This window comes from Grus americana, chromosome 2 (genome assembly GCF_028858705.1).
Source record: "Grus americana isolate bGruAme1 chromosome 2, bGruAme1.mat, whole genome shotgun sequence".
NCBI classification, from domain to species: Eukaryota; Metazoa; Chordata; class Aves; order Gruiformes; family Gruidae; genus Grus; species Grus americana.
In genome coordinates, this window is record NC_072853.1 from 73,129,505 (window position 1) to 73,190,452 (window position 60,948).

At 41.1% G+C, this 60,948-nt stretch overlaps 1 protein-coding gene and 1 long non-coding RNA gene across 3 annotated transcripts; one reads left to right on the forward strand and one right to left on the reverse strand.

The window, feature by feature from the left end:
* Nucleotides 1-35,224: 35,224 nt before the first annotated feature.
* On the reverse strand, nt 35,225-55,342 carry LOC129203780 (uncharacterized). Its single transcript, XR_008576145.1, has 3 exons — nt 55,214-55,342; nt 52,375-52,693; nt 35,225-35,486 (listed from the first exon to the last, which is right to left on the reverse strand). It is a non-coding gene; the product is annotated as an uncharacterized LOC129203780 (long non-coding RNA).
* C2H18orf21 (chromosome 2 C18orf21 homolog) lies at nt 54,856-60,670 on the forward strand. Of its 2 annotated transcripts, XM_054818712.1 has the most exons (5): nt 55,191-55,334; nt 55,581-55,603; nt 56,451-56,650; nt 59,844-60,052; nt 60,478-60,670. In XM_054818712.1, the coding sequence occupies exons 1-5, from the start codon at nt 55,255-55,257 to the stop codon at nt 60,629-60,631; spliced, it is 666 nt and encodes a 221-aa protein (XP_054674687.1). In that variant the 5' UTR covers nt 55,191-55,254; the 3' UTR covers nt 60,632-60,670. The 2 variants fall into 2 exon arrangements, with proteins under 2 accessions (XP_054674686.1, XP_054674687.1); XM_054818711.1 differs by lacking the exon at nt 55,581-55,603 and having other exon boundaries at nt 54,856-55,334.
* Nucleotides 60,671-60,948: the final 278 nt, after the last annotated feature.

Genomic DNA, 60,948 nt, shown 5'->3' on the forward strand with positions numbered 1-60,948 from the left:
TTGAACGGGAAGGGGCCCTGAAGTGAGGCACTAAAGCCAACAGCTTATCCATAAAGCCCCTGGCTAATTAGTCATTAAAAAAAAAAAAAAAATTGCAATCTGTCAAGAGAGGAAAGAGGGGCTTAAAAGGATATACCTTTATAGCTATAAATTGCTATAGTTCAATCCCAAAGAAAAAGAATTACAGGATAATGTGCAAAGGGGCAATTCAATAAAAGGAGGGAAAGAGACACCTGAGTTTCCTTGAACTCACCAGGGAGGCAGCTGTGTTCGATGCGCTTGCTGCACATACATGTAGCTGGATAATTGCTAGGTTAGGAACTGAAATAGCAGCATGTGGGCATGATCCAAAGGAGCAAGCAGACACACACACACAAAAAAATCACCAACCCAGCCTTGGGCAAAGTTTCGCTGCATTCAGAGTAGATCAACTATTTATTTCTGAAATTTACACTTTGTAAAGCATAAATAAGCAGGGAGGATCAGCATGCTCCCCCAGCAACGCACATACCCACAGATACTGTGTTTGGCTCTATCTAATGAGTGCAGCCCCAGAAACGAGACTAGAGCCCTGCAGGAGTTGCATGCTCTCACATTGCATTTTTTTTTTTTTTGAAAGCAGCTCAATTAATTTGAAGGTTAACTTAATTAAGTAAAGCTCACCTTCTTATCAGGCTTTTCTAGGCTTTTACATCATACCAGGTACTGTGGAGCCATTCATTAGGCCTCACAATGTGCCTCTCAGGTAAATATGTGCTAATCATATTTCACAGAGGGCTCGGACAAAGGCAGAACAGTTAAGCCCAAAGTCTTGAACGTCTAGCCTTTGGGAGTTGTGAGGGACAAAAAGGAAAATCTGGGGCAGGGGAAGGAATCCCACAGCACCTGGAGGACCGTGGGAGCCAGGCAAAGGAGGAGAAAGACACCAGAAGTGAACAGTCTCCCGAAACACTGACAAGTGTTTGCTAAGCCCCAAACTGTGTGTTGCACATTCAGGGTGGGCCACCATGGCTCTCAGGGCTGGGGTTGACTGGAGAAAAACCACAGCCACCCCTGTTCCTGCAGCTGGGAGGTCCCGGGTAGCCAAGGGCACCAGGACAGTGTGATACCAAGGATCATTTCCAATCCATTTTAGGGTCCTGCTTTCACAGAATCACAGATTCACAGAGCGGTAGAGGTTGGAAGGGACCTCTGGAGATCATCTAGTCCAACCCCCCTGCTGGAGCAGGATCACCTAGAGCTTGTTGCACAGGATTGCATCCAGGCAGGTATGGAGTATCTCCAGAGAAAGAGACTCTGCAGCCTCTCTGGGCAGCCTGTTCCAGTGCTCTGTCACCCTCAGAGGAAAGAAGTTTTTTCTCATGTTGAGATGGAACTTCCTGTTTTCCAGTTTGTGCCCGTTGCCCCTTGTCCTATCACTGGGCACCATTGAGAACAGTCTGGCATCCCCTTAGGAAAAAGGAGAGTTCACACTCGTCAGTGGGTGTCAGCCCTGGCAGGGCAGTCACAGTGCAAACCCTACGGGAAACCCTACATGCAAACACAGCTCACGTCGCCTGCACGCAGTGAGCAGTGAGCAAACCAGTGGGGCTGTGCTCCGCCACCCATGCCCACACGTCGGGGACGGTGAACCACAGAGTCTGGCGCAGGGCTGCGTGTGCATGTGAGTGTTGGAGACTGGAGGGAACTGTCTCCTGTTCTTACATGATGGAGAAGAGGGTTTGTCCTCCTGTCCTGCAGTCACATCTACTGCAGCAAAATAAGCCTAAAGCAACTGGACAATGTCAACAAGAGAGACAAAATCAAATCTGAAAGAGGTTTTTCAAGACATCCTGCCTTGAATCCATGTCCCAGTTACGCTCTTCCTTCCTGTCCTCTCACTCCCAAGTTATAATTCCTTACCCCCAGTTTCTTTTCCTATAAAAGAACAAAATGATTATAATGTTTATTGTTCCAAGAAGCGTGATGCCATAATCAGGTTAAGAAAACAATTGACTGAATGCTGACATATATCACTGAATGAAACTTAATTCTGAAAAACTTCATTTGCTCATTGGGGACACTTGTCTTGTTTACAATGACAATTCTGTCACAAGTGTTTTTAAGGACAGATGCTTCTGAGGATGAGAGGAACCTCATGGTCTTGTGAATCTGGCATGCAAATTCACCAGGCAGGTTCAACCTCTGTTTCCTCACGTATCAGTGCTAAAAAAAAATCACATTTATTTGCCTTATTTGAAGAGAGATAGGAAAACAGAGAGAAATAGAAAAAAAGGAGAGAAGGAGAGGTATGAAGAGAGGAAGGAGGAAGGGAGGAAGCAGGTGGACCTTGAGTGGCTGCGAGGGGTTAGCGGCAGAGGTGAGAAGAGCCGTAAGCACATCACTAGCACACTGTCCTGTCTGCGTTAGCTCTCTGCCAGTTCTATTCCTGCCTTAAAAATAAGTTCGTTGGTGCTACTTAATTACTTCATAGTCCCTGAAGTTTCAGAGAGAAGTACATCTACTGATAACCCTATTTTCATCTGGTCCTATTCTCGGCATTTTAAAAAATGCACCACCTCCTACTCCTGCCTCAACCAGTCGTAGTCATCCTTTTCTGTCTTACCAGAGCTTCCTCAGCATTTTTTATACCTATTTTCATGAATCAAAGTGGCTGCCTTAAAGGCTGATTTTTCCCATAAGTTGCTGTTCTGCAGGTAACAGCCTCAGCAGTTGATTAGGGATCTTCTCTAGGTTCCCTTTCCCTGACTAGAACAGAGTCCATGTTTTCAGGACACATTTTTCTCACCTTGACATTCATATCCTCATTTTAAACAAGCAAGAATTTTTTTCTTGAAAAAATGAAATCTGTGGTAGCCCTAAAACTTCTCCTAGAGGAACAGCCACATGTGCTCCAACACAGGAGACCGGCAGTTGATGCCCCAGGGAAGCGAGAGCGTCTCTTCACTGTCTAACCTGGAGACATCCAGATTTGCAACTTTAAGGAGGCTCCCAAGTCTCAGCCATTTTTGAGGAATTTAGATTATCATAATTTCAATACTTTTTGCTCTCCTGTGCTCAAATGAAACCACACGTGCTGAGCTAGCACAGCTCTGTATGTTGGGCTGACTGTTCTTCCAAACCTCGAGCATTTGGCACGTGAGGTCACACTCAGCCAACTACACAGCAGACTGGGCTATGATTAAAAAGTGTCCCCTCTAAAAAAGGAAAGATCCCTTTATACTGGCAAGCCACCAGCTGCAAGAGACTATGCGAAGACTGTAAATAATGAAAGCATGATAAAAGTATATGCTTTTTTTCCCTCCTCAATCCCTTTATAATGTTTTCTGGTATAAAAACAATAACCTGCTGTTGTCCACCAGGTTCCTCATTTATAGAAGACTTAGAGTTCCCTTGAAGTTTGAGAGGTTGAATCTGCAGCAAAGAGCTGCACAGGTTTATGCAGACCTCTCCTGGGTCGCCGGGAAGGCCAGGAGGAGCACTCAGGGTGGTGCGCCAGCAAACTGGAGCTGAGAAGTACACGCTGAGGGAGTCCTGCAAAGCAAAACGAAACAGAGGGGTAGAGCTGGAGACACTCTGTTGAAAAGCGTAAGTGGAAATTTCTGCCAAGCAGTGTCTGGGGACTTTGTGGGACTGCCAAACCCAGAAATGGTTTGAGGCTACCTCCAAGTTCATGGCTTGGAAAATGTACTCTGTGTAAGAGCTACACATGCTCCTAAGAGTCCATAGTTTAGCCTAAAAGTCAGTCTGATTAACTGGTACACAGGCCAGGACTGGGAGCAACATGGAGGTGGGAGCAAGAGAATAGAGCTGGGGAAAAAAGAAAGCAATCAAGAGAAAATACGCTTTGGAGCTCTGTGGTGGTGGAGATGCTGGGTGCTATCAGCAGTCAGTGGGTTTGATGCTGGGGCTACTCAACACCCTTAGAAAAGGCATCAGATAATGAGAAACAGCATTAAGTACAAATCAAGGTTGGAAAAATTTACTGCTGTCTCTACTGAGAGACTGTGGATAGAAAATTTGGAGAGAGATGGTGAAAACACTAAAAGAGGCCAAACAAACAAATTCCACTAGAACCAGCAGAGTGTTTTTAAATCATGTTCTTTAATAATCTACTATTTGCATTACCATAACATGCCATTGCATTATTCGGGCATGCAAACAATTGTTGAGTTCCCAACTTCTGCTACTGGAAAAAAATGATGACCCGGGGGAAAGAATTTCTGTAGTAAATACCTCAGCGTGTATAATAAGATGAGGTTATTTAAGTGACAGCTCCTTGAAAAATTAGCCTAACTTCCTAATAACTGTACTACATAGCTTAAAGAAATCTAATTTTATCTCTGCCTCCCACACAGTAAATCTCCCAATCACATTCTTTCCTTGCTTCATTGCTATTTCTTTGCTTAATAATCAGCTACTTAAAAGATTGGGGATAATGTTAATAATAGGCAAATTAGATACACAAAAAAAGAAATGTTTTCTCTGCTTTCAGAGGTACCCAGCATGACTGTCATAAAACCAAAACCGAGGCTTGAGGAGGGAGTGCAGAAACCTGGGTAGGCTGCAGTGGAACAGAGCAAGGACTCTGGCTAACTTAGTGTCGAGCAGACAACATTAGTCAGTGTTCCAATGGTAAAATATTTAACAACGGGAGCTCTGCTCCCCTTCAGCATTTTTCTTCCATAAACTAATTAAGCTATAATATTATGAGCACTTCCTTTCAGCCTAGGCTTTCCTTTTGGCATTACTATCGGCAGGCTGGGCAAAGCCGGGTTATTGCTGTGATGAAAAAAACTGGCACTACATTTTGCCTCAGTCTCTTTTAATATTTTTTTTTTCAAGCTCTACACAAAGCCACTCACATGCCCAGTGGCTCAATCTCACTTCCAATTAAGTCAATGATAAAATTCACATTGACTTAAATGGAAGCAGGTTTGCATCTCAAAGGCTAACAGTCAAGGCTTTTAACAGTCAGATGACTAATAGGGAAAGTAGAAAGAGTTAGAAAATGTCGTCGTCTTCTCTTTTCTTAGGAGCAGTAATTCAAAGTGAATAGAGTAGGCATGTTCAGTTAAAAATTATTTTCTGGGAGAAAAAATACGTAGTGAGTCTATTTCTAATGTGGTGATTCAGCTCTTCTTATAACATGCGTGGATGGCTCTGTTGCAGAGAAGGAGGCAGCACATAGCGAGAATTATCGACTCTCCCTTTTAATAGTTTGCAAGCCCTTTCTTAGCCCTACTATATTCAGCCCTTACTATATTACCTAGCCTGTGCAGCAGTGTACAATATGGGTGTTAATATGTTTTGGCCGATTAACTTGGTTATATTGGAGTCCACTGCTGAATGAAGAGCAAAAGACCCAGAACACTCCGGGCGCTTCCTCAGCACTGGCCTCCTGCTATGGACAGAGCCCATAAAAGGCCCAGGACGAAAGAGAATTTCGGTTTTCTTTTTACAAAATCGACAAAATCAAGCTAAGGGGAGAGATTGGATTAACAATGGTGGCATTAATGTTAATTTCTCTCACATGAACCCATACACTTTCTGGGAGGGAGGGTTAATCCACAAGTGAAAAAGCCTGGAGAGGGCTTTGGAGACAGCCTGGCAGAGATGCCCAGCCCTTCCATTTCCCACGAACCCTTCAAAGGTAGCCGCTTCCGCTCAACCCAGTTTCCCAGCGTCTGTGTGATTCCCACTTCTCACAGGGAAGAGGCACCCACACAGAAGGGCAGCCCTTTGGGAGCAGCATTTTAGGTGGTGACAACCTGCTGGCGGCGATAACCAATTTCTCCTCTTTTTCTCCCTCTCTTCTCCCTCGCACCAGTTGAGGAAGAGGGATGGGGGCTGCAGAGTGACTGAGCTGCGGTCCCGGCACACAGGGGCTTCCACTGGCAGGAAGTGAGCAGGGAGGACATTGCTACCACCGACTAAGCCTTGACATCTTGCAACCTTGCGGGGCGGCTTGCTGCAGTGAGCCAGTGCCTGGTGGATGCTCGGCTCCGTTCCAGCAGTCATGCAGCTGGAGGGCCGCCTCGGGAACCCTGCGGCTCCCTGCCTGGCGCCTCCCCGGTACCTACAATGGAGTCATTCTGGGGAGGCTGACGCCATGGAAAGTTTGAAACCTTCTCCCAGCTGGATTTTATGTTTTTTCAGGATGCCCGTGATAACCATAGTTGTAACTGCACACCACGTGCGGGAATAGGGAAGCCTGCCCAGCCCTGCCACAGTGTTGAAAGTATTTTCCGTCTGTTCTGGGTATTGTTTGTTCATCACCTGGTGGATGCGTTCCACCTGTAGTTATGCCTTTCATCTCGGAGCCTTCTCTACTCCTTACTTTTCCCCTGCCAGCAGAGTGGAAGGAAACATGTTTGCCTTTTGCGGTGGTTATTACCGAGTTCAAACGGAGAACGCTGCCTGAGTAACCTGATGCAGGAGGGAGAGGTAAAGGGGACAGCTTTTGTGAATGACATTCAGGTTCAGTTTGCAGGTTTGCAACTCTTCTGAAAAACTGGAATGGCTCGTGCAGCAAAACTGGGAGCAAAGTTTCATTCTCTTTCACTCTGCGGGGAAGCCAGGTGGCTCGGCAGAAGTTGAAGGAGTTGCTCTGGATGAACACGAGGGTAACAGGCATCTACACCATCAGCTCCCAAATGTTTGCACCTCTTCTCTCCCCAGTTTGTGATCTGGAGATTACACATACACGCACCCACACATGTGCTGTTTTTCTCTCCTTTTCTGCACCATTCTCCTTTCCAAACCTCTTTGATTGTCATGGTTTCAGAATTCAAAACAGTCCCAGCCTATTTCTCTAATTAAAGCAGAGATCATGCGTTTGCATTTCTGCATCAGATGTTACGGGCCAACAAATGCCGTTCAAACCAACCATAAAGTTGATACTGACATAGTAGCTTAGTACAAGTACAAACTGCAAAATCTCTTGGAGGAGGAAGCAGTGCAGTCCTGAAGGCCATAGGTCTGGGTCCCCTCCTCTTCCTCTCTCCCTCCCTCAGCCCCTGACTCTTCCTCCCTCCCTCCCTCCCTCCCAGCCCCCTTAGAGCAGTATGGCGTGCGCTGAGGGCCTTTGCCCACTCCCATGCTGTGGATGCCCTAATCCCAGCACGCCTTGCTCCTGCTCCAGCTGCACTGCATGACCTACAGACCCCCTCCGGCTCCGTCCGTCTCGGAGCTCTTCTCTGCCACAGTGATGGCAAGGAACAGATGCACTGTTGGCATTGCATAGGAAATCCCAGCAATCTCCCTGCTGCTGCTGGCTCCACCTCATCTTTGGAGAGCAGAGACAGAGGAGAAAAGCATCAGAAGTGCAGTGGGGCCAGACAGGAGCCCACCTTTGTGGTGAGGGCACCCAGCAACTCTGGTACGGTTTGGTACCGCATGCATGAAGACCAGCGATGCTGCTGTGGTGTCAGCGGCATGACGCGGCAGTGTTCAGGACAAGCCCTGTACTGCAAAATGTCCTCCCGCAGCTAGCTAGCTTTGCAGGGCAGTGTGAAGAGGGAAGAACTCTCCTCCCTGCTTTCCTGCTGCCACAGGCACGGATCTGACTCACCCCTTCATTCCCACAGGGATTTTGAGCTGGCCCTGTGTCAGAGTTATGGGATTGCTCTGCCAGATCCTGCCTTGCTCCCTTCCTTCACCCGCAGGGAGGAGGGATGTCCCCAAGGATGGCCTGCCTTGCCCAGCCTGGCCCCATTCAACCGGCGCTATGGGGACCCCCATGCTCGCCGTGCCTCTTCAGCTTAATTTACAGGGGGACTCTCTTTCCTGACTATGGGAAGTTCACCCAAGGCTCTTAATGGATGTTTCCTCTGCGTCATGACTACTGATAAACATTCTTCGTTAAAGTACTAAATTAATCTCTGCTGAATATATGCGACACAGCCTGAAGACCACCTCAATCTCCATTAACTGCGTTGTTCTTGCAGCCGAGAGAAATAAGATTTATTTTAGTCAGTAAAGTGAACAAACACCACCTGTGATCCACTCAGGAAGCTGACCTGAGCTAGAAGGTGACATTTTTACTGTTCCTTTTTGACTATAACCAAGGCTAATGGTGCATGGATTATTATGCTTCCAGCAAAGCTGTCTTTTTCAGTCGAAAATGAGGTTTTTGTCAATTAAATTCTCAGTGAAACAAAGACATGTACACCATGCATATAATAATTCAATTTAAAAAACATACTGAAAGAAAGGAGCTGTAAATAATGGTGCTGTAAATGACAGATAAGACTTTTTTTGTGGCTTGAGTGAATTGCCACTTTTGTTTGCGTGCTCTACATAGTGATCACAGACTGAATCAGCCTGCAAATATGAACAGCCCCTTTGCTTGCCAAGCAACTCACTGGCTAAAGTAACTTACACAGTGCCACTGTTTTATGGAAAAACAGGCTAAGTCAGTTCCTCATCCTGTCAGTACCGAGCTCTGACAATCAGTAAGTTCACGTTTTGCAAAGGGATGGAGAAACTCTTTCAGTGAACTGCGTGGGACTTTCAAAGCATAAACAGAGCTTAAATGAGGACAAGGATACTTCTTGATTACATCTCTCTTTCACAGTTAATGCTGCTCCTGGAAAGTTCAGAGCCCGTAGGACTGCAGGCTTTTTCCATGCATGTTGCAAAGCAGGTTTCCTCCAGCAAAGTCAAACAGTATGTGGCAAGCAGACAATGCCTTCCCGGTTTGTCCTTCAAGATGTACTGCGCCCGATTTCCTGCACATGGCATGACATTGTTAAAAATACAGTCAGGAATTACGTATTAGAGCTTGCATTCTGCTACATGCTCTCTGCTGGGACTGTCTGAGGATCTGAGCCTTAATAGGACTCAACAACTTGAGCGCTTGTTAAATCAGAGGGTGCTCAGAGAAGGGGGAGGAGAAGAACAGGGAAACAGAGATGAGATGAAATCACAAAAGGTTTGGGCGTGCTTGGGATAAACTTTTAGATTTTGTGTCCCACGCTCAGTCACCATCTGGGAACACAAGATGAAATCAGAGCCCCTGTGGGGAGAGCCAGGATAATCGTGTCGTCTTGTGCTGATCCATGCAAGAAGCCAGACCAGGTGGGAATCACGTGCCCCCATTCGGGACGCAAAGGATGTCTATGCTTCACATGAAAGGAGAGGAGAGGAAAAAAAAGGTGTTTAAAGGAATAATTTAGGTCTCTTCAGGACTAAGCTTTGGTTCATTATTGGAAGCAAATCTTGTGAAGCAGATAAATTATAGACAGGAAGACTAATGCTGTATGATTATTACTGTCAAAGGCACCTAACTCCTTCAGATTCCCGTGAAAATCCCTGTATTGCTGCATGTTGCACTGACAGAGCGGAGTAAGGGCTCTGACTAGTACAGGAAGAAAAAGCTCCCACCATTTTCATGCTTCGTCTATGGTTTCCATAGCAGAGTTGGCAACATCTCAAACCCTCCTCAGCCATATACCTATTATCAGTTACGTTATGTTACAGTGCTGCATTTTAATTGCCGTGTTTTCTGAGACAGAGGGAGCTGAATCTAAATATATCTCAAGCGCCAGCAGTGGTATTTAGCACAGCTACTGTAATTAAGTATTCACCCGTCGCCAACAAATAAACTTCTCACTTGAGCAAACAGGTTCTCTGAAAAACACGTGAATGTTTGACAAAATTCCATTTTCTGTTATTTTAATATCATTAGGAGGCCTTGGCTTTCTTGATTGGCGGGGTGTGCATCTAAACTGCCAAGAAATTACCCGTTTTCGATCACAGCTCTTTTCCTTTTATGAATGCAGACGCTGACAGCTCTAACAAAGATGCTCAGCTAGGAAGCTTTTTCTCCTTTAAGAGAAATGAAATATTGCTGAGTAAAAACCACTAATTGCAGTTTATAATAACAATACTTCCTGGAAAAAAAAATTAAACTATACTTAACTGCTGCATTTTTTTCTTTAAACTAGGGGTTTGGCTACAGTCTGATGGCTAACTACTTGCAAAAATCTTCTCAACTGGTACAGTCTGGCTGGTAGATTCCAGAGGAAAAAAATACCCTCTCCCGCAGTATAGGCATATTTTTCTGTCAAACCATTTACTTTATATTTCTAGTGCAAAACTTAATGTATGCAACAGGAAGCAAAGAATTTGAATAAAGATCACTGAAAAAAACCCAAAGTACCTTCTTCACTTTGAGTATTTTAGAAAGCTATTGAAATTTTTGCTAGCCCATATAGGATACTTTAGAAAGGGGAAAATCGCTAGGTACAATGCTTAGGCTGGAGTAAACTAGTGCAACTGCAGAGATTTATACCCAGACCTCCACTCTTCTATCCAAGTGCACGTGTCCCTGTTTTCTCCTGAAATGTCTCCTCCAAGGTCTTCCACTGGGACAGGGAAGTTTTTCTCACTCCCTTTTGCCTCAGAAAATGTCTGAACATGACTTGTGTTTGAGAACACTGAGAGATGGAGCTTCTCGAGCAATAATTTTCAAATCATCAGGTTTTATGCTCCTGGGATCGAAAGAGATGCTGGAGGTGGAGACATGCACACACAGAGATGCAACAACTGGGCTTTTCAACCCAATGGGAATTAACGGGGCAATGGGTGGCACTGGAGCATCGGTCTCCCATGGGTTATTTTGCTAATTCTTTCTGCTTACTTGCACCAAAGATCAGGAGGACAAACTGAATACTGTAAGCAGCATTGAAAACTAAGCCAGGAGTACTGATCCAGAAGGCCACTTTCTGAATGAAAGCATTCTCCCTCATTTAAATGATAGCTACACAAACTGTGCAGGAAACACTGAGCCTGATCAGAGAAGTGAAGGTGAGAATATTTATTTACCTTTCGTTTAACTAACTTTTTATTTTTCCCATGGGAAATAGCAATCTAAAAAGGACAACAAAACCACAGTATTTATCAGGTAATGGAGTATTAAAAAAAATCTGCCTTGTGATGATCCAAGGACTGGCTCCTGCTATTCCTAATCTCTTGAGCAGAGCTTTGTTTTGTGTGTATTGCCACTGAGATCAATGAATACAGAATGGGGCAAAGTTTGAATGCTCCTAGACAGTCTGGAAACATACTCTAAATTATACAGATCTTACCCCACCTTTTTGCCACACAAGGATACATGTCTTTGTAACTTCCTAAAAGATGCCGAAATAGAAGGATTGTAATGAGAACATTTTTAATCACCCATGTTATTTTAATAACTCAAAATACGAATTCAGAGTCCTCTTCTGGGTATTTCAGTGGTATACACATTTTTTAATGCAGATATTTAAAACATCATATCCCAGTATATCCAGTCTAATGCAGTATTAAAAAGGAAGATTTCAGTTGAGTACACTTTAATACTTTATTAGATGGGACATACTGGTGTGCAATGTTTTAAACAAGTGGCAAAGTTAAGCCAAAACAAAGAAATCATGTTGCAGCTCCTACTCCACCTGAGGCTCACCCTCAAGTCAGCTGCTGAAGAAGTGAAAAATTTGTCCCAGTGAGGAACAAAAAAATTCAGTGCTAATCATAGGCATGTTCTCTGCTCAAAACACGTGAGTCTACTTAATTCTATTTCTACTGAAAGCTCACACCTACAACTGCTGAAGTACAGAAACAAAACTGCTGAGTTTCAAAAGGGCAGATCATGAGATCCTTGCAAACCCTTTAGTGTTTAATTCAGTGATTCTAGTCAAATTTGCAGAAAGAAACAAAAAGACCAATGCCGGTGGCATTGTAAGCACAGTAACTTTTACTACCCGACTCAGATCTTTCAGTCTGCACTCAAGAACAGGCAGAAATCTGACATCTCCTCTGGATCTAGGAGATAGCTTCAAAGGCTAATGCCAAGGATCACAGTCCTGAGTCTGCTTCTCTCAGATGTTCAGTGAAGTCCCACGCCTGTACCCGTCTCTCACTCTCTCTTTACACCTCTTTCATGTTGGTTTCTTCTACTTGTCTCAGACTCGGTTGAAAAGATGTGCCCCTCTGGCTGCAACACAAGACACGAGGGTTCAGAAAAGCTCCCATGTCCTGTGTTGTAGCCGGAGGTCTCACAATAGTTTAGAGCAAACCCTCTGGAGTGCAGGCTCCTTTCGCAAGCAGAGGTCTTTTCCTGCACTTTTGAATTCAGTCTATGTGTCAATCTGCGAAAGAGAAGCGGAGAAGAATGGAAATCAGGCGCTTGTGGACAGCACGCAGATAGCACTGTGTGCTATTGCTACTGTCAACATCGCAAATGGAAAAACGACCCAAGTAGCTGCCAACCTGGGGCAGAAAGGTCAAATTCAGACCCAGAGTTAAAAGCTGTCATTTGGTTGACCTCAGCAAAGAGATGCCAGCTCAAAGCAGTTTGATTTAGCCTTCCTGCCTTTTCAGCATAATCTCCAAAACTTGAAGACTGAAAGCATTTCTTTGGCAACTTTGCCAGCACCTATTCTTTCAATGGCAGATAAAGCTAAGCAAATAATTAGCAACTAATCATGTTTAAACAAATTCTGCCTTTTGTTTCTTGTTTGCAAGTTGCCCTTACACGGATCACAACATTATCAAATTTGTTATGCAGAATTATTTATGAATGCCTTCATAATTAATAATTCCAGGTCTGCGGATCACTCGTAAAGAGTTGCAAACATTTGCAAATCACACTGCATTTCTTAATTATATAAGCCATGTAAAACTTATTCCTGATGAGTTTAAGTTGTCTAATTAACTGACACTGTGGATACGCAGCTCAACAAATCACTTTTGGTAAACATTCAAACTTTTGAATTTAAAATGGGCACTGTTGAGAATAGTTTCTGCTAATAAAGCTCCGTGCCAAATATCCACAGAAAACAACCCCTAGAAATGTTTCAAAGAGTTAAATTGAAATTCATTTATGAATCCAAGTGGATATTCACAGGACAGCATGTTTTTTTACGGCTTGCTCAACTCAAGTTATAAATTAATGCTAACGAAAATATTCAGAGCTGTTGTTGAATTTCTTATGAGTACAGTATTTACTTGTACGTGTTCTTTTCCTTGTGGACTTAAAATTCATTCCCAACTGAAATGCTTTGAGAGGCAGAGCTTGAAAAGACTTTTTTTCTTTTTTTTTTATAAATGTCAATCCAGTACAGTACATTGCTGTGCATTACAATAAAGATCAGCAATTTGGAGCCAGGTATACAAGACAAGATTATTGCTATCTCTGTTCAAAATATCTTTGGCAGATTTATTGCTTTTTTGTCCCTGACGCTCTACATATCACTTTTATGCTGTCGCTACTTCGTTTGGTACTTTTGCTTCTCCAAACAAACTTGAAGAAGCCGGAGAGGAAATGAAGTGTACTTAGCTGCTATTTTTATGAAGGTGACCCACTGAATGCCTGTTCAGGCACTCTGACGAGAAGTACTCACATTAATAGAATTTAGTAAATTACATAAGCTGTTTGCTCGAAAATGTCAAACTTCTGTTCAAAAGATTTTTAATTTTTTTCTTTTAAACTTTCCTATCTACTTCAAATAAAGCTTACAGCTATCAGCTTTGTTCATTTCCAGACTTATCTCGCATAGAATAAAGTACAGTTCAACTAGTCACAGCTCAGATTAGGCAAAGGACAAAGCTATGAATTAAAAGAGCTTTCCATATGAGCACATCAAAAGGAATGCTGTCAGTATTTTTTACAATAACATGGCTCTTAAGGTTGTCTAATAATGAGTGCAACAACAGTTTTCAGCCATTAGTTTGAAACTTGAAGAACCTTCAAATCTTTTTGTGTATTTATTCTGAGATTTTTGCTACAAACTATATAGTTTATCTAGAAATTAGTTATTTCCAGCCACCTGCCTTTCGTATCTATCTCAGCTGCATAGTAAAAAAAAACCCAAACCCAACCACTTTTACATTCAGTGTGAAAAAAAAATCATGCCAAGCTCCATCTGTCTTACCAATTCCCTAAATTGTGCCTATATAGGCACTAAAAGGAAATCAAAACACAGAGTACTAGAAACTTGGGACCTAGAATTAATCTGCTTTTTACAGAAAAATTATGTTCAGATAAAGCTAAAAGATGCACTCCATCCCCATTACAGCAAGGAAATTCAAGGTTAGAGCTGAAATTGCATCCTTAAAGATTTGCTGATGCCCTGTGGAAAAAGCATGAAAATCATTTGGGTTAGAGAAGATTCTGCTTAATTAGTCTATATTTCCTTCTTTTGTGTCTCCTCATTTTTGTTCACTGAAGGCATTTCCAAGAGAAGTTACTCTGAGTTCACGAGCCTCTCTGGAACGGTCTCTTCTGCTCCGTGAGACATCTCAGATAGGAAGCACTGCAATCGGCTCTATACAATGCATCCTTTTACCTGTTTTATACTACCAACAGGGGTAAGTCAATTTATGGATAAATGGGAAACCTGCTCATTCCTCAGGATTCATTTCCCTAGTCTGACAGTACAATCATCTTTCACTCCACGGCTATAAACTTTGAGTCATGATGAATACTGATGGGACGGAGGGCGAGGGAGAGATTTGCGAATCACCTCTTGCGTGGCGTTTCACTCCCCTCTCCCCTGACCCCAGTGGGAAGCCGGTACGACAAGCTGCAATGAACCATCATTGAAATTTGGCCTCTGAGCTGAGCTGGTCAGCGAAATCTTCACACTGAGCCGTTCGAGAGCAATCAGTGACAATATCATTAGGCAGACAGTCATTAATTCTACGGTTTGCTTAAGGAGCAAGAACAGATATAATGTACTCGTAAGACTACAGAGGTGTCCACGGGGTCCTTCCCTGGGGTGAGGAGCTGCCATTTCAGACCTGACCATCAAATCAAGCCTCTAAACTGGAGGTCTGAGAGGAATTCTGTCTTCCACCACCAAACCCACTCAATTTGGTGGTGTGGCTGGACCCAAAATGGGAAGGGGGTTATTTTCCAGTTCCAGAAACATATCACAGGGATACTGAAGCCACAGAATGTGAATTTGAACTCAAGCCAGGGTGATTTGTCCTCATCTTCAAGCCATTAAATGTAAACGAGCACTTTCCTTTGGATCTGGGTACTGCCTTCTCTGCCCATTACTATTATTAGTTAAGGGAGACATTTCTTGCCACTGTTGGAATCAATTTTCTTTCCCAACCCCCCTTCTTTGTTGCAATTTTTGAGTTTGTGACAAATACCCTTTTGTTCTTCTAATTAAATTTCACATCTGTTCCACGCTAGTTCACCTTATTCTTTGGAGAGGACAATCTTGCTGGGGCACACTAAAAATTTCTGTCATTTTATAGGAAAAAAAAAAAAGTGAGTATGTGTTACAATTTACCTAACCACTGTGAATTAATTTGGTGTTTAAGGTGACACTGTACTAATTACATATTAGCACATTAATGTAGCTGCGGGTTATAATAATCTCCTTTTGAATGAACAGTGCACACTTCCAGCAAAGTCCTCAAGAACTGTTTTGGAATGCAAGAAAGCAATAATCAATTCTCTTGTTGCTGCTACTTCAATATAAAGTGAAGAATTGTCTAACTTTATTTTTAAGAACATCAATCTCTGTTTATTATTAGTAAAACATTTTTGACAAACTCTGCCCTTGCGTGAACACCAACCCTTGCTGTACTCAATAGGTACACATCACCTCAGGCAGAATTTGGCCCTCGGTGACCTTAAGCTCTCCACAAACCCAGTCTTCTTCTAATCTGTATTCACTGTGGGATTTCCCTCATTCCAGACTCCAAAGCCTTATAACCATGCAACTTGGGACAAGACCTCTGCGGAACACGTGGCAGTTCTGCTTTGACATGCTCATGCGCAAGCATTTATCCATGGTGACTGTTAAACTTTAACTAGTGTAATTTGAGAAAGCGAAAGGCGAGGAATTTACTTTTAAACATGGAACGCTTTATACGATATTTTCTGAATTAAAGACTGTGATTCAAAATAATCCTGTAAATTGAAAATCTATATCTGATGTGGCTGAAGGGGGACTTCTAGACCTAACTGTCTTAAATACAGATTTTAAATCAATATGAGTAGTTTTGGAGCATTACTGTTCAAGGATTTTGTGCCACCACTGTTAAAGCATTATTAATTCATGTTCTTATCGTTCTCATTTCATAAAGTGTAAGGGTTTTTTTGGTGCAAGTCTATTAATGTAGGAACTATAATCCATCTTTTTCTATTTTGCCTTGGTATTGTCTCCCCAGATCAAAGTTAGATTATAACGCAGAGTGAATTTCATAAATTATTTTGAATGATTTTACAGAAAAAAAAAAGGAAGGAGAAAAAAATGCAGGTTAAAGTCAGAAGCACATCACATATCACACAATTTACCAAGAAGCAGTCAAGACTGCTTGAGATAATCTGCTAAAACTCAGCAATAAAAAGTTTGTTTAATTTCTAAAGATGGCAGATGTCATAAAAAAAAGAGGCTGATGCAAAAATAAAGCCTCCAGAGTCTGGCAGTTCTGTTCGGATGTCAATAAAAGATAATGTAACCTGTCAAATTTGCAAGCATGTTTTATCCAACCATCGCATTCTACCTTCACCACTCAAGCGTTACCTTCCAGGAAACATCCGCATCTGTCTGATTATCCTAAAGTAATTCTGATGAAGAGAGCAGGTTGCAAATTAAAAGCGTCTTTCTCTTCCCAGTTTTCTCTCTCTCCCCCCCACCTCACTTTTTAATCCTTCATTTTTTACAGTTCGGCTAATTTTTTCTTGAAAGGTTAAGGAGCTAGCAATTATTTCAATGGCTCTTGCAGCTTTAGGGTAAGTGTCTCATCTGGTCTTTATTTTAAGGAGCTTCCCTTCGTGCTCCATACTCAATGTCTCTTGTTGAACACTGAGGTTACTCTAGAGTTGCAGTACAACGGTAACTTGGGAGATACTGAGTCTTGTTCCTACTAGAGCATACAAACCGTGGTATGCAGATGGCCTGCATTTGCCATGGATGGGTTGTCATGCTTCACACTCCATTGGGCTGGTATTGCACCAGCAGATAAAATACCAAAGGCTACTGCTGGTTTTATGCTAATTTAGATGTATTCCCATCTGGGAAAGGTTTTTTTCTTACCTGCATCCATTATGATTTTTCCAGACATTTTAATTTGTCTTCTATTAAGTCAGCCTTCACCTTTTTTACCATCAGTTCATACATCGTGACTTTGCAAAGTTTTGGAGAGGTTGCTTGACTGTTTCCATTGTATATGTTCAGTCCTGGAAAGAGGCCTAAAAAAGCCCACAGTCTCAACAAATAGAGCGTTTATTTTGAGGCTTCTGCTGACAGCCCTCATCACTGAACTGAGAAAGTTTGCATCATATCCCCATGATATCTCTTCGTGTTGTTATGCTTGATGGATTCAATCATCCTGGCCACTGTGTTTCTGGAGAATCTGTCCAAATACTGCATCAACCTTCAAAGAAAGTCTGAAAGTCAAAAGATCTGTTGCTTGCTTTCCAGCTGTACAGCAAACGTGCATAAAATGCATGAATCAATCCACATCACAGCTATTTCAGGAGCCCAGAAGGGTGGAGCATTGGGTCAAGGTGAAAACGTTTGTGCTAGTGAATCTCCAGCATCAGTATTTAGCAAACCCGTCCCTGTGCAAGCATTCCCTCCTTAGGCAGAGCTGGTTTATGCCGTGAGGGGGCATCCCACAAAACTGCCACTTTCACTCCAGGATCACATCAGTTTGGGAGACACAAGCTCTGTCTCGTCAAGCAGTGCTGTCCTCCCGTGGGCTTGCTCTGCATGGCCACGCTGCTCTCCTCGCTGGGAAGCCACCGGCACATGCCCACGGCCACGTGCGCACACCCTCCGATGGGGATGCTGCAGCTTGCACAGTTCAGGCTCCTTTGCCTCCCTGTTCCTGTGGGGTGAGGACACACGAGGAGATTGTCATTGTCATTATGACAGGCCGTAATTTTTTTTCTCACTTCTTATTCAGCTGTGATTCAAGCTGTCCTTCTCCCACAGAAGTGCACTTGTGTAACAGCATCCACATCCTGCTTGTGCGCGCTTAACACCACCTTTCCACAGCTTTCTGGGAACAAATTTACAAAGCAGGGTTAGGCAGTCAGTTATTAAAACTGACCTAATTAACTAAATGAAATAGCACCAAGGGAAGGCATGCGGCTATACCCGTGGACTGATATAAAAGTCTCATCTAGTGGTACTCTTCACTGATACAGTGACCCTCAGACAAACATCTCCACCGGCTGGAGACATGCCGCTGAATATTGCTTCCTTAAGAACTGAGGAGCTACTACAGACATTTTATGTCTGGGAGTGCTGCCACTCACTGGCTTATCCACGGTTATACGGAAAGTGTGGGGCAGAAACAGCAATGAAAATAAGATTTTAAAGGTGGGACTGAACGGGCATTTGCTGATGTATGTAAAAATCCTCTGCGGGTTTTAAGCCGGTGTCTAGAGGGCACCACAAAAATAGGGTTGGACACAGCGTGCCTGGTGTGCCACACCGACGCACACCAATGAGCCTCCCAGGTACTGTCAGCCCTGTGCAGCACTTGCCACATAGCTCCTCCCAGCCAGCCTCCGGATCCGAACTGCAGATAAAGCCTGTAAACTTCACCTCCCCGGAAACTGATTTCCATATTCACTGTTAAGCCCCTGTCGGTGTTGTCTGTGGTATGTAATTGAAACATGGTGAATAATGGAGCCGATGATAGATTTAGAGATGTTCTAAATTTGCCGGTCTGTAGGTGGTTTTGTCCACTGCTACTTCCCTCCAGTACTAAGCACCGACTATTGCTTCAGAATTAAATACTCTATATGAAAAAATTGTTCCCACAGCACAACTGACAGAAATTTGAAATGATATAATAATAATGTACAGTCCATTTGCTGTCTAATGTATGTGTGGGATTGAATAGCTCTTTGCGATACATTCCCTTCTTGCTAAATTACTCTAACTTCAAACTGAATTAAAGTAGTTAGTTGCCACTACACCATTGAACTTTGATAGCTGGATCCATTCCAAAACTTGGGACTGCAGTCACTTTTCTTGCAGAAATTCACAAATAAGGGAAAAAGACAAGGTTTAAAAAAAAAAAAAAAAACTTAAAGCTTATTCTGTTCTCTAAGCTCTGTTTCATTCACCAGTCTGGAAAGTGTGATTAGGATTGTGAAATGCGGATCAGCTGGAAATGTCCCGCCAAGGTGGGGGTCTGCTGCGTACGTGTTCCCAGTCTCTTCTTCCCCTACAGTGGTACAGCTACTGTCAGACCGTAGCTGTGTATTTACCCATGTACCAATGGATACATTTAAGAACATCCCCACTGGTAATTTTTGCTTACACAATGACTTGCCACCAACGTTATGGCAAAGCCATGTGGATACCTGCTACCAAATTCAGTGCAACAGCTTCTAACACCATTCATCATGTCCCTCTGTTTTCCATTAGTGCCAGCTATGCTGAACTGTGTGGAAACATACCAAATTATGGAACAAGCAAAATTATACTAAATTATTACATTAAAGCTTTGCACCTAGAATCCTACCCGTAGGGCACACACGTTAGCTCTAGCTCAGTTGCTGCTTAGGCATGTTAGGCTGTAACTGTGACTGTTCTGTCCTGCACTCAGGCATAGCCTTTTACTGACATGTCTACTCTACAGCTGACTACAGTATTTGCTTTTGAACAGGTCCCACTGTACCACATTGCTGAAGGGGCAAAGTCAATAAGAAACTGTTTGTACCAGACATGTCTGGTACCTCTCTGCTCAGCACAGACCTCCTGTTTCATTGCATTTCCTTGGTAGTGAAGGATGTAGGCAGATACAGTCTGATGAAACCGGCTACCAGAGAATTATCTTGCTGTATTCTCCATGTCTTTGATTACTCATTAATTAAGTAAAATTTTCGTGCAAAGTCCTTCTGACTCCGAACGAGCACAAGTATGTCCATTCCAGTTCTTAAGAACATAAAAGACTATGCTACCATCCTGTCCATAGACGCCCTTCTGTTACCCAGCCCTCTTGGAGAACAAAACCATTCACTTAAGGAAGGAATAACATACAAGGCATTTTTTGAAGTTCAGACTATTGAAGTACAGTATTTCAGCACTTCATATACTTCAATGTCTGTTCTTGCAGCTAGCTGCAAAAAAAGAACAGATGTGCAAAAATAGTAAGTAACTAGTCTGAGGTCACACAGACCGTGGCTACAGTGTCTGGCAAGGGCAGCGTCAAAGCTTACATACTCTCAGAATGAAACATGCCTGTTGTACAGAGGTGAGCCTGAAAGCACATTCGCTGGTGCAGCCGGGAAATGCCCCCCAGAGCATGTGCCCTAGCAAGACCAGCACATTAGTGCACGGCCTTCGCAGCCTGCTCACACACATTGTCCACTGCCTGCCTCCAAGGCAGCCGTGGGGAAGGAGGTGAAGAGGCAGCAAAGGACATCGCCTTTGCACCGACTCTGGCGACAACCCTTACAAAGTGCTGTAGATAGATCAAAGACACTGAACTGGTTCTTTTGAATATCATTTAATGGTTTCCTCATTTCCTAGAGTCAAAGGTGCTTTGAGTGGAAAATCTCAAATTTTGGGCAACTTTGGGGGCATTGTGTTTAATGCTGGGAATGAAAGGAACAGATAACAGAATAGAAGGTTCCCAAAGATAGCAGGAGTGAAAAAGGGAAAAGGGAAACAGAAAACAAAGGCATCAAGTCTCTATACATTCGTAACAGAAATCATTCAGCAGTATAGTCTTTGGTTGCTACAGGTGTGACTTGCTCTTCCGCAACGTTGTTAACAAAAACCAGCAGCAACAAAAAATAATTTGGTTGGACTTTGTATTTAAGTTAAATGGCTTAGATTAATCAGCATCATGCATTTACACAGAGTGCATGTGCCATCTGTGTAAAGAGTCTCTGAGTAAATCTAGATTAGAGCTTGTGGTCAGATTTTAGTTCAAGTGAATTGGCTGTAAATTAATTTAAAGACAGTAAAGGGTGACCAGAGCATGCTAAGAATACTTAGTTCACCATGGGCTGAGCTCCAGAGCAGAGGCTGTCCAGCGATACCACATACAGTTGAGCTGGATGCCGAGGGACAGCAGAGAAGGTTTTGGTGGGACTCGACAGGAGCTTGGAGCTCTGCACATTTTCTACAGTCAGTCAGCTGAGGGCACAGAGCTAGAGAAGGTTTACAGCTAGGTATGTATGAGAGACAGCGAGAGTAACTGGTAATTTTCAGTGGGACATTTGCAGTAGTCTGGACTGCCTGTGTGTGAGAAGTAGCACGAGGCGAGCAGCGCAGATTGTGGGTGCGTATGATACAGCAGCATGTGATGCTGAGAGCTGACCCTTGCGACAGAGCTGGTGGTGAGCTATACTGCTTTGGTTTTTGCCAGCACACTGGTGCGACAGGACTAAAATCCACCAGGCACCAACCTCCTGTCAGCTTCAACAGAAGAATATGTGCTTAAATAATCTTTGAGGATTTGTGTATAAAACAGTATTACTGCCATAATCCACCAGGGAAGTCTTCATCTCAAGCTTGGGAAATACTGCTTATAGAGGTGGGACAAGGTGGTGGTCTGGGAAATATGTAAAATAATATATTTGTATAAGCAACAAAAAAAAATTACAATAAAGGGAAAACTAGTATTCAGTAAATGAGGACTTGTATTTCTTCTTAAGAGGCCATACAGGTAAAAATAGCCCCTGTAGCTGTTCTAGTATTCAGACAGACAGATTACTTTTGTAGTCCCACATAAAAGAATGCAGGTAAAGGAGAAATTAACTATTGAATAAAAACCTTCTCTAAGGTTCCAATGTTCAAAAATTCTTCCTCCTGTAAATACTGTTTTTCTAGCTGAAACCTAAGTAAAAAAGAAAAGCAATCTCCATCACTCAAAATTATGCTCATTTACAAAACATATACAGAAACATGCTCTACAACAAATCTCTGTGTCTTGTTATAAGCAGGGAGGCATCAAAATCCATAACAACAGCATTCATAAGAGAAAGATCGATATGGCATCTGGTATTTCAAAGACAGAAAATGATTCTATTAAATTTCTACTGGTAAAAATGCACTGGACAAAATACCTAAAACCCACATTGGGTTTAAGCCTCTCACACGGTGCCACTGAATAAATCACAGGGAAACCATCACAAAATTCTTTGTAAAAGATGCACTAGGGCCTGCTTTACCTTCTTCTGATTGAAACAACAGCTCTCCCCGACAAGATTATGGCTGACCTTCTCCAACTCACGTCTTATCAGAGCATCTCTGCTGTCACTGGGATGTGGGGGTAAAGCTTAAGGTTAGCTTTTTTTTCCCCCCTGGGTGCCACTGTTTTAATATTGTGTGCATGTGTGAGTAACTAATGTAGCCGTGCTACAGGAAAAACAATAAAAAGGGTAACAGAGAGTTAAATACTCTGATTTTGATTCCCATTTTAGATACATAAAAGCAAAGAAAGGCCACAGTGGGCTACACCAAAGATCTGTCCACTCCAGGAGAGCACCCTGTTTTTACAGAATTGACATTAAGAGATCTCTGAACACAGTTTTTGCTCCTGGGACTGTTGACAATCTCCTGTTCTGGTGTCTCAATTTAAAAAAAACCCTAACTATGGCCATAAGTGGATGGTTACGGAACTGTAAGAACAGGACAACCATATATGAAACTTCTTGCTAATACTCTCTGCCTTTTATGATTTTAGCTCAGGACTTTATTTCTCTGAATGTGGGCTTTATGCATTTTACAACGCTCAGTGGATTTCTTATTTTGAGCTTCAGTCATCTCTCGTAAATTTTTAGTATCTACCAAATCCTTTGGCAAGGAGTTTCACAAGTCATCTACCTGTCATGGCAAGAACAGAATGAGACAGCCCTAGGCAGTAGGAAGTTATGGTGTCAGCCCACTGGCTGTCACTGTTGTCATGTACTCTGTTAGTAACTCATAAATGGAACTACAGAGGTAGGGAGATGGTACCCACGGCTGTCTCAGACCTTCCCGGGAATGCATGGCTCTGTGAATATAGCACTGAAGATGGGCTCAGGAAGAGCAATATAGAGTCAGGCTGTATTTCAAATACAAGACAGATACTGCTAGGCCAGGAAGAAATCTGGAAAGTTGTATTTTTGTTCCTTATCCTTTATATAAGTGATCAAGTGTTCCTTCATTTCTGCAAGATCTGGAATGACTGTGCAATCAGAGAGGACGCTAGACCAAAGCAGCAGCTCCCTTTTTCCACTTGAAACCTGTGTAAAGGCCCATTTTGCTGCATTAAACTCTGACCCCTTTTACAACCACAAACCCAGCTATTCATGGCACCTGTAAATGGCCTTGTCTTAGAGTAACACTCAGTGCTGAAGCCAGTGACATTAAATCAAGTTAGAGACTGGATTTTAACGTGCACCTGAGATAAAACATAGAAAATGGTATGCAGCCTTAGAAATTTGTACATTGGTAGTAATTAATACCAGTCATTAACCTGGGAGCCACAACGGTTTATGGTGTCTGAAGGCCTCCAGTGGATGCTAATAAAGCCAGGCTTTTATACAAGGAACAGAGCAGTTATGGATAAAAGCAGTAGGATAGATGTGACAACCAGCAATTTTAACTTATCACCTTGGAGCTTTATTTTTGAAAGCTTTTACTTCCCACTGATTGCAGGCTTCCAATTTTGTGTTGTCATGTAATAAATTACAAAAATTATCTTCCTTTTTTTTTTTTTTTGGCATGGTACCTCATAGACAAAGTGTCAAAAAAGCTTCTTTTTTTAACAGAATGAGTTAAGTATTGCTGCCATGGTGATTATAAGAAGAAATCAGCACCAAACAGCAGCCTAGAAATCTGGACACAGATTCAAAATTCTCAGTAGCCAAGGTATTTGATTTGAGCCCTTTCTAACAGGAGCCTTTTATTGTGTGTATGGAGGGGGTGAGGGTGGAAGGCTGGAGCAGAGAGGTGATTTTGAAAAGCAGATCTTTAACCCTTTTCCTGAAAGCGAGAGAACTGTCTAACTGACTAATCTGTCTGAAGGAGATCTGAAGAAGATCACTCCTAGCAGGGAGGTGAACCTCCTCCTTTCTTCAGGGGTGTGAAAGAGAAGGCGTCGTCATCCCTGAGGTGGTTGTAAGGGTGGCACCACTGTGCTGATCATTTAAAAGCTGTCCCATTTGACCGGGACCTTTCCTGTTTAGTACTAAGGTAGTCTTGACTCTTGCAAATATCTAGTACTAACAGGGTTTATTAACATTCACTGCCACATTTACTTTCCACTGAATTTATATTCTAAATAAGTATTCTAGACCAAGAGGTCTAGTTTGCTGACAGTGCACATGCTTGATCATAACCATCATAAAAAGTCAGCAATGGATGCAAAGAAAAAACTTACAAGAGCCATTGTGAAACTAGTAAAAATGTTTTCAATATTTAATTAATTATCTCCTATGTATCACCCACAACAAGAGGACAAAGATGTTATGGGATAATTGGAGAACTAAAAGCACAAAGTCATAAAAAAATGCCTTACTCAAAACCTGCAACTTACCTAGAGCAGATACAAAACCAGTAGTAGCCTGTTAAGCACCTGACTAAAAGGTAAAGTCTTTGCATCAGAAAAAGGTAGTGAGATCAAAGATGGAAAGTTTCTGCCATTAATGGTCCCCATGGCTGGCTTGAGAAGGGAGCCCAGGGACCAATAGTTAAACTGACCTCTTCCAGGAACATGGAGATGTAGGTGGTCACTTCAAACTGCCTGTTCCCTACCATACTGGGCATTAAAGATTAGGCACATTTTACTGTCAGTGACATTAAACTCTTTCATAGCGATCCATGTGCTATAAGTTATAATATATTATTTATAATATTTTAATCACCTAAAGTTCAGGGACCTCAAAGCACATATTAATTAATGCCTATTTTAATTAGCTCTGCCTCAGAGAGAGGAGGAAGACAAAACTGTGCAGCCTTATTAGCACTAGACTCCAGCACCATAATTAAACCCGGAACACACAACGTAATACACATCAGGACTTAAAGCAATGGAAGGTTGGTCATCACCATGACAGCCTCCCACTCCTCTAACTTCCTTATTCCTTAACATTACTCTTCTTTCTTCCCTGTGTCTTCCTGTGAATGGCAGTTTCCACAAGGGAAAAGGGGAAAGGTCTCTGCTCCTCATGGGCCAAACTCAGGTCTGTTCTTGCAGTAACAGCATGATCTTCTGTGGAGTTATTCTATACTCCATTGTACCTGGAAGAATATATTATTATTATGAGGAAAAAATCTTTTTGTGCAGTTACCTTCACATGCAATTTTTTTTCACTCTTTTTGGCTACCAGCCACTGTGGATCTGTCTGCAGGCATAGAAACCTCTGCGTTGCTGCCTTCAAGCATTCTGTCTCCTTCCCTGTCCAAGAATCCCTGAAGATACTTTGTTTTAAATTTCACAGCTGTTGGATTCTGAAAGGAAAAAAAAAAAAAAAAAAGAGTTCCTCCTATTTTCTGACTCTTCACAATAAATTAACTGTGGGCTGAAGGGGCAACTGAGTGTGCAAAGGTCACACAGCCAGTCAATGGAAAAGCATCAATACAACACTCAGTAGTGCCAGTGTCTCACATCCTTCCCTCGTCTGCTGAATGACCACATTAGGAAATTCCAACCACTGCCATTCAAGCATCTTCTTACATACATTTTAGACATTAAAGACAAAAAAAACCCTCCAATACACTGAGATGCTGATCATAAGTCCCTGGAAGTCAGTAACAGTTTTCCTATTGACTTCAAGGTTTTTAGGATAAGACCTTAATAATAATAATAATAATAATAAAAAAAAAAAATACCTAACTCTGTAGTGGTACTATCATATAGCATTAGTTTTCAACCTTTTTTGCCTTAAAATTTACTCAATAGACTTGATTTTCTCAGCAAAGTTCTACAGACACCTTAGAAGTGGTGCTTACATTCTCAGATAGGTATGGGTCATACACTGAAAACATCTCCAAAGGGGAAGGAAAGAACATTCATTAAAAAACCCCAAACCTTACCAGTAACTAAATACAGGAAAGTTCTGTTTTATCTTTCTTATTTCATGCTAATTACCAAATTCTTTAAACTCTAAATTGCAATAAATTTCCCTCAATTTCACTTCCCCTGGTCCATTCCATAAAATTTCTCCAAATAAATAATGAAATTGAATAGTTAAGCTTGCAGAAATTGCTATTACTTTATCAATGCCAGAGCCAACAAAAGCATTTTTCATGCACCTGCATAAAAGAGAAGGAACTGAATAGCTTTTAAGAAATGTGCTACATTTTAATATGTCCTGGTGACATGCAGAAGCGTATCTACAATGCTGAAAGGAGTGGAGGTGGAAGAATGGGTGGAGAGAGCTCCACTGATAACACTATATGAGCTCAGAGCACTCAATAATACCAAGAAATTTCGTACACTCATGCTTCTTTGTAATGAATTTACTGATGTTAGAACAAACAGTGGTGCCTTGCTCCAGAAACAATTCTTGGCCAGTAAATTTTGCATCAAATCCTAAATCATCATTTTAGTAATTTCTAAAAAGCAAACCAATGCAAAATGTTCATGTTTCCATACCTTTTACTCTTAAATGTAATATTTCACTTTATCATTTACTTATTTGCATTTGCTATTATTTTACTTTACTGTATTATAGTTTATTTTGCAATTTTAACTAATTCTGTGATATATTTGAAGTGTTTTATTAATTCTGGTAGTTTTGTTAACACAATACAACAGCATATTGAGTGGATTATGGCAGGTTTCCTTCCACTACTCAGCATCAAGTGACTGTAGAGACATTAATGTATGCCTAAATTAGACCAAGGCAGCAAGTGAGTTTAAAATGGTTTAACCTTCCCCAAAGTTTTAGAGGATCTCATTAATGTTGCTCTGCAAAGCATCTATAGTCTTATAATGGAGCCATTATGTGATATTGTTACGATACTTTCTTCCCAAGCTCCCAACACCTCGCAAGTAATTGACTTTTTATGCTGTTATTCTCACTAGCAATTTTCATGTTGTATCATCACAATTCTCAATTTTGAGTCCTCCCATAAAGTAAAGTTTCCTGAAGTCCTCCTTGTATTTTATGTGTTTATTAGAAGGACCAGGAAGAAGAGGGGAAAACAAAAGGCCAAGGTGTCATTACCCTTATTCATATCTACAAATAATGCTTTGTTCCATAAATAATTCGTTGAACTCACAGTGTAAGTTATAGGTGTTAGCTTGTCAAGGTTTAGCCTCATATGTATATAACCAGTATATTCATGAACCCTTGGGGATTGGGAGAAGACTTGCTTGCCTTTTGAAGCTGAAAATAAAAAAAATCAACCAAAATTTTAGGAAAACTGTTTACAAGGAAAAAATGCACAGATACATTAGTGCTTCAGAAGCCTGAGGACTCAGCTTGAGACAAAAACTTCTCTCAGAACCCCTTGGACAGATGCAAATATGAACTGGGTCCTGGGGACATCTTTAAATAGGATACAACAGAGTGTTCAGATTATTGATACAAATGCTACAGTCAAACTTCATTGAAAACCTACTTCATTTTTTCACCCAGTTTCTGCTTTCTCATGAATGCATATCCATGTATAAATTCTGAAAGCTTGATGAAGATTTTAAAGAGAAAACAAAAACCAAACAGGTTCAGTCATCTCTGCAGAGCGTTTGCAGAAACTACTGGATGCCAGACAAGAATCTCTGAAGTCAAAGAAGGGCAGGGGAATGGACACAAAGACTGACATTGCAGATTGCCTTTCCACAGAAAGCTGACAGTCATTTTGGAAATAGAGAACAAAATGTCATTTTCCCATCTGTCCCCAGCTTCTCTCTTCTTTTTAACCCTCAGGGAACTAACTTTGGTTAACCATGAACCCAAGTGCATTGGGGTAACTTAATTTCAAGAAATTAAGCACCAGCTGTTCTTTTTAGAGCTCCATTTTTAAAAATTTATTAATTATTAAATATTTAATCATTAAATATACTTCCTGCATGTGTGCATGCTAAACCACAAAATGTTGGGCCCGCTTCTCTGGCTCTCTGCATTCAGGTGGCAGAAGCAGAAGTGGAAACCAGATGGAACACGGCAGATGGGTATTCTGCTGCTGCAAAGAAGTCCCTGGAGCTGTAAAAGGTAATGCGGTCCAGCTTCTGAAAATTATGCTTCAGGCAAGATGACTAACTAGAATAATCACAAAATCAGCTACAGAAAGGGAAAAATAACTTCCTGCAATAAAAATGAGAAAGAGATACAAAGACAGAGACAAACTAGGAGGTTGACTTTGCAACACCTTGTGGTAGTGAGCAGTGATCAAGATTACAATGAAGAGACTCATGCCTGAAAGCTGGCCTGCTTCTTCCAAGTATAGCAGATGATCTAATAAAAGATAATCTCTCCCCTAAAACCTTGCCTCTCCTAGACTTTTAACCCATTCTGAATAGAAAAAACTCTGCCATTTCATTTTTCATTTGGAGATTTTAAAGAGCTTTACAAAGAGGTTTACAGATATCACTGGGATTCTTGATGTATAAAGTATGATGGACTATATCCTCAGAAAGACAAATATTCCTTGATACTTTGACGCTTTACAATCCATACCTTGACTTAGATACTGATGTGCTATTAGATACAACATGGGGACAGTTTGGTGCCTCAGCATGGGACATATGGAAGGCCAACCTGCTGAGGCTGGCCAAGTGGCACTGCTGGAGTGGCACCTCTCTTGTCCCCCTCTTCCTCAACGTAGCTGCTATCCTGAGCTGCAGTAGGCGTTGCTCTTCTGCAGTTCATGGTTATGAACCCTCTCCTGAAGACAGACACTTAAGCCATCCCTTTCTTACAAAGTACAGACAAGATCCTCTCCAACCTCCTTAGAGCTCTCATTTGGGTTCTCAAATCCCAGCTTCAAATCCTTCAAACATCTGAAGGTGTTTGGCCCCTTCTCCTCTATCCCTTGGTACAGTTCATTCATTCTCTGCCTCCTCCGATCGAATGAACATTTAATCACCTCCTAGAAATTGGAAGACCTTCAACTGAGGGAACAACAACTTTGGCTCCATGTCCCATCACCCTTTCTCAAAGCTTACTCTATAGCCTGGTGTTTAAGCTGCTTCCCATGAGGCAGAAAATGCAAATTCATACCTACTCAGGCAGAAGCGGGATTTGAAGTGGGATCTCCCAACTACTGGATGAATGCCACTAGACCAGACTGAGGGTGTCAACGCCATGCTCAAAGAATATCTCTAACATTGGATCCTGCAGGTGAGGCATCCATTTGTAAGTTTGAAATCCTGACAGGTCTGAGGTACAAGACAGATGCTGAACTGCTCAGCAATGTCAAGGCTGAAGACATTCTGGGCATGTAGAGGAGCAAGATTTAAGGCACATCAGGAACATCTTAACATTAGACAGACTATATCTGATATTCAGAAACAAGTGGTTCTGCACATATGTGATTGCAAAGATCTATATATTTTCTTATCTTGGAAATATATACCTTCACACTTTCAGCATGTCCAAGCACCATCAGCTTCCAAACCTAGAACACAGAGCAGCAGGCTGTAAACAGAAGAAAAATCTAGGGTACATTAATTCGGACTTAGTAAACTAAAAGCTAAACTGCTCAACAAGATCCTGGATACTACAGATAAGTGGAGAACCTGGTGATGGCATGGAGGTGTGCTAGGAGATAGAAAATGAGCACAAAGCTCAGCATATCTGGGGTCAAACTTTCCAAGCTGTCTCAGTTGAAGTTCTGAGTTTTTTTCATATGACATTTTCATATGTTTACATTACCTGTGCAGCTGAGCGCAGCTGGGCATGAACTTCTCTGAATCTATTCCCATTCAACTGCAGGCATAAACCCAGTGCAGACCATGAATCCTACCATGAATTTGGCACAAATCTCTCTATATAAGTAATTTTACACTCAAACAAAAGGAGGCTTTTAATATCCTATGCCAGGCAGCTATTGAAATTTCATGGGTGTATGAGATGGACACATTTTATGACCCCTTAACTAATTATTGTGCCATTACTACCCTTGGTGCTTTCTACATTTGCTGACCCCAGACTATACTTACATACCTCTCTTCATACAATTTCAGACTGAATACGACTTTCCTCTCATACCCATTTTCATTTAACTCTGATCTGTCCCTTTTTTGAAATTCTGAGCTGGTTTTCATAAAAATGTTATCTACAATCAAAGTTCTGATTCTCTTTAATGCTCTGGGATATGGCCTTATCTCATGCTATTATTAAAAACCAAAAGCTCTTTTATACAGGTATATTTTTGACCTCTGCTCTTCTCTGTTTGGAACAAAACCTGAAGCAGCACAGACAAGAATAGAAATGGCATCGCTCAGTTCCCAATTCTATACTTTAACCACTAGATGATACTTCCTGTGAGTATATAAAATTTCATTTAAATGCAAAAGTCTCACTATGTTTGCTTCCGCTTATGATGTGTTAATATTATTTTTTACATCCTGCCTCTCCTTGACCTCCTTTGTCCTCCTGGCCTTAGCAGATTTTGAAGGTTCATTACAACAATGGAGGAAGGTTTATGTTGCTACTTGTCACTCAGCCTGTATGTGAAGGCTTCCCATCAAACATCTGGGGGTAGTTATTACACCATAGTCAGTCAGCCCTGTTTGAACAAAGGACTCTCATGACTCTCTGAACAAAACTTCTGATAACAGAGATATTTTAGGAAAAAAGCAGAAACCTTTTGAGGACATTACCACCAGCCAGGCATTTGTATTACCCAAGAGTTCAGCACTTTCAATATGCGATGAAATGTCCAAAAGTCCTTTTTTTGGCAGCCATGTGTATAAATGGAGATTCATTTCACTTTAACTGAGGGCACTACAATTGTACAAAACAGTGTAAAGACAGAGTAAATTCCAGCCCATCACTATTACAATAAAATAAAAACAAACACTGTGGTTCTGTAGATAAAGTTACCGGGTAAGTGCATAAAGAGTTGTTGTTGGTATATTGTGCTCTGCCAAGAAATTAAGACTGCCAGGAAATCAAGAAATAAGTAGAAGCGAATAAAAGAGGCTATACTGCACATCAATCTATTGCAAAAGCTTTTAATAGTAAAACTATGACTTATTTGTGACTATGACTTATTTCTGACTGTAGGTCATGAAGTTGTTTTCCAGGTGCAGAAGGAAGGTAAAACAAACACGCTATTTTCTACAAAAGCTTGGGTTCGATTTAAAAAATCTTGTCAACCAGAAATGAGGAGGAGTGTATGAGTAAGAACAACTATAAGAATAGTCATTATCTTCTGAAAAATCAAGGCAGAAAATGTATTTGACCAGCAGCATGATCATATGTTCATATCATTTTGATCAGGAATAACACTAGACTGCTAAGCTCCAAATTTGCACAGCACTTTAGTACCCAGCTTTTCACTGAGATGGCAAATAGCCACAGTGAATTAAGTACTCGCTGCACTGAGAGATGGTCGAAATTGAAATTTCTGTTTTGCAGGAAATCCTGACCCTTCAGAATTTGATTATGCTCTAAATCAGAAAGAATGCCACTACTTCAGAATTTCCTATTAAGCAAATGTCTTGAAGAGACGAGGCTCAGGAATCTAAACAAAAGCATTTTGGTAATGACAAAACAATTTATTTTTATATGATTGAATGGTTTTAGTTTGATGTAGTAAGAAGCTTTACATCAATTGTATCTAAATGCTATCTAAACCACTTCAGATTACATTTCATGTCATCATAGTAATATGGTTAACATTAATAAGTAATGTAAAAGTCAGGACAAAATAAAGAACCAGTATTACTAAACTGGAAGATTTTTACAAAACTGAAATAATTATTTCTGACAGTTCTCCATGGATATCTGCACCGTATCTGTTATAAAACCTTAAAATATTGACTACCCTTCATTCACTGGTAAAAACCAAAACAACCGTCCCTTCCCCTGCCCCAAAACTATTCCATTGAAAAACGTGATTAGTTCTGGCCTCAGTGAAGTGAGTGGGAGTTTTGGCATTGACATCAGTGAAGTCAGAACTTTATTCACTGATTTCAGAAGGATTACTTGTGTAATTGAATACATTCAAATATAATTCCTGTATTGATCCGGAACCTTAACAAAAAAACTTCAAGGAAAATGACCTCATCTCAATCTCAGTAGACAGCATAGAGCAAGTCTCTTAAACATAGTGCACAGACTCTCAAACAAGCAAAAGCATTGTCCAGCCAGATTCTGAGACCACTTTCCATGAATTTACATCATCTGGAACAACAGTAAAAATAGATTATTTCAAAATCAGTATGACCAGTCCACCAATTTTAAAGTATCTTCAACCACAGGAAAATAGTGATACACTATTTTTACCATATACTTAGAATGCTATTGCATTATTAACATCTGCATGCTTATAAATAAGGTATTGATTTCTGACATTAAGGAGATATTGTTCTCAACAGTTAATAGAATAGAACTAAACCATATGGTAATATAAACAAAAGGACAATTCACCAAATGTGGGCAAATATGCCTCAGGCACCATCTATTATGTGCACATATGCCTACAGGGCAGATTGCTATCATCTAGCATTATCAAGAGGCTCCACGTATTTCTCAGGAAACAAACATTTCCAACAAATCATGGTGCTAAATATATGTTGCTCTCCCAGTAAGACATTGCCTTCCATCTTGGTTATGCCTGGGAGAGGCATTTTTTTGTGAGTTTAAAAAAAAAAAGAGTAGATTCCCTCCTTCCCTCCTGCGTAATCCCTTGAGCAAGTGCTTTATTACAGATTTGAGAAGCCTCGTGGGGCCCGTTTGTCACAGAACAGGCAGAGCTTCATTGCCCACATATGGGCTTCTTTGCTCATCTATGCTGCCCGCCACTTTTCCGATGGTACCTTGGAGACTAAAATTCTCCTGGATGTCCACTGGTCTAAATATAAACATGAGGATAAAGATCCTTACATCTTTTTAGGCCAATATAATCTGAAGTGATATCCCCACTGCTGCAAATGATAAGACTAACAACCATCCCCATCTACCTCCAAAACCAACAGCCAGTGCAAAGTAAAAGGCAACTTAATTTTAAACAATAGAGAAGTATATTCAAGAGAAAGTAGAAAACAGTATTTCAAGCATGAATCATGCAACACAAATGACTGCGAAATGCCACTGAAATTTCCAGAATGATCACTTAAAAGCTTCTTTGTTTTCTTTAAATGAATGTTTAGTTTTGGTATATTAACTCAGTATTTTTGGTATCAGTAGGTGGAATGTACTCTCTAATCTCAACTTCATATGAATATTAGCCAGAGCTTTGCAACTACTTTAATTCAAACAGACGACTGTACTTAATACTGCAGTATAACCTTGCTTAGTCTCCAAAATAAATTTGCAAAGGGAGTGGAATACGCTGAGGATAATGAATGTGATAGGGAGGTTTTTTTATCTTGATGTCATTATTTGAAACTGACTCAATTAAATTTTTTAAGTAACCTGGGGCACCAAATGGAAATTGAACCCTACTTCCTAGGTACAGAAATACAGTAGGAAGCCCTGCCACAAAGCAGACTATCCAAGCAGCCAGGGCGTAGGAAAGAAGCTCTGTCAACCCTATTGTGACTGGCCCAAGAGCGACTCACCTATATTCCCAGAGCAAATATGTAACAGAGATGGAAACTGAGCAGGGATCTCCCAAGTGCCAAACTCTTAAGTACAAGTCCCAGCCAACACTATGGAAGAATCTGCACTGACCCCACTGGATCTATATTTGAACTATGGCAGCCAGGTACAAGACAAAACAGAGATGGGGAGCAAGTAGGCATCCACTGAAATGCTAGTCTAAGGACCAACTGTCTGTGTTGACAGATGTGTTACATCTTGACAATGCAATTCCAGTGAAGTGCTCTAATCACCATTTAAGTATTGCTGGATATTGTTAGTGAATTTGCCACATTTTTTAAATGTACAAATTTTATCCTATGTTCATTAATTATCTCTATGCAAAAGCAAATAAGGTATTTAACAGTGATGAGAATTAATGCCCTGATAGAATGTGCAAAAGTTTCACTGAAAACTCATGGATAATGGCCAGAAGTCAACAGTAGCTCAAGCATAAACCTAAAGTAACTGCAAGGATTACTCCAGGCCAATTAAGGTTCAGTTAACATTCAGCATCTCTGGGTTTCTGGGTTCATTATGGTTTTTATGAAGCCAGAATGAAAGGGTTAAGCACATAATTCTGTACCCATTTTTCTTTTTTCCTTTATGTTTTTCTTTTTTCTTTTTTTTTTTTTTTAAAGAAGAGCCTCCCTAGAGGTCTCCCAAGGTCTGAATCCATCGCCGCATTTAATCACTTTTGGTGTCTTTCCTTCTTCTTTGCAGCAGTTTTGCCTGAACACTCCTGGGACTGGTGTTGCATTACAGATTCATCAATGATTTGATGCTTACTCTACATTATCCCACAAGTGCTGAGGCAAACAGTTCTTTGCCAGGATCAAATGATGTTCTATATTTGCCTGCAGTTTAAAATCTTGTTAATGTTGACACTTCTGAAGAAAGCTCTGCAGTGAAGCTGGAATGAGTGAAACCTGCAGGCTTTGGTGACTGCCAAATAAATGGGTACTCAGGGCACAAAGTTTTTTCCACATCCTCTATATGCCCACAGGGCCATCATCAACTTAGGCGACATCTTTACCAGAAACAACGTCAAACAGAAAACCTAATGCACTCTGTCTGTGGGTGATGTGGCTGATGGGTGACAGGGTAACTGTTTGCTACCCTAAGTTGCTAAACCAGTGTGTCTGAGAAAGAACTTTGCTCTAAAGTCAATTAACTTTAATGGAAAGACTCCAAATTACTTCAATGATCTTTGGACCAAGCTCAATAAGAACTAATTAGGTCTCTATTCCAAAGGTTAGTTGTTCAGAATCATTAATGGATTTTTGTTTGTTTGTTTTTAATATTCAATGAGAGGCTCTTTTTTAAATTATTTAGAGGGACTGACATCACTTTGAAAGTCATAAGTTGCAAATATGGAAGCCAGTATTTAAAAAATTAATTTCAGATAATAAAACAAGTAGAGAAATTTTAAACACTGTGCAAATGTGGTCCACTGCATGGGGATGGAGGAAATATAAACTATGGTTAGTGACACCTACAATTTAGTTCTGTAGTATTTACTATGCTCCACAGTCTTACCAAACCTTACATGTGTTCGAGTACAACTAGGTTTACTGACAATAGCTTCCAGTTCTTCCAACAAAATCTAGGACCAGAGCTGGACTTTTCAGAACTCACTTCACTCCCTCTTCTTAAAACTCCTGACACAGAAGATTGTATGTCTGAAAAACTTACCACAGGAGAGAAGATACTTGAAGAAAGATGATGATACAGGTTCTTCATGTGGGAGTGATACCACAGCAAATGGCTGAGCAGTCTCGGCATTTTCTAAGATTTATTTATCCTGGCAGCAGATCATGACCTGCAAATCAAATTAAGAAATGCTCAAAATCTGAAAGTCACAAATTAGACTGGGGTGAATTATAGGATGTCATTTTTCTGATGATTTTCCTCCTATTTTTTCTTCCTTAGAAATTGTCCCTGTAGGCCTTTTTTTTTTTTCACTTTGGTCTTTCTCCATTACTAAAAATAAATTGCTAAATCATTTCTACATATTGGTCAGTACCTTATCTCTTTTTTAAAGGAAGTTCTCCTGAAAATTGCAGGAAATACTTAAAGTTCAAAGTATAATAAATATAATATACCTAAATTGTATTTATAGCATACAAGACAGGAAACAGATGTAATTCTTCCCTATGAATTGCTCAGACAACAAAATGATTTAACTTGGAGCGTAGTCTTCAAAAAAAGACCTAAAATCTGCCATTGGATACTAGAGTCCAATTCCCTCTGGCGCTAACAAAATGTCAAGTCATATTCTGGCAGAACGTGGGCTTGCACCTTTGCTGCTAAGCTCTGACCACCTTGTTACAGGAGAAGAGTCTGTCTTTGTGGTATAACGGTGGGGACGAGAGGAAAGACATAGCTCACACCCTCACGAGGTGCATACAAAGGCAGAGAGCAAAAAGTTCTTCCTGTGGGCAGGGACTGTTCCCTCCTTTCTCCCTGATGGGGACTGATCCCCCTGAAATACAAGGGGGGAAAGGAAGATGGTTGCTTCTCTCTCCTCCATCTCCTGCCCCCCTTGTACTCGCGAAAGGGTCAAGCTCAAGTGAATTCTGGCAGAGGTTTTTCACCATGCTGCCCCCACCTGCCCCTTTGCCAGAGGCCACGTCAGCTGAAATGTGCATCTGCTCCGTGCCCCCTTCAAACCACAGGTCACTCACTATCTTAAAAGGGATGAAACATCAGGGTACAAATGGGACGCACCGAAGGTCACCCAATGGGAGTCATGGTGGGCGTAGGTACACGCACTCGTCATTTGCTCTGTGTGTGGACATGAACCACTGGCAAACCCGTTTGGTCTGAAATGTTGCTCTGCAGAGCTGGCTTGTAGATAACAGTCTCTTGCAGAGCTATAGGGTCTTGTACCCTGTGCAAATCCAAGCTTTAGCAGCAGTGACACTGTTGAGTTAAAGCCAATGAAGATGTGGGCGAACAGCCTTTCTGAAAAATCCATTTCTCAACAGTGTTGCAGTTGCACTGAGTAACAATTACTCAGATTTCTAATTAATAGACCATATAAAAGATTTTGGGTTAATAAAAAGAAAAATTGGAAGAGCTTGGATGCACTACATACCTGTGCTGACCCCAGCCTAAAGGCTCAATTATGATGTGCAAGTATCTTTGCAATTTGTGTTAAAAATAATAACAACAAAACTGGCACTAATTTATGCTCAGTCAATCAGAATGATCCATAATGTGGAAGTTTTTAACAAGCTGCTGTCTAACAGTTTTGACGTGTTTTAAAACAGGCCATCCTCATCAGCCCTGTAGAGGCTAATGCTTCTAAGCTCTATGACTCTCGAAGGAGGAAGAGGAGGCATAAAGATTTAGCAACTCAGTAGACATGCCTGCAAAGACCTCTGCATCCAGTTTGGAAATGACAAACAATTTGTAAATAGAGAAGCCTTTTTTTTTTTTTTTTATGAAGTGAAAACAGAGCATTGATTAAGCAATCCAAGCTGAGAATATTCTATCCAAATTGGAGAGCTTTCAGACTGGCAGCTGGTTTCAAGGCTTTGAAATACAACTTCTGCTTGTTGTTCGATGCTTAAAGATACCAATCCTAGAGCCACAGACAGTAATTGATGTCATGCTGACACTGTAGTTCACAGATGGATTTCGGCTGTGTGGGCCATGCCACACGCACAACACGTGTAAAAAATGCTTTTTGTCTCAAATGCTACAAACTGAGAGAAAGGATTAATAGAGCCATCAACAAAAAAGTTCTCTGTACAAATAGACTATGGCTGAAGAATAGCAATAGCCCAACATCCCCTTAACTCACCATCAGCCCTCTCTTCCTCCTATCGGATGAAGTAATTTGTATATAAATTCAGACTGAGCCTTTCACGCGCATCGCTAGGTCTCTGCACAGTGCAAATTCTAAGCTCACTTCCTGTGAACTAGTTTTACTGAAGTCACCAGGCGTATTCAACAGTAAGTGAGAACTAGGTGTGTAGAGGTAATTAGAAGTATTTGGGGTTTTTTTCCTTTGCAGAGAAGAATTCAATTTTCCAGGGAAGCTTTAAATACAAGCTTTTGGCCCTCACAGATATTAAATTTTGAGTGACTCAAATTCTTGTTCCCTTGTGTAGCTACATTATTAGACTGTATTTCCCTCAATTCATCAGAGAATGGGCTATGTCCATAGCCATTAAGCGGAGATACTGGCACGTCACGGAAGATTAGGTCCAGACAGGAAAACAGGCCCCTAAGTAGAACAGGAGCAAGAAGCATCAAATTCTAATACTCAGAAGGTGTTATGGAGCCTTTTTGGAATTAAACATAATATGATTTTGTGGTTGAATATTTGGGTTTTGAGGTGGTTTTGTTTTTTATTAAAATAAACCTGCAAAAAGAACATACCTTTCACTACAAATCTCCTAATGCACCAACAGAAAATTGCTGCAATGAAGAATTTTCACCTTAATCAGGTCAGTTTGTTTGGACAGACTGTTGAGTAAATACCTATGCCACATTATTTCTATTGTAGCTCTGTCTCCACGGCTAAGAAAAATCAACATAGACATATAATCCAACTAAAAAATATGCATTTTTTTAACAAATAAGCATTAAAAGAAATTATACATTTTTCAACTAGTGATCTGTACATTTTATACATCTGAAAACTAAACCAGTTATTTTTGTCTTTCTGGATTTTAAATCAACACCATCACTCTAACAGGATGTTAACAGAGGGAGTGTCCTTGATGTAGCAGAATTGTTTTTCTGAAAAGTTCGTGCAGGAGCACAAATCCTAAAGCTAAGATCCTGCTTTCTGAAAATCTTGCTCAGAAAGCCAGCACATACACTGGAAGGGGCAGCTTTCCATTACCATGATTTATCATCCCCATTTAACCTATTCCCTCCACATTATTGATGGAAAAGTTTCTAATTGTTTGAATGCCTCCTTCTTCCCTGAAAAAAAACAAACAAACAGAACAGGAGAACAAAACAAAGATTTGTGTTGGCTATTTTAGAAGAGAGACTGGGGAAAAACATTACCAGTGGTAAAATTATTTGGATTTCTTTTTTTGTTGAGATGAATTACTGAGCATTAGATTTGTTGGGTGAGTAACTGCAACACTGATGCCAGTGGAAACCCTCTTTACAACACTGTGCTGGTACCTGACAATTCTGTAGGTATTCATAGCCTGAGTACTATCTTCATCATAATTGGTTTGAAATTCCTTAATATAACAGAATGTGAGCACTTCTATGAGATTCGTTGCTGTTCTTTTGGTAAATACAATATGCAGTTTCGTTGCCAGAGAAGGAAGTAATAGCTTTGTACATACATGAGATGACACTCTTCAAAACAAAATTCTGTTTCCTTTTCTTTCCTATGACCCAAGATCCTGCCTTGCTGTGAAGTTGACACAGCGGTAAGTACTGAATCACATACAGATTCCTCACTAATCTCTCCTGAATCTTTCTGACACACACAGGAGCTACGTTTTATTGGTCAAACTTAGATTCACTGAGACAATCCTGAAGTCAAGGGACATATTCATACATGGAAGAGATTTGGAGGGGTTTTTTTTCCATTCCCACAGCAAAAAATGACACTATTCAAAGTAGCTGTGTCTATTAGATTAAAAAAAATAATTATTTTTTCATTAACTCATTATTTTAAATGTATTTCATTATTTATTTGTAGTGGAAAAAGGATTTATAAGTAGAAACCACAGGAGAGTCATAATTCAGGTCACATTTGTGCAGCTCATCAGCTAATCTGAAAATCTAAATGTATTGAGACTTCCTGATATCTTCTCAGAATTGTGTGTAATATTACTTATGAATAGGCTCAATCTAAAAGGAGGCTTTTTATATACCAAAAAATATTTTCTGCATTGTCATCTACTTCTTTGTTCACTCATTTTAATGCTTATTACTCAAAATTTGTAAATTAACAGCCAAATCAGGTTTTGACCCATCTGCTGCTTTCCCCCTGTGACTGATTAATAGCTAATATATACTCCCCTACTGGACTGGCTAAAAAATGCAATAGCACCAGTATGCTTCCCCCTTCTATCAACTACTTTGTCATATAGTGACAGATTAGTAAACTAAGTGAAACTGGAGGAAAATAAATGAATTTTTGTCTCTTTTCATTCCCAGTATCCTACTGAAATTTCCTACTCCTATTAATGACTGTAGTGGATGAAAATTGGAAAAATCTTCCTGCAACTGACAGAGAGATTGAGAAGTCAAGGAGACTGGGTTCAGCTACTGGTCATGCCCGAGATGAGTGATGCTGGTTTATTTCCCACATTTCCCAGTGACTGTAAAAAAATGTTTGCTTCCTTCGGCTCTGAATGTATTTTATGTATTTCAGTTGCAAGCTCTTTGGGGCAGAGTCTGCTGCTGAATATGCTTTTCCAGTGTTAAGACAACACATATATCTCATGATATATCTTCAGACCTGACAAAAATCCAAGTAATAAGTAGTTACCAAGGAACTTTCTCCATGCAACAATTTAGTTCTGTGAAAGACAATTTTCTTGAGCACTCAGTACGGTACTTGTACATTTGCGAATCACCAGGGTGCCAAAAGAAAATCTAATAATACTTAAAAAGACAGAAATAAAACCTGAGTCAAGTGGCAAAAGCCTATTAGAGAAATACTAGGCACCTGGACAAATCCCTGCATCCTCAGGTTTCCAAGCAGTTTCATCTTCCAAAATATTCTGCACTTCTTTTGATACTGCACATCTGTCTCTTAAACAGCTTTTACAGTTCAGCTAAAAAAGTCACCACTGTGAGAAAATGCTGCACCTGGTGAAAGTACTTTAACGAATGTAGACCCTGATCTGCAACCCTTTTCTCACACAAATAATCTTCATAGCTTTGATTACGACATGAGTAGGAGTATTTACGTAAGAAAGCAGCACGGTAGGCATAGGAACTTAAGAATTGCACTGGCATAGTAAAACATTGTAAAACAACAATAAAAATGGCATTTAAGCTCTCTCAAGTTATGTCTATTCTGTAGTGCAGAAAAGGGACAGTAAATTCAACAAGTAGCTTTTACAAAGCTGCAGCTTTGTAAAGCAAGGTCCCCCAGCAACTAGCGCGATCTTGTAAGAAGAGATTCCAGGTCTAAGCTGAATGAATAACCATGTCAAAAAGAAGGTACTGGAAATAAGCAGAGTCCACACAAAATGCCAAAGGTACTGTCCACAAACTAAAAACATCTGAGAGGGCAGGAAGTACAAAGTTTGAACCGCAGAGAACCCAACTCAGTTATATCTGAAAATAGTAAAAGGCTGTTTGGTAATATAAATAAAAAAAGACAAGGAAAAATGCTGTGCCACCGTGGAGGAAGGATGGAGTAAAGATTAAAGGCAACACAAGGAAAGGCCCTGAATAAGCATTTTGCCACAGTTTTCAATAAGAAGTTTTCAACTGAATTTAGAGAAGAAGATGGGGTGAATAATAAGAATGTGCGTATGCAAATAGAAACTACCACAGCTAACACAAAAACTCAACTCAAAAAGTTAAATGCCTCAGGCTTGAAGTTTGGTTAATCACTATCTCTGACTTCTAAAAGTTTCTGATGTGTGTAATGCTGGTCCAGTGACAAATATTTTTAATAGTACCAGCAAGTAGGGAGAGAAACTTAACTTTTCCTTAAAAGAAAAAAAGAAAGTGAAGAAAAACAGGAGGAGAAGGCAGTTGGGAAATTACAAGCCATTTAATTTGATCTCATTAGTATGAAAGGCCTTAAAATATATTTTGAGGGAGATAATACATAAAGACACAGAGATAAATGAAAAATGGGATAAAACAAAACAGCAGTTTACCGAAGGGACACCATACAAACTATCCATATAGGTTTTTTTAGATGAGGTATGTGATTTTCTGAACAGATGAAGTGCAATAGATCTCATCTTTCAGGACTTTCGGAATGCATTTGACATCATGTTATACATTATTAAGGAATCTGAGGACTAAGGAGAAGACTTTTTTGGTAGTTAAAAAACAGCTAAAGGAGAAGTAGTAAGAGGTAAGCGCCATTAAGAAGGGATGCATCAAGTCAATTGAGATTAGCAGTGAGGGTCATCAGGATACATCCTGGGGCTTCTGCTGTTCTTTCATAGCCCTTGATCATTGTGACCATGGTAGAAGAGTACCTGGGCACTCTTGTACTGTCAATACAGAAGAGTAGTGAAACTATTACAAATAGAGCAGCTTGAAGATGGGAGCCATAGAAATGGGGTAAACAGCAAAGTTATGTGCAGAAAATTCAAACATAACCTGGGAGATGACCAGGTAGAGACAAATGAGGATTGTAGTTGCCAGTGAGAGGATGACTAAATGGGTAACATGATGAAAAAGGCAAGTGAGACTGTAGGACATGAGGATGGAGATTTTCAGTAGGACGGAGACATGTGTGACCATGTCCAAAGTACCTCACCTGAAATCCTATACACATTCAAGAAAGATGAACTCAGATGGGAAAAAAGTGCAGAAATAGCTTCTAAAAGGAGTGAAGATACTCAAAGATACTAACAGAGCGAAGTTGTTTAGCCTAGAAATAAAAGAGGCAAGAGGCAAGACACCTCCAGGCGGGAGAAGCGTTATTTAAGTTAAAGAGCAACAATAGCATGGGGGGGGAAGGCAGTATACATGCCACACATTCATTCAGGCTGTAAAGAAGGGACCTAGCAATAAGCCGATGAGTTTCTCAAATAGTCTCCCAGACAGAAGAGTTAGGGCAAAATTACAGCCCTCAAGTTGGAGCTTGAGATACAGTTGAAGTATCACATGCTATAACAGCCTTTACAACTGCCCAGACCCATTGCTTGCATCCACTGGTCACAGAATGTCCTTTAGCTCTCCCATTAATGGTGTGATCATGATATTTTTACTGCTTTGATGTTACTGGTATGATTTTGGGCGACATATCCAACAACATTTACCATTCCATTTTTCACATACAATCTTCATTACAAAATCAATGTAAAACTAATTACACAGATAAAGACTTTTGCGATAATGCAGGCTACTTGTAAGTGAAAAAAAAATAAATAGAAGAATGTAGGGCCCGAGATTATTTGAATAGCTAAGGCTCACACAAATATAATCAACAGGAGCTTTAATTAAGAATAATTAAATCTTTTGTGAAATAATCCAGGGCAAACTATGAAATTGTTTTAAAATTGTTATTAGCTGCTCAGATGGAGTTTGTCAGATGGGTTTTCAGTGCTCTGAAGCTCAGAAATGTAACAGAAATAGTATGTTGCTGTATTTTCAGAACTTGTGGAGAGATGCGTCTCTCCTGAAGAGAGTGAAGATTTGGCACTTTGTATGAGCAGAGAGGATCTGGCCCAAACATTCCTGTTTGCAGATGATGACTTTACTGTATTATTCACTTTGTCTTGGCACAGCCAATCAACAGAGGAAGTGCAGAGGAAATAAAGCCTTTTCTCTATTTGCTAATAACATTTTTAGCACATTTAAGGAGAAATCTGAAGAACCACAATAATTTCTGTACCTCAGAAAATGTGTTGAGCAGAAAGGAAAGGACAGAGAGGACATCAATCCTTGTAAAATAAAAAAAAAAAAACCCCGAGGAAAATTTCTCCAAACAGGGAATGTGAAAAAATAACTCTTAAAATACATTTTAAGGAAGTACTTGAAAGAACCTTTCCAGGACATAGTGCCTATTTATAGCCATTAATTTTACACCTATTTGAACACAAATCAGTGGATTTATACTAGGGATGAATCTAATCCGTGTTGTGTATTCAAAATAATAGGTTCAAGGGATTAACCAGGACAACAGCATCTTTATCAAATAGAATTCCTTTGTATCCATCCTCACATTATCAGAAACACAGCTATCTCCTAATTAGCACATCTCCAACTTTAACCTTTTGTCTTGACTGCAATCTCTTAGATTAGTGGTGATGTTCAGCCTCCTCAAAACTTCTTTCAAAAATTGACTATTTCCATGGTAACAGCTGCCACTTTCATTCTACAAGCATCAAGAAAATGTGATTTCCTTTATATCAGTAGGCTGGGTGCGCAACGTTGGCCTTTGTCAATGCTCTTTTCGGACAAAACTGTTTATTCCAGAAGAAAAGGAAACAGGTGCAAGTGCAATTCAGGAAGCAGGATTGGCAATGGTCTGAAGGGGAGCTGTCAGAAGACCCACCTGCAATGCCAGTATGTTCTGCGGCTGCAAGAGGGAAGGACAAGCACATTCAACACCAGCCACCAAACTTAAATCAGTATTTTCTGCGGGGATTTTTTGTTTGGTTGGTTTTTTGTTTTTTCTTTTTGCTTGCTGCTTTGGTGGCTCCACAAACAATAGCAAGACATCAGCTTAATACCCCCACAAGAATAGTTGAGAAATTCTTAATGTAAATCAAGGGTTCTCATTCAGAGAGCATTGAACTTAAGCCAAAACAGAACATCAGTTCATTGCTGAGAAGCTGACACAGCTTTTACGATCAGTGTCTTCATCCTCAACGCTCACACCAGTCTATAACCAAAGTCCCAATCTCAGCGGAAGTCAATTCCCAAAGTAGCATCAACTTCAGTGGCACCAGCAAACATTCACAATAAAGGTACTTTGTCTCCTGCCAGTCATGGGAAATTTTTCTGGAAGTTTATCAAATTGGAGGCTTTTCCCAGAAAACCCATCTGTTCCATATGAACTCATTCTGACACCTTTACCTTCTTTGAAACTGAAGGTTTCCAAGTCAATCTGTTAAGATGAGAATGGATAAAGTGAGATTCACATCTAGTACTCCAGCAATCCACTGAAATAATCGAGTTTTCCCTCAGTCACAAATGTAAGAATGTGTCAGAAAATAGAGCTGCAATTTTCCAAAATTAGTATTGCATGTTCAGTTTCTTAAATTGGCCTTTAAAATATATTTTTAATTTTTTAATGACATTTTTAGCACTCGTGCAAAAAGACTGAAAAATTAAACATAATTCTAGCAGTCTTTTTTTTATTTCCTCCCTAATTCCCCTTAACTGTTTTAGCACTAGACCAGGTGATTGCTTTCCCTTCCGTCCATACTTTTAATTCCAGGTGTATGAATACCTGTTGTTATTTAGACACTTGGGAAACCTGAACTCAGTTTGGATTTGGGCCTACAGTTTTAAACCAAAACTACCAAGTGTTTGACGACAGAAAAATCACAGATCTGCTTTTCTGAAAATGAACAGTCAATGGCTGCAGTTGTGCAACCTACATAAATTCTTTCTCTGCCCATTCCAACAGATGTTAAGATTGCTTAGATATGGACTCATTTCTGACCCTCATATCTGAGCATTCATCATGCTTCTACATCTGCAGATTTTGGTACCATCATAAGGTACCAAACCCAGTACCAACAGTAAAGCCCGCAGCTGCTCCCACTGTAGCCGAAAAGGAAATTGTCACTAGTTAGAAATGGATAGCAGGCTGTAAACATACTGCAGGCACCAAGGTAGTACATTTACATTAGTATCACTGAACCTGGATACCATTCAGATTCAAAACCTAATTCTGTTGCTGGATCATAATCCATACAGGGCCCAATTAAAACTCTTAGTTCTGGGCTCACATTGGGAAAGCCTGGGTTTGAGTGTGAGCTCAGAGTCCTAATCTCATGTTTATTTTCACTTCAGCTCATAAAAAAATTGGTGAATAATCCAGAACTGCTCATCCAGGAAAGATTCCAAGGGTTTGCCAAGTTCCAGATAATAGTCAATGGAAAAAAACAAGCGCACAGATCTGCTGGCAGGAGATGCCTCTATCCACGCTCTACTCACACGTGTTTCTAGGGTGGTTCTCAAAAATGGAACTCCTTTGGGAAGGATGAGGGAGTTAATTGAACTGTACCTGTGAATGCCATGAATACCATTCATTTAATGAAAAGGAACACCAAAAAAATTACTGCAGATTAATGAAAAAGAGGAAATGGTTGGCAGGAAGGGTTGCCTGCATGACTGGCAACATCACAGCAACAAAAGCATTTTACAGGACAACTCAGATTGTGCACTGTACATGTCTGCCATCTCAATATGAGTAGTTTATATTCTAGTGCCACAGCCCAGTTTTGCAATCGTTCTACATGCACCAGGATTGTTAAGGTATTACTTTGATACCCCGCAATCCTAGCCTGCACCCTGTTTGGTGCAGTCTGGCCTGACTTCCACCTGGGAGAGGAGTGTGACTCTACCTGCACTCAGTCAAGAGTGGCACCCGAGGCAAGCAGCGCTCATTTTCCACTTTCCTCAAGGGCTGTTCCTTCTCCCCAGTAAAACACCAGAGCAGAGCAGAGTTGCTGTACCTGCATGTTTTACAAGGTTTTGTGGATCCTAGAGAGTTCAAGGACCAGATGGTGCCAAGGTGGAAAGTCCCATACTGCAGAAGGATTGAGAGGAGGGGATCTCACTTCCAGTGCCTTCCAAATTAAGTCCTTAAAGGGTAAGTCATGGCTTCTCTCCCACCACCCTGCAACAATATCAGCTCAGATCTTATAGGAAGCAGGCTAGGGAGGACACCACTGTCCTGACGCACAAGTCCCACAAATCTCACTCACTTTTTGCTGAGAAATGTTAACAGGATTGCCTTATTTAGTGTCGTTACTATACTTTTTTTTGTGTGTATCAGTAATATGGGAGATTCAAATGGTGTTGCTTTGTCTTCACACTGCCTGTAAGCATCTCCAACTTCTGGCAAGCAGTGCATCACAGGCCCTTCCTACCTCATGCCAGGCATCCTTGCATCACTGCCTGAGTTTTGTGCTTTTCTGTACACTTTTACCATATATCAATGAAACTTGGCCCATACCAATTGGTGAGCTAATTGCTGTCAGAGCAGATGGTAAAATAGGTCTGAAAAAAATATTTGGTACCTTTTTATCCTGAGAGGGAAATGTGAGAGGGAAAGGATGTCTTTTCCATTTCCTGAGGGCTGCAACAAAAGTTAAAACAAGCTTTTATGATCAGTGGAGTTTGAGGAACAATTATCCAGCTCCAGTGGATGCATACCTTACATCTAGCTCTATCTCATTCCCTCCTCTGTGATTTAGTTTGCCTCCTGGGCAGGTCATGTGCTGGGGGTTCACAGACTGCCAGTATGCGAGTTCAGTCTGCTCCAGGCACCAGTGTTCAGAGAGCAGCGTTGTGAAGCAATTCAAGATACCAAAACCAGGAGCAAATTCATAAGGCACTCATGATAAAGAGGTAACATTTGTTTCTATATTCTGTGCAGTTATCTTGCAGGGATGCTAGCACGGTAATGCCCTCTGTGGGAAACTATTGCTCAGTGCTAACTTTCCAGTGGCAGCCACCATAAATATTCAAACAGAGATATAAATAGCACCGCACTATAAAAAGTAACAACAGCACCAGAGGTCTGTGTGAGGATCAGACCTCAAAACATGACACTGCAGAAGAGATGCTGCATAGGAGCTATTCAGGCAGAAGGCTTCGTATTCGGAGAAGAAGGAAGAATAGCTTGCCAATTGGCATTCCAGCAGTTAGTTGTTGGCCAGGATTTTCAAAGTTGCACTTTATACCCCTAGTTTCACAAAGGTCACGCTAGCAAACTGGTGGGGCTTAATAGACCAAAGATGAGTTTGGCTCTTGTTCCAAAGCCCTTTCCCTGATTTTAATATTGATGACTATGGAACAAACATCTCGATAGCTGCACAGAAAGGCCAATGCACAAATGTGCTATACTCAACATATGGAAGAAGTTTGAAGCCTTTCAAACCACTTATATTTTCATGAGAAAGCTGTGGATATCAACAGCGGAATGAAAAACCTAACCTGGGAGAAAGAAGGCTATATCCTACCATGCTAATTTGCATTGTTAGAGAGGAAAGTCAACGGCAACGTTAGCTATGCTGATTTTCAGAAGTTGTATTTATTTTGGGTTTCCTTTCAGAAATAATGTTTTAATGAATATGCAGCATGCTGGGTCTGTGGCACTGGTAGTATGTCCATCACCATGGTACCTGAGCACTCAAGCAAATGATTAACCAGCAGAGCAAACGAAACAGAAGCAGAGCCAACAGGCACTGTGACAAGCTCTTCATAGACCTGCCAGTACATCTCTATCTGGACCTTTACTCCTTCAGGCTTTCCACTGTCCTATCTTTCATCCATACTCTCATGATAACCAGATCTTTTTTTTTTTTTTTTCCAAACAGTGCTAAGGGATGCAGAGATCTCAGACTGGCTTAGAAAGAAGGGTGAGATTAACAAAAAAACCCAAACCACATATATTTTCATCAGGAAAACTTTGCTTAAGGACACAGGAAGGAAAAAAATAATTTTCATTTGCACAAACTAAGCCCAATTATGAACTGACAAAATTTGTTATGCCTGCCATGCCATCAGCCTGGCCACTTTAAGATTACTTTTCTAAAGAGGGAAAACAAGCCTTTTCCTCACTGAGGGCCAAAATGACCTTTCAGGAGCCTGATGCACACCATACATGAATACTACTGTTAGCATTATCTAGTAATAATGAAAAGAATACATAAAAACATATGGCTATAAGCCTTCTGGAAAAATTCTGGAGATTGTTATCAGTCTCTCCCCACATTTCAAGTAAGTAGCAAGTTAACAGCAACTCTGATGATGTTTGTTTAACATACGTGCATATAACTACTTTGAGCTTTTCTGGATTTGGGATGCTTAAGCAGAGACCTCCGGGGTTTTAGAAAAAAATATGCTATCGAATCATCTACCCCTTGCTGTTTTGTTTTCTGTACAAAATCTCTGAGGAGCCAGGAAAGCAGAAGGCCTTGCATGCAGGCCGACTTTAGAAAGGCTAGCTCCTTTCGGTATTGGGGAGTTAGGCAGCTATAATACAAACCTCACTGAAGAAGTTCCCTGTTTTCCATCACTAGTCAGGACAATTCTACTGCAGTCTAATTAAATTACTGTCATGTGGAGTTTTTCCTCTTTACTGTAGCTACTTCAGACTTATGAAGTAGTTACATCCTCTCCATTCCAGTTTTTCCTTTAAAAGAGGAGTAAGTTTTGGGGACAATGCCACATTACTAGCAATGAAGACTCAAGCGCTCTCTTCCCAATGTAGATAAAATATGCTGTACTACCACTGTTCCTTCAGTTTTGAAGCAGATAAGGAGCACTGCACCACCTACCCATATTCGACTGCGAAACTTTGGCTTAAAGTTCACTCTAAGCATCGGTCTGTTTCTGTTACCTCTCGTGTCTAAATTATATCCATCACTGTCATCTCAAAAGATTCAGATCTTCTGCATACTTTATCAGGCTTTATAATCGAAGCTAATGGAAGATATGTTTGTTTAGCTGTTGTAAATGGCTTTGAAGATCTCAGTCTCGGCAAGGGTGATGAATTAAGGATGTCAGCTGGGCAAACAGTTTAATTTTGAATGAATTTAGCCAAAATTGATTACTGAAAAGCTGATATGAATCTTTCAAGTTCATATTATTTCACATACTTTAGCAGTGAATATTCCGCCCCTTCTCGCCATCTGACTCACCAAGCAAAAAACTGGAAGAATCAGCAATGATGCCAGCTTCTCAGATATGAGACTAACTTTGGATACTATAAGCAGGTGTGAGAAGCCACTTTTCGACTGCAGCATGGAGTGCAACCCTCAAACAGTTTAGCCCTCAGCTGACTAAATTTCTGCATAATAGCAATTCTGTTAAGCAGCCTAAACATGATAGCCAAAGCACTTATGACACAATCCAGAAACACAAAACCCAGAAAACAATAGCTGCAAAGAACTATTCCATGACATAGTTATTTATTGGAAGTACCTGTTCTTTAGTCTCTCTGGTCCATTTTCAAATGAATTAAAATAATAACTTAGAGGGGGAAGAAAATTATCTTAAAATAGTCATGGTTTTCTTCCCTCTCCCAGGTAACTTGGAGTCATGAAGAATCCAAAATAACAGCATGAGTGTTGAAAATTACAGGGTAAGGTTGGAAACCTTTAGAGGTCATCTAGTCCAGCCTCATGCTCAAACCAGTGCCACCTTAGAACAGGTCACTCAGAATTAAAAGGAACAGAAAATAATTTAAAGCAAAAATTAAAAATGAAGACTTCCCCATCCCCTTTTTGCACCAGAAGATTAAAAAATAAGCAAGAAATGTTTTCCTGAAACATATAGCTCTTCTGTGCTGTTTGTAAGTAAGTATGACCAATATGGAAAATACCTACAGCTGCCTCCTTTGGTTGACCTAGTTCCCTTTAGGTCTTGATGCAGGTAACGTTTAGCACAGCATGTAGCAAACTCCAACTCAGTTGCCAGCACTGCTCTGCCACGCTACAGGCCAGAAAAGGCTAGGAATGTGGCACATTCAGTTCCAATGACAGAGAAAAAAATGCTCGGTATCATTCGTTAGCAGTCTCCTCCACGTTAATTAAGGAACGGAGCCGACAGCTGCTGAAGAGGGTTCCACCCCATCTCTCGGCTGGGAAAGCAAGGCCTCTAGGGCAGGGGCTGGACTATACAGTAAAGAAGAACAGGGTGGGGGAACCTTACGAGATCTGAGTGAAACCCAGATGACTCATCAGAAAGTAAAATGTTCCTATTTTGGCAAGAGGCTGAAATAGCAGCCCTGGGTTGTGCTGCAGCCCAGCAATAAATGACCCTGAGCACTTGGGACAAACTCCTGTGCACACTGATATTCCTAACAGTAGGGGCTATTTCACATCTCATTAAGCAAAGAGGTTTACATGACAACACATTAATTAGCAGTGTCTTTTTCACAGGTGGAACTTCAGCTTGAGATTTCAACATTTTTAGACAACTATTTTGTGAGTGAAAATGCAGGAACAGTTTCTTATGACTCAAGGTGACAAGGACTCATATCCAGATCTGGCATAGGAGTATATTTGTCCACGTAGTGAAGGACACTGCAACCAGACGACGGCCTTTCCCGTAACTTCAGTGCAAGGAGTTGTACATCTGCAGCCTGCCATTCAAAGCCTAGCCCTTAGTGGGGGCAAGATGCCAGGCTGGCCACTCCATAAGCTGACCATAAAAAGGCCTAACATATCACAAAGTCACAGAGGCAAAGCAAAGCCTGGACTTGAACAAGTAGTAGCTCCCATTTCTCAGCCCCAGCTGCTGACCTGTGTGGCTCTCTACTACAAAAATCCCTTTGATTCTATCTGTAGAGATACGACCCGTGAGAAAACTCTTCAGCAAACACCAACAAGCAAGCATGATAATTTCACTGAAAATAGCTATAATAGAATATTTATTGCCCTAAATCTTCACATTTTTGATAAAGAACTAATAATTTCTACCAGAGACCGCTTTAAAGAAGAGTTGGTAAACAAGTATGGATTTTCTTAAACTGCAGATATGTTTCTCTCTGAGGTTTTTGTTCAATACCATCTTTAATTTCTATTGCCTTTTGAGAGAATGGATTTGCAGGTATACAAGAAAATGTAGAGCACTGGAAATGGAATGAAAGGAAGAAAAAATTGGAGACTGGAACGTGAACTTGTAGCTTTCAAGATCAGGGGGATTCTGATATTCATTGAGTCCCTTCCCTGTCAGATGGATGTTGCCAACCCACATAAAACAGTGACATGCTTTATATATATTACCTTTCACTTCCCTCAGGTACACACTGCAAGGAAGCTGTGTTCTAAACAATGTATAAACAATCACCATACTATTCTTTTACATATTTTGGCACTCAAAGCACAGACAAATCACTGTGTCGTAGCCTTACCTATCATACCACTTACAAAATAAATCCAGGCTCAGGAGGAACACTAGATAACTTTTCTTTTAATTAGCTTTTCAGAGCCGATGGTATTTTTTTAGAATATGATTTATTCCTTTTATTTATCAGCCTGCTTGTTTCAGATGGGTACTGTCTGACTGACCTCTAGATACCCTTGCACTTGCTCTGTGATATCCCCAGAATGTCAATGCTTCAATTCTTCATCTTTCATTTCCCAAACATTTCTTATTGGTCACTCTGGTACCAGTGGCAGCTGAAGTGGAAGTTTATCCTCCGATAATCTGTACTGCTTTAATGGTTCCCAGCATCCTGAGGATATTTTCCAAATGTTATGGTGACACCAGCTGAGATCTTGGCAATAGAAAAGTGTTTCATATGCTTATTTCCTAACTTAGGCTCTTGGTTTTTTCTGCTTTCCCAGCCCTCTGTCAGTCCCTTGATTTCTGTCGCTTAAGTCCTTTTGTTATTGCTGTATTCTTTGTTATCACTTCTCAGTATCTTTCTGATAATAAAGCCTTTGAAGAATCTGAGGGCATTCCCACCATGCATCCAAAATCTGTTAATAAATTTCTCCCAACCTCCAAGTCACATTTGTCCAAAAGCTTAGCAAAAATCCCCTCTAAAACGAACAACAATAGTCACATCTTCTTTATATATTTCTCTGTAAACTAGAGTCTAGGAACTATAGCACATAAACCTTGTAAAATGATGAGCATGTTTCAAACAGTTCTAATAGAAAATATTGCACATAAACAAGTCACCAGCTTGTCTATTTTAGCTTGTCTCTAAAATAATGTATGCTTAGAGATGCTTATCCTTGTAGCATCACTATCCTTTTTTTCCAAGATAAAATTAGTCTTGCACCAGCATGCCTGAAAAAGCAAAATTCTCATATAATTTCAATCACTCACTCAGCTTGCTCATGACTTTTATACAGCTGACTGAACACCTATTATCTCACCTGAAAGAGAAGCTGTGAGTTTGCTCGCCTCAGTCACCTGCAGGATCTTTGAAATGCCTCCTCTTCTGTTCCTTCCAAAGAGTGCCTTCCTGCATCTCCCAGTCCATTCCCGAGTCCACTGAACACACAGTCATCAATAAGTTCTGGCTAAGTTATCCTACGTAACTCTGAAGAAAAAAGGAGAGACTTGCAGATGCTGCAGGAGGTCTTCTTTGCTCTCTTTGAAAATTTTGTTTTCTTGGTGGTCTGTCACAGTCAGGTCTCCAGTAGTAAACTGAACAACCTATCCTCCTGGCTCTTCTTTTCTTCTTTTTCTTTTCTGTAAACACATAATCGGTGCTTCAATTCCTTTAGGTATCGCAAACTGTATTTCTCTATTGCCCTCTACTGACTGCTAGCTACCACCGCCTTCCTGGAGAACCGGCAGGCAACAGATACACAACACGCTTTCCCCCACCACCCTCCCTCAAATCAATAATGATACACGATGACCAAAACTCAACACAAATCATTCTATTTTTTCCTTTGTTACAAAACACCAGGCAAGATTTACAGCTTGTTGGTCAGCCGTGGCAGCTACGAAACACTAAACAACAGACGCAGGAAGCAGTTAGTAACATGGGTCTGCTAATGTGTGGGTTTATTTTGGTGAACAAAAGCCAGGAAAAAGTAGAGACAAATGCATTCTGCCTTGAACTGCGAGTGAATTCACCCCACTGATGCCATAAATACTGCACCAGGGAGCTGAGGGTTATCTGGGGTTTTTTTCAGGGTCTGGTCCTGCCAGCCCTGGATGCACAGAAACACTGACTTTTGATGGGAGCTCTGCAGAAAGAGGTTCGTAGACAGCCATGAATTGGAGGCCATGGTTTCTTGGTCATTTCCCCTTTGCCTCTAGAGTTTTATTTAACACGTTCAGCACCACACCTAACAGGAGAAATACAGTTTCTGCCTCATGAGACAAGACACACAGTATACTATATATGAATGGCACTGGACAATGCTGTTTGCACTGTTTTTCGGACAATGACGATCTACAATGCAAAGAGAACCCAGCAAACTAACATAAAAAAGGGAATGGCCCAGGAGCAGAAGAAAAAAAATTTATAAGCATTTCAGATAGACTAGAAGAGACTGGGGGGGCGGGGGGAAGGGGGGATGAGAAGAGTGTAAGAGCAGGGTGGGGGGGAAGGGAAAGAAGTAAAAATAAATCCTTTGTATTGTATTAGTCACTGCTTCATTAGTACAGTACAGTGCTTGTTAACCAAGTCACTCAGGCACTTGTTCTCACAAAAAAAAAAGTTATCCCAAGGTGGTGGTACAAGTGCAGTGGCCCACAGGCCCCAGAGAGCTCCCCAGCACTTGTGTTTCCCTTGTGCTAGCCACAGGCTGGCAAAGAATTGGGCACCAGCTCGCCTCGCCATTCCACCTCTGACACCGAGTTCCCTAGGGGGCGAACAGACTCACACAGTTAAAGATCAGTTTAAAACCAGGCCCACCTCCCAAAAAAGCGTTGAAATTATTTTTGCTTAATTGTGTTCAAAAAGTACCTTTTTTTTTTTCCCCTGCCGCTATTAATAAATGGGAATATTTTATCTGCCAAAAATCTGTTGACTGATCAACACTGGTTGTGTTTTAAATGGATGTTATGTGACATCTTCCACTCAGGAAAGGTAGAGTTCTCACAAGTACTATCATCAACAAAGCCAGTAACTTGGCAACAAAAAATGTAATATTGAAAGGCCCACTGAAAAATGTGTTTTTAATTCAAAAATAAAGTCAGCAGAGGTCCTAATTGTAGCTATTATGAACATTTCATTAACAAGCCCAGATTTATTGACTGCACTGTAAAACTCTCCTATTAAAGGAAGCTCAGAAATTCAATTCTTCCCATGCTTTTCTACTTCTAAAGCCCTCGGCTACTCCATGTTAGAAAATAAGAAATAATTATATTTATTCATATTCCTTGATAGAATATTGAAGCCTGCTCAGATGAATACCTCTCCTAAATGAACACCATTACCAATAGATCAAAGAAGAAGAATGTCTAGCAAATGAATGGGGCCGAGGGAATTAATAAAACACACATCAAACGTTGAAAAGCTGAGGATGGCTTTTTCTTTCGTTTTAATAGGAGCACATTTGCAGAGTGATAAAGCAAAAAATGTAGTTGCCAAAATTCATAAAAAAGGCATCTAAACAGAGTGGGAGATAGCTGATGTTCAGCACTTTTGAACATCGAGTGGCTTTCTGGAGCTGCTGGTTGAAATTTTTCACGTGACAACTCTTGACAGAGAAATCTTTCTTTTTTTCTCCCCCCCCCCCCCCCGCCCTTTTCCCTACGGTAAAAGTTTTCTACAGAAAAAAACCCAACTTTTAACGCGGCGGAAGACGCCAGCGGCCCCTGAACGCGGCTACGCCTTCCTGCTGCTTCTTCCCGGACGGCAAGGCGCAGGGCCGGCCGGGCGCCCGCCCCGCAGCTCCCCGGTCCCCTCAGCCCACCACGGCCAAACCACCGGGGCCGGCGGCCGGGCCCCGCCGCCCGCGCGCCGTCACTCGCGGCGGCCCCGCGCAGCCGTTGCTGCCGCCCCCGCAACGGTCCGGATCCCCGGCCCGCGGCGGCCCGGGGAAGGACCACGAAGCCTCCGCCAACGCAGCCCACTCCGGCGGCAAGCGCCGCGCTCCTCCTCCCTCACCCGGCCGAACGGGTGGCGCTGAGCGGGGCACCGCGGGCCCGTCCGAGCCCGGAACGATGCTGCTGCGGCCGCGGGGACGCGCCGGGCCTCAGCGAAACGCTGCACATCCCACCCTTTCCCCTCCCCGCTCCCGGCCGCCGGACCTGGCTGGCGGCGGCTTCCGGCGGGGAGGGCGTTCAGCGCCATGGGGCGGCAGCGGCTGTTCCTGGAGGTGGCAGCGGAGGGGCTGGTGGCCGCCTGCCCGGGCCAGGCGCGGTTCCTGCTGTAAGCGCCCCGCAGCGGGATGCGGCGGCACTGGGTGGGGGGGGTGGCGGCGGCGGCGGCGTGTGGCGGGAAGTGAAGCGGCGAGGGACGGCGCGCGCTGGCTGGAGGGGGTGGGGGTGGGGAGAGAGCTCCTGGTGACGCGCGTGGGTAGCCCCGCCCTCTGTCCTCGCGCCTGCTGTGGCGCGCCGCCGCGTGCTGGTGGGGGTGACGTGACGTGACGTGACGCCTTGCCCGTTTCCCGCGTAGGTGGACGCTCCGCAACTCCCGAGGCGAGTGAGGGGGCCCGGGCGCAGACGGCGGTGCCGGGGCCGCTGCCCTGCTGCAGGAGGCCGCGGAGGAGGAGAGGGGCTCCCGCTGGCGGAGCCGGGGGCCCTTCAGCCCGGTGCAGCCCAGCGGGGCTCCTGCGACGGGAGAGCAGCGCGTGGAGGTTGCGCGCGCAGCCGAAGGGCAGAAGCGTGGCCCTAGGAATGGGGCAGGATTTCCCTTTCTCTCCATTTTCCCATTCCCCCTGCGCTGCCCCCACAAAATTGCCAGGGTGTGCTTCGGGGCTGCCGGCAGCAACGGGCTGCGTGTGCAGCAGGGTCCAGGTGTTTCCTCAGGGACTAGAGGGAGATGCTCGAGTCCGGCGCTGGCAGCAGGCAGTGCTAAGGCAGATGCAGGCGCGTGCCTCTTATTATTAGCTCTGAAATTTCTCTCAAAGCATTTCTTCGGCCCAGGCTGAGACACTATCGTCTTGCTCTTAAAATGGGCAAAGAGCTTTACAAGGCTTTGGCGTCACTGATCTGGCAAAACAGCGTGCCTGCGTGCAGCTCCTTGCAGAATCGTGAGCCTCTGTTGCTAAAGATTTTTTGGGAGGAATTGCGTTTTTTCAGGAAAATTTATAATTGCAGGCCGTGTAAACTTACACTGTGCATAAACTGAGCAGGAATTGTGCTCAGCTGAGTGCAAACTGGTGCACTTACTGGTGCTCAGCTTCCTCTTGTGTTCTAGATGTGTCTGAAAGAAAAACATATCTACCTAGATAACGTTAAAATAGAAAGATACCATTTTAATGTTTGCCTATAAACCATAATTATTTTATTTAAGTTTTGCTTTTTTACCTTTATTAATCTGTAGATAGCGAATGTGGATTAGAAAGGACATGTCCTTACTGCTTCCAGTTCCTGGTTCCTGATAGCCACAGAGTGCGTCTCAAACCAAAGATGAAAGTGACTCCACAGATAGAGAAAATTCTTAAACGGGAGAAGAAGAACCATAAACTTAATATGAAACAGACAAAGCTTTTGAAAAAGTACAGGGAGTCAAGCAGTGTTCTGGTAAGGATATTTACTTGGAACTACCAAATACCTGATATTTCCCTGAAACCTTTCAGTGGCATGAAAAACAAGATATGGAAATCTTTCTCTTAGATGAGGAGCTCACACCTACACATTTCTTTTTTTCATGAGCGTATAACTCCCTTTCTTTTGGGATAACTTCTATTCACAATCAAAACTTTAAAAAACCTGCTCTCCACAATAAAGAGATCATGAGCACAATGACAAGAAGAGTAAACTTGCAGCCCCAAGAACACCCCAACCCCACATGTCAGAGAAGCTACGCAAACAGCTCTGCCCTCCATGTGATATCTTTAGCAGCAGTCTGGATGGACTCTGCAGATGTCTAAGAATTTGCTGAAAACTAAGTATTTCTTCCTGCCAGGAAGCTCTGGCATTTCCATTATCAGGTACTGTATCTCTTGCATAGCTTTGCAAAAATGGCAGGAGTGGCAGTTTTTTGCCTGTTCCTTTTTTACCTATGAATGTGGTAGAACTAGGACCAGGCAACCCTACTGGATGCTGAGCCTTGGTACAGCCATGTACATCCTGAAATCCATTAGAATCCTTAGAAATCCATTGCAAAGAATACTCCAAAATATACCTAAGAAGCAAAACACACCGTTGACTGAAGTCAGGCTGGTTTTGCCAGTGTGTGTAGCTTGCCATTTCCTGCCTTGGTTTCAGCTGTGAGGAAGGGCTTGAGTGACTGACAGTCTTTTTTTTTTTTTTTTCAGTTTATCAGTTGTCTAAAAATACATTTACAACTTACAAGCTTCACTTCATTTATCTCAGTAGACCATCGTGGCTACATCAGGTTATTGTTACCTTCTGTACAAATTAAATTTTATACATTTGTTTGAATATTACTGATTATAGGAAGTCTTTCAAAACTAAACCACATAAATAATTTAAACAAGTTAATGTTGCTTTGGAGGCTTCAGTTCTTTTTCCTAAAATTACTCTGGAATATAAGATTTAATCACTATTTTTTGTAGTAATTACTATTATTTGAAGAATAATAGTATGCATTTAATCTAGTGTTGCCAAGGCCTACGCTACTATTAAAACAGGATATGTGAATGGAACTTTTAATAAATGAGACAGCACCCTATTGTGCTCAGCAGTTGCTGGCACACTTGGCATTTTCTCAGATGAGAATCTGTTGGTTTGGGGAGTAAAATTTGAAAACAAAAAATTATTAAAGAGTCAATAATACAAAATTCAACTGAGGAAATATCACAGAGATTCTCAGCTGTCAGGGCAAAAAAAGGCTCTTCAGATAAGCACCTTTGCTATTACTCTCCAAATTGTAGATCATAGTTGAGGAGCAGAAAGGGCGTCTGAGAAGCTGAAATCTTTGCATTATTTTTCTGGGATCACAGACCTTTAGTGTACATTAAGAACTGTCTCTTTAGAGAACTGATGAATAGTGTCCTGCAGAATTATGATGGGTTCTTAGATTTATTCTGTAGCTGGAGAGGTTTGTAGGATGCCCTGTGCATTCATATGAGTAGTTTAAAATTCAGTTCTAAATAGGTCCAGTTTAAACTCTGGGTAATATTATAATCTTGGGATGTAATTACAGTTTGCCATACTTGTGTTCTGCTCAGTTCTGTTTGCATTCATGCTGTGGGTTATGATTTAAGTATTTCTGGCCTTAAGTATTTAAAATACTGTCAGCAACTGACAGCTTTTAAAATTTGCAATGTAGATCCCTATAATCTAATACCTGAGACCTGCGAAAATGAAAATTTGAGTGTGGTTGAAAATTAAACCAAGCAACAATGTGACAGGTTGTGCCTCCAATACCTTTCTTAGCAAGTAGAGCTTGATTTGAGAATGCTTCTGCCATAAAAGGCATATAACATAGGAACTGTTTCAGGGCTTTTAAAATTTTTGGAGTTAACTGCATATGCAATTCAGGGAAGGGAAACTAGCTGTGCAGTGCTATGATTAATCCACTAATTCCTGCATTGTAAGGTGTTCACCTCTATTTATATTCCGTGGAGTGCTGCATGGTCATGTGGTGCTGGTTTTGGGGTTTTTTTTCCCCATCTGAATTTCATTTAGAAGAACTAAAAATACATCAAGAACTGAGCTGTATAAGTTAATGATATTTCTCTTTTTTTAGTTTGGTAGGCTGACAAAATAATGTCTAGAGACAGTCAAAACACTTAACTGAAAACATTTCATTTTGGCATTTCTAAATGTAATTCTCTCTAAGCAATCTGAATTTAGGTAAATTTACACACTTCAAAATGAAGAATGATTTGGTATACATGTTTTCAAAACTGCTTAGACTTTTTGTGACATTCTTTTGAGTTTGTTTTTTTTATAACCAGAAACATCATGTAACTGTGTTTTTCAGTCAGTGTAATTGCCTGCCTCAGAAAGTTGTCTGGCTGTATTACTCTCTTGTCTCTTAATAAGAGTAGTTGCCATGGCAGTAAGGGATATTAGTAATATCTGACTGTCTCTGTGATTGTCTGGCATTAGCTGTTCTGATGCACCTCTGTAACATACTGTGCTGCTGGAAGTTCCCTGCAGCCCAGAAGTAAACAGATAGAAGATACAGTGCCCTTTGTTTACAACTTCCTCAGTGTTGTATAAGTATTTTTGCACTAATAGAAAGCCTCTTCTTTGTTCACTAAGACTTGCTGTTATTAGTTATGGATGACTTTTTTTCTGAGAGTTTGGTAATTTAAATATATTATCTCAGGACTCCCTGGAAAGTGTGTAATATAACCTCATCGGGGTAGAATATGCTAATTAATTTAGATCACACTGTATGTCATGTTTTCTAGCAAAATACAAATACTTCTAATGTATACTCAAGATATGATATATCCAGTTCAGGTCCAGTTTCATCTTTCTGTTTTGACAGGGTTCTTTTTCATATTTCACCGTAAAACGCTACATTCGGAGTTACGGGTCTCCTGAAATTAGTTTCTAGGGGATTGGAGTCATTTCTAGATAAACCTGTAGGATGTGTTTGGCTTAAGAAGCCTGAATGAAAATACTAGGTGGAAAGTATATGTTGCTTTTGTATATCTTATGTTTAACTTAAGCAAATATTTAATTTGTGTCATGATACTTGGAGAATAGTTTGGATAATTCTTACAATGGCTTTATAACATAAAGGTGGAAAGACTGAAAGAATGGTTGATATTTGTCTGTCTTCTCTCCATAGCTGGTTACTTGCAACTTATGCAACAAAACAACAAGACATTGTGGTAAAAGCAGGGATTTTCTGGCTACCAGGACACAAAATTTTGGCACTCCAAGTATTAAATCTAACCCGAGGACACCAGATGTAAAAATTCAGTCTGCAAACAAAGTGACACCTGTAAGCTGCAATAGGTTGGGATCTAAAGGGAACAGTCCCTCATCACTCCCCAGGTACCTGCTTCTCCCCTATTTAAAGAGGCACTTTGCCGAGTGGGGTGTATTGCGTCTCGTTGGGAAAGGGTGTTGTGTACTGATTTCAGATCAGTCACTTCATAAACTTTAAATTGATAAATAATATTTTTCTTCAGTGGTCTGATTGAAGAGATCAATTTTAACTTTCCAACCTTTAAAATCAAAGATTCTAATGAAGAGCGACTGTGTGCAAAGAAGGCACAGTTATGTTTTTGCCATTAATGTGAAATGTCTGGCTTAAAATTTGCATAACAAAGTTGTACTTTTGACTGCTTGTTTTCACATGAAAATACACTATTTACATTCAGAATTTTTCACTCAAATTATATATATGCACTTTGATAGTTACTTTATGTTAATTCTGATTCCTCACCTTTAAGACATTTGAGTCTTTTGTTTTTCAGAACACGTGTATCCGGACAGATGACAACCAACTCTGCTTCCAAGACTCCCCGAAACTCCAAATTCCACTTTTCTAAGCTAAAACAGATGCTTAACCTAGAAGAAAAAGAGAAAAGCCAGAAGGCAGATTTTAAAACTTTCTTGACTTTACTTTAGTTATACATTATTTCAAAGTAATAAAGATTACAGCAATAACTGTTGTTTCAGTTTTAGTAAATCAACAAAGTGATTTCTTTAAAACTCAAGCTAACAGCATGTACCCCGTGAAAGCACAGACCATACTTTTTAGAACCAAGCTGTATTTCCAAGGGGACTGATTGTCTGCAAGAGGGAGATGAGAAAATAGCCAGGCTAATATCCTCGGGAATCTTGAAGATGTTTGCAGTCTCTAATGGCCCAAGAACTAGAAGCCAGGATCTGTCCTTTGAGGAAGCTGACAATTCTGGGCCCATCGCTGGGTCTGGCAGGATGGA

Bases quoted from the DNA above. Each gene is read 5' to 3' on its own strand.
- C2H18orf21 (XM_054818711.1), top strand. From the start codon at position 55,127: ATGCTGCTGCGGCCGCGGGGACGCGCCGGGCCTCAGCGAAACGCTGCA. The intron at 55,335-56,450 runs GTAAGCGCCCCG...ATTAATCTGTAG, and splicing joins GGCCAGGCGCGGTTCCTGCT to ATAGCGAATGTGGATTAGAA. The intron at 60,053-60,477 runs GTACCTGCTTCT...TTTGTTTTTCAG, and splicing joins AGTCCCTCATCACTCCCCAG to AACACGTGTATCCGGACAGA.